Source organism: Urocitellus parryii, unplaced genomic scaffold, assembly GCF_045843805.1.
Source record: "Urocitellus parryii isolate mUroPar1 unplaced genomic scaffold, mUroPar1.hap1 Scaffold_67, whole genome shotgun sequence".
Classification (NCBI taxonomy): domain Eukaryota; kingdom Metazoa; phylum Chordata; class Mammalia; order Rodentia; family Sciuridae; genus Urocitellus; species Urocitellus parryii.
Window position 1 is genome coordinate 1960311 of NW_027554122.1, and position 60948 is coordinate 2021258.

General features: G+C 49.7%; 2 protein-coding genes and 1 pseudogene across 2 annotated transcripts; all 3 read left to right on the forward strand.

The window, feature by feature from the left end:
* Window positions 1–20920: 20920 nt before the first annotated feature.
* LOC144252907 (interleukin-36 alpha-like) lies at window positions 20921–22882 on the forward strand. Its single transcript, XM_077794950.1, has 4 exons — window positions 20921–20930; window positions 21020–21133; window positions 21578–21717; window positions 22670–22882. Exons 1-4 carry the CDS (start codon window positions 20921–20923, stop codon window positions 22880–22882), a joined length of 477 nt encoding a protein of 158 aa, XP_077651076.1.
* Window positions 22883–32805: 9923 nt separating this feature from the next.
* LOC144252908 (interleukin-1 family member 10-like) lies at window positions 32806–35164 on the forward strand. The gene is made up of 4 exons (XM_077794951.1): window positions 32806–32837; window positions 34202–34287; window positions 34547–34674; window positions 34952–35164. The coding sequence occupies exons 1-4, from the start codon at window positions 32806–32808 to the stop codon at window positions 35162–35164; spliced, it is 459 nt and encodes a 152-aa protein (XP_077651077.1).
* A 12824-nt stretch (window positions 35165–47988) lies between these two features.
* Window positions 47989–53482, forward strand: LOC144252909 (PH and SEC7 domain-containing protein 4 pseudogene; annotated as a pseudogene).
* Window positions 53483–60948: the final 7466 nt, after the last annotated feature.

Sequence of the window (60948 nt, forward strand, 5' to 3'; positions counted from 1 at the left end):
GATGTCCTGTTGATGGCTTCCCTTTTCTCCACTGGGAAGTCCCCTGTGAGCCTCAGATCTTCAGTCAAGTCTGTCATGCCACAGCCTTGCTCAGAGGTCCCTGTCATGGGAGACACCCAGAAGCTCTTGGGAAGACCTTCTGAAGGCACTTTAATTGGATTTAAAAGGCCGGAAATGTAGAGAAAGTTGGATATACCTAAAAATAGTCTAATTTGATTTACAAATATCAAATTTTAATAAGCCATTATTTATGTAGGTACCTGTTGCATGGAACTAAAGTCTTACATAAACAATGAAAGCACATCAGTTTTCACAAGCACCAGAACCCCAACCAAAGGACTTGGTTTTGTTTTATTTTTATTTTTTCCTTGAGGTTAGTGTCCCTCATAGCTGCCATTTCACATAAAGTACCCCACATACTTAATAAGGAGCCACTGGGATAAATACCTTAGTGGTGACCATTATGAAAAGCAGAAGAGGTAAGGGTTAGAAGTCAGCTATGACCACAAAACCATAGCATTTTTTTTTCCTGATCACCAGGCAAATAAGCTTTGTTCTTGTTTTTGGAAAATATTAAAATAAACAAAGTTTTGAAATTACATATAAATTTCATTTCTCAAAGTCACAAAAATATACTTTGTACATTTCTTCCAGGTTTTTTTTTTACATGTTTTAAAAAATAAAACCAGTAAGATACACTTTTTTCTTTATTTACCATGTAATGAATGTTTCCATCATTCAAAATCCTGTGGAGGTCTGGTTCATAGGTCAGTGGTATAGTGCTTGCCTACCCTATACAAGGCCATGGGCTTGATCCCAATATGGCAAAACAATAAAATAAAAATAAATATAAATATAATTTTTAAAAAATCCCTTGGAAGTAGAATTTATCATGAATACATAGTATTTTATTTTATAACATGCATTGAATACACAAGTTTTCAGTGTTACAAATATACCCATAAAAATACACAATTGGAGAGGGTTGGGAAACTATGTGTTTTGGGGAGTTGGTGTTTGCATATCAAGTGATTCTGGGAATATGGACTCATGTTTAGTGTGTGCGTTGGTGCTTGTACCTGTGTCATTTAGGGTTAAGGATGTTACATTTTGTAATCAGGGTATTTCTGGTTGCACTCAATCTTGAGGAAGTTCAAAGAGATTTTTGTATATATTGTATTTCTGATGAAAGGATCAAGTCTGTGAGATTTTCTAGAGTACTTAGGGTTTTGTTTATGTGACTTCTGGTAACAAATAGGGTTTATTGTGTGTGTGTGTGTATGTGTGTGTGTGTGTGTAGGGGGGTTGTATGTTGTATTTCTGTGTGCATGCATACTCAGTGTTTGGTTATATCATGTGCATGCTTTAAAATTCATCCATGGTGACTAAGATGCAGATAATTGCTTTGAGAGAGCATACAACAAATCCTTAAGTCATAGACTAAAGGATCTATTTCTAGTGAATGAAAAAAAAATATCAGATATATAATATTGTGTTGCATAATCACATGACATTTTGTGTGTTAACAGCAGCACAACGATGAGTATGCAACAGTTTTAGTTGCATATGTATTCTAGATGATTTAAATAATATTAGTATGGCTTCAGTACATATGTTTTCTGAAGTTGCAGCTACAGAGCAACTGACCAATGATCATTTGCATGAATGATATGCTTGTCTGGGTACCATCTGAAGGTGGCTTTTAGTAGGTCTTGGTTGTTAAAATTTATTTCTACAGTAGTCTTATAATAATCTAGATGCTGAAAAACTTCTTATCCTTTAACATTGAAAAGTGAAGCCACTAGCAGCTTTCTCTGACAAACTACACCCTGTGGCAAGTGGGATTATTTCATACAAAAACTACATTTAAATAGATGCTTATGAAACCAATAAACAAATATCACCGGGTCCTTGAGGATAAGGTAGGGAATCACACATGGAAAATACAGCAAGAAATTATTTTCCTTTACATTTAGAAGTGCTAGATCCCAGACTTGAAGTCAAAATCAACCTGAGAATTGTAAGTTTGTCTTCCCTGCTGTGGGTAATGCTCAGCTCCTGAGGAAAATGCTGGCAAAACCGATTCTTTGCTAAAATAAAATAAAAACAAAAACTAAAAAATGTAGAAGAGAGTCAATGACCTAATATTTCTTTAGGCACAAGTTACACAAAAATACGGTCCCAAAATTTTGCAAGCTTTCATTTCAACTTTAAAATATACTAGTTTTGACCATTTTCCATCTCTTCATCTTTTAGAAAATGCCCCTCTGTTAGGCTCTGCCATCCTGGGACTGGAAGTGTTGTTTTCATCCTTTTGATCTCTCATGGGTGGCCCCAGGTGGCCCTACCTGACAGTGCCTGGCAGCCAGCCCAGAGAGTAAACTGTGGGGCTTCTTTGCTGTCGTCTGGCCTAAGGTCTGCCAACTCCTCCCAAGACCCACATTCTGCAGGCCATGCCCCAACTCACATGTCCCCTGAGATCCCTTCAGGACCAGGAGCTCCATACTGGAGTCAGTTTCCCCAATGAGACACTTTCAGGGTCATGAAGCAGATGATGCACTCTGGTCCTTTCCAAAATCTGGGAAGCCCCGCCTCTGGGGCACACAGTAGGCGGCACCCACAGCCTCAGGAAAGCAGGCCCCAACGCTGGTCCCTTCACAGTGATGGAGAGCGACAAGTAAGAGCCCTAGAACAGAGTGCTAGAGACACCACCAAGCCCTGGAACCTGTGGAGCCCAGTGAACCGGGGATGAGGCCCGGTGCATGGAGCCCGGAGCACAGCCCGCAGTCAATACAGGCATCCTGCCATCTCCACAGAGGGAACTGGGAGCTCCAGCCTCCCCTGCTGCCAGGCTCTGCTGCCCTTGGTCCTGCCCCCTTCCCCCCCCCCCCCGTGCGGGCGAGCTCCAAGTCCCGAGGCAACTTGCTCGCCTGGTGCCGACCCTAGACCCAAGCGAACTAAAAGAAGAAGAAAGACCGAGAGGGGGACACTGCCTTCCCGGACTGGGGACCTTGAGAAACCCTCTGTAAACCCATCCAGTTCCGCTGAAAGGGGGCCGGGGAAGCGCTGGGTTCCTTTTATTCTCTCTAGAAAGTCCTGAGCGCCAGGAGTCAGACCCTCCTCAGCTGTGGACTTCTTCCTGCTGGCGCCCCCTGCCTGCATCTTCCTTGAGTCTCTCTTAATAAGATTATGTGAGTTTTTGCACCACTTGGGGAACAAGACAGAACACTTAGCCTCTTTTTTAAAAAAATAATTTTTAGTTGTGGATGAACACAATACATTTACTTATTTATCTAATATGGTGCTGAGGATCGAAACCAGGACCTCACATATGCTAGGTAAGTGCTCTACCCCTGAGCCAGGATCCCAGCCCCACTTAGCTCCTTTTGAAACAGATCAACTCTGTTTGCATAAAAACAAGCAGGCTAGGGTGAGCAGTCATGATGCTGTTATTTATTTATTTATTCACCTTGAAAAGCACAGAGTGTTCAGCAACTATTAAGAATGAACAACAGGATAGTGGCTCTGCAGGTTTTTTAGGAAGGCAGATGAGTGCCCAATGCCTGGGATCCATGTGATTTACCTGAAAACTGGGAAAGCACCAAGGTTGATCTTTCTTTGTGCAAGGCTGCCAATCATGAGGCCACTGTAGATATTTGTGACCAGTGAACTACTGAGCTGAGTGCCCAACTGGGTTTGACACATTTCTGAGCTGACTCAATTCTTCTGAAATGATTCCTGTTTTCTGCCTCCAGCCAGAAAGTCATCTTAAAATATTTATTAATTTCAGAAGGAGGAAAATAAGATTCTAATGCTGCCATTCAGGCCCAAGTCTTCTCCAGGGCACCTGCTAGGCCTGCTGTGAGCCTCCATCAAAATGGTCAGGAATTCACTGACAAATTTCAAAGGGGCTGAAATGTCATTACTGTTTGTATAATTTTGGATTGATTAACAATAGCATAAATGACACAAACATGACAAAGGTGGAAGGTATGAAGCAAACCTCTCATTGGCAATCGTTTCTTTATTAATAAGCATGGCTTATTTGGGGGGCAGAATATGGCTTAAGTAAGGATCTGGGTTACATAAGCTTCTTTCACCATATCAATTTTCTTTCAGAAGCTTACAACATTCTTATCATGGACACTCATGCCATCCACATCTCCAAATACAATATGTCAAATCTTTCTTTTCTGAAATCTAGATTCTATTTTTTAATGTTTCATAGTCCTGCCAGTAATTATATTTCCCACCTTAGTCTCCTTTTTCCTCTATTTGCTTTCTATTTAAAAATGAAATAAAATAAACAAAGAAAAAATTTAAAAAATTCTTCTGCATGCCTATATATCTCACATTTCTTTTTGTTTTAAAAACATAGGACTTGGTGGTACTTTACATTCTCTCTAGATCAGCCTGTTCTCTAATTAATAAACCTTGATTAAACTTCCAACATATTCAATGACAACCTATATTTTGTATGTAAAGGGGTGTTGAGATAAATTCTAGCTCTTGTTTCTTTGTTGAGAGCCACAGCCAGTCAGAATGATGCCTGGCATTTGCCAGAGGGAATGTTTGAAAGGTGACAGGGAATGTTTGAAAGGTTATGCCAGGGAACCATTGAGATGATGATTTGAGTTAAGCTATATCTAATTGCTGTGATGCTGGATTGATTGCATTGTATATTTGACCTTTACTGTCGGGCAATGGGGTGGCTCTTGCTGCTTGGGCACCCGCTACTTTGAAGTTCTTGCTCTACTTTGGAGTTCTCCTGGGGATTCCCAGAGAGTTCCCATTGGTTGGGTAAGTGCTGGAGGAGGGATTTCCAGTGTGGGGGGTTGCTGGAAGGGCCATGTGGGTGGCATTGGCGAAAAAGCACGCGTGCAGTGCTGGTGAGAGTTGAAATAAAGTAGTTGCTGTTTGAACCTGCAAAGCTTTGTGGTGGCTCGGTTATTTGTGCCCAGCCAGACTTTGGCATTTGTTCTTGATGTAAACTGTGAAGTGTATGAAAAATAAGTCCAAGCACGTTACTCTAAATCTTTTGTCATTTAAAATGATAGACCTCAGCCAGAGCAAAGGAACGTATACAAAAATACTTGCACCAGGCTGGTTTCAGACCCCCCCAATGGAGCAGCTGACCCCAAAACAATAAGCCCAGGAAATATCCTATTCACATTCTGGTTCCATGTTAATTACTCAGCTGGGATCAATGCAGAGAAGGCAAATATCAAAGGTGTCAGTTTAGCTCAAGACATTACAGCATATTTTCTCAACTACTATTGCTGGCAGTATTGTATTGTGGGTGTAAGAGTGTAGAATAAAGTAAATCACCAGTACCCTGAGTGAGACCTTCCAGAGCCCTGGCCCAACTCTACTGACCACAGTAATAACTCCACAACTACCAATTGCTCCTAAAAGAAATTTGTTTGTGCACTCTTTCAACTTTAACAAATTTTGTTCGAGTTAATATGTTCTGAAATTTCAAGTTTTAGATGCAAAGGCGCCTGGGCATGTGCAAATATCTGTAAACTGCAAACAAATAAATTTGCATTCTTTTATCTAGGACTTTTATGGACTATGGTTTCCAACAGTAATTCACAAAAGAGGTTAGGAAAAAAATCCCTGTTTATTCCCAAGGAATCTTTACACAACACTTTTACACTGGCTACTTCACATGAACTTGCCTCAGGGATTTAATTCATAAATCAAATGAATTTCCTGCAGCCTGTACCGTGCTGTTGTAATGGCTATTATAATAATGTAAAATTGTCATACGTGGTGAAACATGCCTGTAATCCTAGAAGTTCAGGAAAATGAGGCAGGAGAATTGGTAGTTTGAAGACAGCCTCATTCACTTAACAAGGCTCCAAGAAACTTAGTGAGAGCCTGTCTCAAAATATAACATAAAAAAGACAGTGGATGTTGCTCAATGGAAAGCACCCCTGGATTCAATACTCAGCACCAAACCAAAAATTAAAAAAAATAATAAACATAAGTATTCAGGGTACAAAAACATGTAAAAAATGTTGGCAACAGCATAAATTTAATAAATATATTTTTGATAAAAGTGTTATGGTTCTTTAAAAGCCCAAAATAAAAATGCTACATAATCCACTAGTAATAATTTGTGGTACTACCATAAGGTTGTACATGCCTATACTCTCTATGGCTTAGAAGGGTGAGACAGGAGGATCTGAAGTTAGAGACCAGACTCAAAATCTTGGCAAAGTCCTAAGCATATCAGTAAACCCTGTCTCAATAATAAATAAATAAATAAAAGTGGTGGAGACTGGGTATGTAGCACATTGGTAAAATGCCCATGGGTTAATCCCTGGGTTCAATCCTCAGTACCACAAATAAATAAATAAATAAAATAAAAGAGAGAAAGAGATTGAATTTGCATGTAATTTAAATTCAAAATAAATTAAAAAATTATGGGCATATATGTAAAGCAATTGAAATCCTTTTGCTGAAGATATTGCTGCACTTCTATTTTTATTGTATCTTCATTCAAAGTATCTAATAAAAGGAAACAAATTAAGTGCCTTTTAGATAAAAGGTATTATCTGAAAATGCCTTCCAGCTGCAGATTATTCAACTAATGCCTTTAGAAACTACACACTTAAAATTAAATCTGGTCCCTAGAAGGCAAGACTCGGATACTGGTGTTTTTTAAGTACTCCAAGATATTTGATATCAGTGGGCACTTTTTTTCAGACTCTTCTAAAACTCAGAACGAGGTACATATGGGAGGTCAGGATGAAATCACAATATACAGTAAATTCTTCAATGGGTAATCTTAACTCAGACACTCTAATAGATGAAACAGTTTTGGAGATAAAACTAGATTTTCTGTTTCACTGACTTCTGGGTTATGGATTCAACCAAAACATATATTAGAAAAGACTTAAGGCTACTGGTTAAAATCTATTTATAATAGGTATTGAAAGTATACCAAAGGCTGGGTGTGTTGGTGCAGGCTTGTAATCCCAGTTTCGGGAGAGGCTGAGGCAAGAGGATCAAAAGTTCAAACCCAGCCTTAGCAAAAGTGAGGTGCTAAATGACTCAGTGAAACCTCATCTCTAAATGAAGTAAAAAATAACCCTGAGACTGAGTCTCAGTAGTCCAGTGATCCTAAGTTTAATCTCTAGTATCCACCATAAAAAAAATATGTACCAGGGGGCTGGGGCTGGGGCTCAGTGGTAGCTAACTTGTCTGGCAACTTAGCTTAATTCTCAGCACTACATATAAGTAAATAAAATAAAGGTCTATCAACAACTAAAAAAATAGTTCTTTACATAGTGTACCTATTTGTTGACAGCCTGGGACCTAATTTGCTGTGTACTTTAGTTTTTGAGATTGAAGTTGGCCATGCATGGTGGTTCATACGTGTAATCTCAGCTGCTTCAGAGGCTGAGATAGGAGGATCCTGAATTTGAAGTCAGTCTCAGCAATGGTGAGAAGCTAAGAAACTCAGTGAAAACCTTTCTCTAAGTAAAAATAAAAAAAAATAAGGGTAGGGATGTGGCTCAGTGGTAGAGTGCCCATGACTGCAATCCCTGGTTTTGCCTCCCAAAATATGGGACTGGGGATATAGCTCAGCTGGTAGAGTGCTTGCCTTCTAAGCATGAGGCCCGGAGTTTAATTCCCAGTACCACAAAAAACAAAAACAAAAAAAAAAGGAAAGAAAGAGAGAGATTGATCTTTCATGAGTTTTAATTTAAGTTAGTCCCACTTTTAATTTCCTGCCACACTAGAGAAAGGTGTTTACTGAAATGTTTGGAATGTTTCTATGGGTCAGGGCCATTTTAATGAAAAGAGAACAAAATGAATTGAGGACCTTTATTGGGACACATAAACTAAATTACCTCATTAAGAAGAGATTAATTCTTTTTAATGTCACCTAATTTTATTCTCTTTTATTCATATGTAAAAAGCTCAGATTGTTGGTAAAGATGGTGCCTGGAGGGGCTGGGAATGTAGCACAAGTGATAGAGCACTCACCTCGCATGCATGCAGCCCAGGTTCCATCCTCAGCACCACCTACAAACAAACATGTTGTGTCCGCTGAAAACTAAAAATAAAAAATGAAAATAAATCTCTCTCTCTCTCTCTCTCTCTCTCTCTCTCTCTCTCTCTCTCTCTCTCTTAAAAAAAAAGATGGTGCCTGGAGCAGTTCTCTTCCAGGAGCTCAGGTCCATGACACTGAATGGTGCAAACTTTTAATGGCACAATGGCACACCTCCAAATCCCCAAAGTGGCGTGAACTCTCAGCCAATAAAGAAGAGCCCACTCCCCCCTGCTCCTCCTCATCCCCGTTGAGCTCATAAATATCAACACCCTCTCCCTCTCCCTCTCCCCCATCCCCCTCCACCTCTCTTCCCCCTTCCCTCTCTCTTCTTCCTCCATCCCCCTTCTCTTCTGTGAAAGGCCTCTCCAGTTCTGATTGTTGAGTTTATGGAGCTTTTCCACCATTCCTACACAGATGATAAATCAAATCTTTTGAAAATACTCTCTAGTTCTTGAGGAAAAATGAATTGAAATATGGGAAAATAGTCATTGATAATGTTGAAAGTGGAGTTTTGAGATGAAACAAAATTTCTCACTTTGCCAATTGCATCTGGGTGCTTGTCTCACAAATTTTGAAGAATAAAATCTATTTAAGCAAGTTGAAATAGAACTCCCACAATGTGGGATGGGGAATGATACCAGATAAACTCATTTTTTGTGTGCCATCTTAGAAGTTTACAGATGTTTTTCAGCAGACATGGAAAAAAAATTATTTAAAATAGGTTTTAGAATAGGCATCCTGACTACCATATGGGTTCACTTTCATCTTTTCCGTGACCCATCTTTCCTCTTGCAACTTCACCATGGGACAAAAGACTTTGTTGAAGGTGTTCCCAAAAGTGGGCATTAAGGTTTTTTACATTTGAAATAGGCCTTAATGGTGCTCATTAACATATCTTCCAGTTAGCCTCCAGCTGTGTTAGAATGAGGTTCATTATCCTGATTACACTGTCATTTTACTATCCCTTCTATTTTATACTAATTAATTTTATATTAATTCACTATGAAAAAAGAACCCTAGATTTGAATATGTGAACAGAGAACTAGAAAACTAAAGGTTTATTCTCAGACCTAGGAAGAGCTAAGCTGAAGTTCTGGAATTCATATTGTTGTTCTGATTTTGTGATACTGCTTTTCCTACATTTAAAAAGCTCAGGAGTCATGAGGAGCATTGAGTTAAAATCAAGCATCAGCAACTTAATGAGGCCCTAAGAAACTCAATGGGACCCTGTCTCCATATAAAAATATTTAAAAAGGGCTGGGGATGTGATTCAGTGGCTGAACACCCCTGGGTTGAATTACTGGTACCAAAAAGAAAACAACACACACACACACACACAAAAAAAAAAAAAAAAAAAAAAACCTCCATAACAAGCTCTAAAGCTCTAAAAGTACAATTTCTCTTGTGCATGGAAACAACAAATGAAGTTGGGGTTCTCTTCAGATAATTATTCCAATCTTCACCACACAATGTGGGAACATGCTGGACTCATGGCACATGGATGCCCACAAAGGGCTTTAGAGACAAGCTGAAAACACCATACAATTATGGAAAAAAATGCCCAGGTTTTTAACTGCTGATCTAAGCTTCAATAGACTAGTAAGGGTGGGGGATGGAGGTTGATCTGCCACAGAGACCCTCTGAGGAGTTCTGTGAAGATGGACTTAGGCCTGAGCCTACACAACTCTATTTTAAAAATTCTAGTTTCAAACCTGCAGTCTCACCAGGCACACACACAGAGCACTCCAGTATGGCCTCAAACAAGTTATTTCTCCTCAACCTGATAAATAGACTGAAGCCCCTGGCAGGCTGTCCTAGCCTGATAAGAGAGAAAGGCAAAAATATCAGGGTGGAGACCACCAGACAAGATGTTTCTGACCCCAGGGTAAATGATAAGCAGAAACCTGGTGGTAGCTGAAGAAGATTGCAAGGGGGATCAAAAAGCCCAAAATTGTATGTAAATAATAGAGCTAATGAACAGGGATTCAGCCAGCCAAAACAAGGATGCACTTGAGCTGGAAAGCCTGATGAGGACCTGACATCCCATTACTTGTCTTCATTTCCTGATCCTCTGCATAATACTCAGCACTCTCCAACTGTATGCCCTTGTCTGGACCCTGGTGAGAGCTGCAACTTCTCCCTATCATCCTCTCCTCAACCAGTCATCTACTCCACACCAGGAAAGACCTGCCTTGGTTTTTGTCCTGATAACCCTAGTCTGAGAGAGTGTGCATATGCTGGACATAAAGCCTAAGGCTTGAGACTTTTGAACTTAGCATGCAGAGTGAATGTCTGTAATTAGCCTGTTATGATTAAGTGTGCTTTGCAGTGCTTAGAATTAACTTATAATTGTTAACTGTGAATGGATTATGTCTATTGCAGTACCTAGCATTAAGAATTGTTGTTTTCTTGATTAAGAACCTATAGAGTGAAATCATATTGAGTAATTGAGTGAATAAAGCATTGAAAGGGGCAGAAGTGCATGGAAATTTTTTCTCTCCTGTACTGCATATATCACAATTTTTGCCCCCTCACAACAAGTACCTAGCCACAATTTTCATTTTCCACCATTGCCACTCTTGCCAGTGTTAGACCACGAAGCAAGAAAAGACCACTGACTCCAATTAAAATCAAATTAAAGCAAGCTTATTATTTCGACCGGCCGGGCTGCCTTGCCCCTCAAAATCATGGGAGCCAAGGACAGCCCCAAGGCTTCTTTGTGGCCCAGTTTTATAGCCCAAAAAGTTACACAAAAGGGGGGGGGTTACAGATAACAACATTCTGAAGAGCATAACACAAGTTTACATTTTTGCTGGCCCCGGCATCAGAATTTATGGAGATCTTAAGAGACTCAGAGAGGGTCGTTGTCTGGCCAGGGAGGGCCAGAATTTATGAGGCGTCACTAAAGTTTAGGAAAGGGTTGTTATATGGTCAGGGAAAACCGGACTTGGGTGAGTTCAGGGCACGGGCAGGCATTCCAATCATCTTTACAACATCAACTAATGGCCAGGCCATACAGACATCCTGATATTTTTACAGAAAACAGAAATGAATCCTTCATAACTTGTGACAAGCTGGCTTCTAATCTAATGAGATAACTAGGCTAGGTATATCACCAGCTTCAAACAACCTACTTATCCAGTCTCAAGATAACAAAGCACTCTTATCATTTTCTGGCTTTCAGGGTTTTTAAAGTTCTCCCTGTGATTTGTTTTCAGCTTCTTCTTAGCACTGAAATTTGGGCTCCTGATCCATGACAGAAAGCCTACAAAATAATTAAAAGAATGGCACCTAAGGGACTGATTGGACAAGTCTTTAGGCACCGACTCCAACCTAAGCCTAGTGGGCCCAGAATCAAGTCCAAAATGCAAGCTGGTCCATTTTCATTGTTAAAAGACTAAGGATCAGGGCTGGGAATATGAACTTAAATAAAAGAAATTAAAATACTTTATATAAGATATCTGCTGTTTTCCAGATATTCACATATGATTAAAACCTGACATTTTCCCTCCACTGGGTATATTGTTGTCTATAACTGTATAAGAAGTCACTCTAAAACTTACTTGTTCACATTTGGATTGAACTGCATTCATCTGCAATATTTTTGCTGCATATGTTAGCTGTTAAGATTACTGAACTTCAGAGTGTGATCTGGCTGCCAAAAAAAAAAAATAAGCACCCTGAATCTTCTTCACATGATATCTCAGAATCTAATAAATTAAGGTGAGCTTGTTCTCATTGAGGAGACAGTGTTCTAAAAGAAAAAGCAAAAACATTAAAAAATATTTCCTGACTAGATACCTGACTAGTATTCTTTCATAGCCACAACTTTATAAAAGCTATAAAAAAGAAGAAGAGCCCTGACCCAAAGTTTGTAGAATGCATTCTGCATTTGGCTAGTGTAGGAGTGAAATCACATTACCAAATTTCTGTACACAGATAAGGCTAAAGGACTATTGATATTATGTCACTAATTCTGCCTTTTGTAATAGATGAGGTTTATACAGCTGTTCAGTGTCAAAAAATATTTTCAAAATCCCACAAGTACTGTGTGTGTGTGTGTGTGTTTGTGTGTGTGAGTGTGTGTTTATATGAGTGTAGTGCTGGTGGTTAAACTGAGAGAATTAATATTCCTGAGCTGTATCCTCAATTTTTTTCTTTTCTTTTTCTTTATTTTGAAACAAGATCTTATAAAGATGCTTTGTTGTCCAACAATTTTTAAGTACATATCAAGATCAAATATGCCTGACACAAAGGCAAAACTTACCTCCTTTAGAAGCCATGATTCATCATTGACACCCTGATGGAATGATGTAATCAGTGGAATGTACTAATTGCACACTGTATTTCTAAACGCAACATAGCATCTGACTCCCCTGGGTGGTGCACTAAAACCCCAGGGACCCACACACCTCATTAAAAAGCCTCTTCTAGAAACTGGCATTTATCAACTTCAAGGTGGGCCTCAGAATTAACATTTTCCCCAGGACACTAGGGAATACTGACTGATGGACCAAACTTGGGAAATACTTTCCTGGGTTATTCCAGTGGAATTTCATGGGCAAAAAGACTTCAATTAATCATGCTTGGGATAATCTATGAGATAAAGAGATACTTACATATACGTCTTGCTCATTTTGTTGGTATTTACTTCTCTAAGGATTTTTTCCCCTCTTGAGTGATTGAAAAGTGAATTGAACAAAATGACTCAAATTAAAAAGCCACCAAGTAAAATTTCATAACATTCCAAAGCAGAAAGAACCCAAGCTTCCATGAACAGTGAATGAATAAATCAGTAGTGTGTATTCAATGTTGCTTAACAACAAAAGGAAATTGATTACTCATAGAGATTCAACCAGGTGAGTGTAAAAAATATTGAAGATGCCAAACGCAAAGGGTATCTACTGCATATTTACTTCTAAAAAGTTCAAGAATGGGCAGCATTCATCTTTGATGATAAAAATCGGATGTGGTTGTGTTGTGAAGGGAGGAGGCAGAAGATTCTAAAAGCTGCCACTGAGATGACCCTGGTCACATCCAAGCCAGCTAGAAGCCACGTGGCTCAGCTTTCCTCTATAGCAGCACAGAAAGCCCCAAGTCATAGGAGCAATGCTTCCCAGTTAGTGAAGGGAAATAAATAATTTCTAGCAAACAATTCTGTCTACTAAGTATGAGTGGAGTAAACCTGTTTTTACGATTTGTTTTCATACACATTACTTGAGAAGCTGCTGGAGAATGAGCTCTGCCCATTTCTGAAGTATAAGCGAAGAAAAACAAAAGAGAAATAATGTGGACTCCTGCAGCTGGGACTCCCTCCATGGAGACGCTGGGGGCCTGCATCCTGAGGGCACTGGGACACCCCCAGGCAGCCAGGCAGTGCGATGCTGTTGGAGGGTCCAGGGCAAGTGGCTAGGCTGGCGGCAGGCCTGCATGTTAGGAGTAATTGACGGGGGTGGGGGATGTGGGGGATGATGAATTCTGTAGAAAAGCAAGTGCAAATTAAAAACAACAAAGACTAGATGGTTCTTCATTCCAAAGAAACATTAGATCATGCAGAAGAGGAAGTAGAGTCCCAGCCTACCATGTGGCCTAACCATTGCAATAATAATATAAACTCTGTAAGGTTATTCTAAACCTAGAAGACCCTAAAAGTTCCACCAGAAAACTGTTGAAACTATTAAATGAATTCAGCAAAGTAGCAGAATATAAAATCAACACCTGGAGGCTGGGGTTGTGGTTCAGTGGTAGTGCACTTGACTAGCATGCCCGAGGCACTGGGTTTGATTCTCAGTACCACATAAAAATAGAATAAAGGCCCATCAACAACTAAAAATATTTAAAAAATCAACACCCATAAATCAAATGCAATTCTGCATATCAGTGACAAATCCTCAGAAAGGGAAATGAGGAAAATTACCCTATCTACAATAGCCTCAAAAACAATACAAAACAAAACAAAACAACCTTGGGAATCAACTTAACAAAAGTGGTGAAAGATCTATATAATGAAAATTACAGAACCCTAAAGAAAGAAATCAGAGAAGACCTTAGAAGATGGAAAATTCTACCTTGCTCTTGGATAGGCAGAATTAACATTATCAAAATGACCGTACTAACAAAAGCACTATCATATTTAATGCAATTTCAATCAAAATCCCAATGACATTCCTCATAGAAATAGAAAAAGCAGTCATGAAATTCACCTGGAAAAATAAGAGACCCAGAATAGCTAAAGCAATCTTTAGCAGGAAGCGTGAAGCAGGTAGCATCACTATACCAGACCTCAAACTATACTACAGAGCAATAGTAATAAGAACAGCATGATATTAGCACCAAAACAGGCTGGTAGGCCAATGGTACAGAATAGAGGATACAGAGACTAACCCAAAAAATTACAATTGTCTCATACTAGACAAAGGTGCCAAAAACATGCATTGGAGAAAAGATAGATCTTCAACAAATGGTGCTGGGAAAACTGGAAATCCATATGCAACAAAATGAAATTAAATCCCTATCTCTCACCATGCACAAAACTCAATTCAAAATGGATCAAGGACCTAGGAATTAAATAAGAGACTCCACATCTAATAGAAAAAAAAGTAGGCCCTAATCTTCATCATGTGGGATTAGGCCCCAACTTCCTTAATAAGACTCTTGTGAGACAAGAATTAAAATCAAGAATCAATAAATGGAATGGACTCATACTAAAAAGTTTCTTAGCAAAAGAAACAAACTGTGAGGTGAATAGAGAGCCTACATCCTGGGAGCAAATCTTTACTCCTCACACATCAATCAGATAGAGCACTAATCACTAGGATATATAAAGAACTCAAAAAGCTAAACACCAAAACTACAAATAACAAAATCAATAAATGGGCCAAGGACCTGAACAGACACTTCTCAGAAGTGAAAAAATGCTCATCATCACTAGCAATTAGAGAAATGCAAATCAAAACTACTCTAAGATATCATCTCACTCCAGTCAGAAAGTCAACTATTATAAAGACAAATAATAATAAGTGTTGGTGAGGATGTGGGGGAAAAGGTACACTCATTGGTGCAGCTAATCTGGAAAGCAGTATGGAGATTTCTTGGAAAATTGGGAATGGAACTACCATTTGACCCAGCTATCCCTCTCCTTGGTCTATACCCAAAAGACTTAAAAACAGCATACTATAGGGACACAGCCACATCAATGTTTATAGCAGCACAATTCACAATTGCATGCAGCTTTTCAAAAAGTTGCAAGACTTGAATGAAGGAATGAGGTTATAATAAACACTCCATATGCAATAGCTATTATGTAATTTTTATTATTTTTAAGAAAATTCAGTAAGTTTAAGTTTCTTTAGGACCTGTGTTGTTTCTGTGGTTTAAAACATTGAGGAGGTATGAAGAAATATTTATAACAGTATACCTGGGGTCTGGATAAAAGGAGCTAACACGAATCATCCCCCAGACGAAGAAGCAGACCCAGGACCTTGGGGAGCCCTGTCTGCCTGTCTCTCCTCCTACACATTCTTCTAACTCCCTGCCGAGGAACTGCCAAACTGAGTTGGATGAGCCATTCCCTTGCAGTTAGTTGTGGTCCTACCTTCTGTGATAGTCTTATCACATGAGTATGTGTCCCGAAAACAGGTCCTGTTCAGTCTGCACGTGTGAGCATTTTAAATGAAATCACAGTATATGTGCATTCATTCACCTCTTCTTCACGCTCCTGGGATTCATTCAGGTGACATGTCCTGTCAGTTTGGGAGCTTTTCAGAGAAGATGCCAAGAGGAGTGCCCAGGAAGGACCAGGGAGGGACAGGGCAGGAAGGGAGGGTGAATTGGCACTAGTGACAGAGGAGTGAGAAGGAAGGAGGGTGGGAGGAAGAGCCCTGGACTGCGGCAGCTGTGACAGCCCCCAGGACGTCCCCAGTGGGCAATGGAGCCCCCAGCCACATCTGGCTGCAGAGGCATTCCCGTTGGCAGGAATTCCTGGCACTGGAACCCCAGGTGCCCTCCCTCAGCCCCTGGCTGGGAGCAGCAAACGGTAGAGGAGCCTCGGTGGGAGCCTGAGGCAGCCAAGACTATGCAGTGGAGGCGGTCTTCCTGCTCTTCTCCTAGTAGCAGCCCCCACCTCCTCTCCATAACCAGGGATTGAACCCAGGGTGCTCTGGCGTGAGCTACATCTCCAGCCCTTGATTAACGTTTGGTTTTGAAACAGGGTCTTACTAAGTTCCTGAAGCTGGTCTCGAACTTGTGATCCTCCTGCCTCCCGAGTGGCTGCACCCATTTCTCCAGCTGAGCCCAGGGCTTGCTCCCATCCTCTCCCTTCTAAATCCCCTCCCCCCATCCTCAGCTGTCAGGTGGCAGGCTTTAGTGACATTCCTGGTCATGGAGTCAAAACCTTAATTCTTGAGGATCGTAGCTATTTGGTATCATATCCATCTGCTGAGAGTTGCTACATGTGTCCATTCAGGTTACATAAAGGAAGTGGGACACCAAGAGGTGACATGGTTTTCACAATGGTGGCACCACATCCACCGTGCCCTCAATGTGAAAGCAGCTCTGCTGCCTCCTCATTTGGCATCCTGCAGGATGGCATTCCAGCATCCCAGGGCACTGGCACCTACCTGGACCTCGGGCGTACCTCAGGAGTCCATCCAATGGGCTGTCAAGTTGGATGCTTCGGGACTGACCAGTGGGCCCAGGCAAGTAGTAGAGCAGGCTCATGCAGGCCTGAGGCAGCCAATGGCGACATTTTTAGGATTTTGGTTGAGTCTGTGGGTAGTTTGAAATCGCCCATACTGGAAGTATTCACACTGTGGAAATTGCCAAACACCACACATCGGGGCTTTGTTTTGGTTTGCTTTCTGGAAAGCCAGTTATTATAGATTCTCTGGCACTCCACAGACTGGAGTCAGCAGCCACATGGCTCTTCCTTCCCTGGAGGGGGAGTTCCTTGGACACATGCTATGTTGTTTGGGAGCCCCCTGGTTGGAAGTTATATGGGATTCATGGTCCATGAATTGAGACAGTGGCGAGTCTCAGGAGGCAGGAAAGGTCAGCCCACACCCAGAATAGGAATCCATTTCTGTGAGGATAAGTTGCTCTCCTTCTTAGAAGGATGTGGCTTGGTGTAGCCAGCTGCTTCCACAGTGTTAGCTGGCCTCCTGGAGGACGGCTGCCTATTGGGGGCCAGCATTGGCCTCTGCTGCCAGCAGGTGAGTCATCCTTGGCCAGTGGGAGTGTATTCCATTAGACCCTTGAGCAGCCCCACCCCCACCACCGTCGCTCATGCTACCAGTTCTGGGGCAGCTGAAGACCGCTTCAGCTGTGCCTTCAGTGGCCTTCCAGTGCTCCACCAGGAGGGCCTGACATTTGGCTGACATCAACCAGCAGTCATCTTGTCAGCTTGAGCTTTCCTGCGAGAGTTAGCGTATGATATGGGTTCACACTGTGTGCCCACTCCCTTATGTCCATCCACGTGCTCTGCTCCATGCCATCTTGTCTTTCAGGCTCCTGACAAGCTGGGCACTGTCTGGGAACCTGTATGCATTTCCCCCTTGGGCCACTTTATTTCCATACCAAGTGAATGACCAGTGGCACTACTTGTAGATTTGCCCGTTAAAGATATTTACGTTTCATGGTCTTTCAAGGCCACCCCAACTAGCCTGTGTGGCTGTGATGCAGATGCTATTAACTTCTGGAAGACATCCCCACATTGAAGTGACCTGCATATAGACCAGGTTTGGGCTTTCTCACCTCTTTCAGCTGGAAGTGTGGCACAATGTGACCATAGGTTGAAGCTGAGTGAAGGACACTGGTGCAACATGGTGGGTGAGGTGGGCATCTGGGCTAACTGCTCATGCTTCACATACATGCCCTCCCTGCAAGGCCCAGTTCTGGAGGCTTCCTTCTTACTTTGTAATTTGATGGTTTGAAAGGACTCACCATAATGGACAATTTCAATAATTTCTTGGTTCCTAATTATGCACGTGTTCTGTCACCACCAGGGCCCAGGAGTCAATCAAGAACTATTTCTCAAAAAAATGTACACTTTTCTGCTATAGAGAATTCTTTGCTGGAAACATATTCATAGTTATTTCCTTAAGTCATCCTCTGCTCATGATGAATTTTGAGTTTCTGAGAACAACTTGACTTACCTTTAATCTGGAAAGAAATTTTGCAGAGTAGAGTATGGAATGCAGCATTATAAGGTATTATCTGTCGTCTCCTGGTTTCCACTATTATAGTAGAGAAGTTAGCTGCCAGTCTTCTGCTTCCTTGAAGGAAATATCTTTTTATTTTTTTGCCACTTCTACTATTTAAGTTTTGTCTTTGGTCCTATAGAAATTTTATTCTGATGGGTTTATATGCACATTTCTTTTTATTATTGTACTTGGGTTTTTTTTTTTTTTAGTGTTTCTTGAACTTGTAGCTTGGCATCTTATAGCTTGGGTTTTTAGGATGTGTCAGCCATTCTCTTTTCAAATAGTGATTCTGTCCCATTTGTCTTTTCTCCTATGACTCGAATCAATGTTCCAAACCTTCTCACTTAGTTCTCCAAATTCTCTCCACATTCTTTTACATTTTCCTGCATTCCTCTGTCTGGGATGCAATATGTGTTCTTCTCATTTACTTTCCAATTTACTAACTCTCTTCTGTGTGCTGCTGAATACAGTTATTTACTTTATTGATTTTTTGTATGTATAGAAGTGCTCCTTGGCTTTTTTCAGTCTGTCACTTTGCAAGGTTTTCTATTCAGAAAAAAAACTTGTATGTTTGCCATTTGTTTCTTAAATGTGGTTAGGGTAGTAGGTTTTAAGCTCAGTGCATAATCATTACAAACTCTGAAGATTGTGTGGGTATGCACCTGTTGTTTCCTTTTGTTTGTTTCTTTTCCTTTCTCCCTCTTTGGTTCTCTTTCTTATGATCTTATTTGCTTGTATGCCTGGTAATCTTTAACAACTTGTGACTGGTGCCCTTTAAAATCTGAGTGTTTCTGCCTTCCTCTAAAGAGGCTTTCTTATGGCTTTTGATGGAATGAGTTTGGATTACATTAAACCAAATAAAATTTGAGTTCCTGACTCAATGAACTTGTGAGTCCTGAGGTGAAAATCCCTGTGAGGGTGTGTCTACGGCTACAGCTTTCCAGTGATAGCTTCTTTGAATCTTTCCCCTTTGTTCTGTGCTGGGACAGCCCACTCCACAGTTCCCAGAACCCTGGAGAAAGGCAAAGGCGGGTCCAGATCTTGTGAGCTGTCAGGGTCCCAGTTCAGGCACACCCTGAGCCTTGACCTCTTTCTTGTGCTGGTGTGACTACATTACTGAGCATGAGTGTGTGCAGAACATACAGCAATTTTGATGCTCCTTTGTTTCAGATCATGATTTCTTAGGTCTGGGTTGGGGCCTGAGATTTTGCATTTCTGACATGCTTCCAGATGATGCCAATGCCTCACCCACAGATCACACTTTGAGTCTCGAGGATGTGCACAATTGTGAAGGCTGCAAATCCTAAATCTGAACATGTCTTTCTAATATAAGCCTTTTACTTTTGCATCCTGAATACTATGTTAGTTTGCGTTGCTCCCAAGGCAGACTCTTGGTGTGGGGATCTCATTTGGGAGATGATCTCGGGAATGTCAATAAAGGGAATGCTAATAGTTACCATCATGGGTAACTGGTCCTGGGATCCCCATGGGCTGTCTGAGGAGCTCTCATATTGTCCCACCAGAGGACGGAGAGGCTGGGATATTTATCCACCAGTCCCTTCACCTATTGTCAGAAGTTGTCCATGCACCAGTAGACTGGTGCTGGGACCCACCAGAAAGGTTGGGAGACATCAACAGCATTGTCTCAGCTTCTCATTGGGGAAGACCTGATGTCAGGCACTGCAGGCTCAGAGCACTGGGGCACCTGGCAGCCTGGCTCCCTTCCCCTGTAACAGCATAGTGACCAGGAGTCCACTGAGGGGGACAAGCCCCAGGAGCTGGCCTTGCTGTGGGTGAGGCTCCTTTGGTGGAGAAGCGGCATGCATGGTAGCTTTGAGAAGCTGGAAGAGGGCCCACTGAGGTCGGGATTTGCCTGGTCTGAGATTGCCAGAAGATGAAATGACCGTGGTCTAGGGCTGGCTAGCAGCTGTAGAGGTCTTGGGAGACCTATGCAACCTTGCAACCTTGCACCCGCTGGTGGATCCTGCTGTCAGGAATAACGTGGCTGCATGTCATTTGACATCATAAGAGGATAGTGATCTGCCCTGGGACAGTCCCATCATGTTCTTTTCCTCAAAGCCAGTTTCTGTGACACTATTTCCTGGTTGTTGGTCTTAAAGTCTCCTCCTTTTGTAGAAGGCTTGGATAAGTCATGACTATGCTACAATTGATATTTATTAATGTAAATACTAAGCAAATCCCAGGACACCAGGAACTAGTGATTACCTAACCTGCCATGTAGTTCCGGCTCTAATGAGGCAGAACCTTCTTCCTTCCCTGGGTGGATAAAAGACCTGACCCTGGTGAAGCACCTGAGTGCAATAGAAGCCACAACTCACAAAGGCAGGGACACAGGGTCCTGCATAAGCAGGGAACAGTGATAGCCAGCCCCTGGGAAATCTGCTGACCTCTGCTTTCCTCTTGCTTCTGTCCTGTTAGGAGTCTAGGCCCAGGTGGAGCAGGAGTCGTAGGTGTGACTGCTTCTGCTGAATCCAAGAAGCTAAGGAAGCCTGGTGCTTTCTGAGAGCACAGATTTTGACTGGAGTCTCTATTGGGCAGCCCTCCAACCCTGGGTCACACTGTAGCTTGGGACTGACTCAGTCAGCACAGAAACAGTTCTGGAGCTCAGCAGTTCTGAAGCAACACCACCATAATGGCCAAAGGTAAAGATCTTCACCAAAAGGCAAGGGCTTGGAAAGGGGGCACCCTGAATTCTCTGCTGCACACATTGGCATTTTGACTTTCTCTTCAGCATTAGCCTCGGAAGTACCATCCAGGAGGTATGTTCAGGATCTCAACCACTTCGCGTGGGTTCTTCAGGACCAGATCCTCATGATAGTCCCAAGGAAGGAACGGATGGTTCCAAGTGAGTAGCCAAGGCCTGGTGCAGGCAGCCCCTTTGGCCAGTGCTGCTGTGGACAGCCTTGCATTTCAGTGTTGGTATGGTTTCTGGGTCTCCAGAGAGAAGGCCCCCTGTGGGCAATGATGGACAGAGGGTGGTCCTGGGGTTGTCTGGGACTACAGGAACGAGTCCAGGCAGGCTGAAGGGAGAGGGTGGAAGACCTTCTCTGTGAAACTGCAAAGAGTTAGACCAAAGAGTGGGATCTACCAGAAGGTTCGATTTTGAATCCACCAGAGGCTGACTTTTATAAGGGAAGGAATTCCTCAGGGACAAGGGGGTGGCGAGGAACAGGGTGGCCACTCTGTAAGAGCTGGTCAGGTGATTGCAGCCTCTGCTGCTTTCAATCTCTGCACAGAGAGGCCATCTGTGGAAGGGGCGACGGATTCACACTTCTTGCATTGATCCCAGTCACCGTCACCTTGATGCCATGCAGACACCTGGAGACCCTTGAGAAGGACAGAGGGAAACCCAAGTACCTAGGACTGTTGGAGCCCAATTGCTGCCTGTTTTGTAAAAAGGACGGGGAGCAACCAGTGTTGCAGCTTGAGGTAAGGCCAGCAAGCGAGGGTCTACCGTTGCCCGACAGGGAGAAGATGCCCACCTGTCTTTCAAGGTGCTCATTTGAAGGAACCTGTGATTTTAGAATCCTTCAGAAGACAGCTCGCTATTCTTATGCATGTTTATTTTTGGTTCTTTTGTGGTTGCCAAAGGTATTGTGAAAGGTATTGTGTATTGTGAAAGGATAAGAAATAAATGGTAGTGGTGTTTTGAATCCATTCGCTAAAATTACTCATTTTATTCTACAAAAGTGATTTAGCAGGGGGAGGGCTGAGCCTGGACGGGAGCTGATTGCATTCCATGCTTTTGTGATGACGTCAGGGTGTATCCTGGTGTTGCATGTGACTAAAAAGAATTTTTGGAAAACGATTTTGACAAGGAGAAAGGCTCTTAAAGCGGTTCCTGACTCCAACACACACACACACACACACACACACACACACACACACACACATTCTCTCTCTCTCTCTTTCTCTCTCTCTCTCTCACTGGGTAAAATCACCAAGGACATTTTTAGCCAACCTATCACAAAGGGCATGACTTGATTAAAAAACATTTTTTTTGAAATTGTTTGCCATTTTAAATAAACAAAGATAAGTCTCTAAAACAAATATTTCAATAATTGTGATTTTTCCCATTATTTAAAAAAAAGTACACCAGACACTCAATTCAATGATAAGATATGAGACAGTGGTTGTAAAGTTAGGGATGATTTTGTCCCCTGGCTTCTGGGAAGAGCTCAGAAACAGTGATGGCCAGGCCAGTCCCCGCGGTCTTCATGATCCTCATTCCCTGGTGTGAAACCAAGCTCTCCAGGCCTGCATTAGAGACTGGGGATGCAAATGTAGATGGGCAATGCAATTATAGAAATACCAATCTGCAAGGAACATGGGACAGTTCCAGAGGTGACATTTCTCCCGGGGCCCTCTTCTTACTCTTCAGGAAAGAAGCATAATAGATCTGTATGCCTTCCAGGAGCCTGTGAAGCCCTTTCTCTTCTATCACAGTGAGACTGGCAGGACCTCGACCTTCGAGTCTGTGGCCTTCCCTGGCTGGTTCATTGCCGTCTGCTCCAAAGGAGACTGTCCACTCTCTATGACCCAGGAACTGGGAAAAACCTACCTCACCGACTTTGAGTTGATTAGACAGAATTGAGGTCAGCCTGGGGCTTGGGTTGATTTCCCCAGTCTAGCTCTAAAGTGCTTCTGACACAAACATTGTCACACCAACCCCTTCAAGAAGGAGAGGTAGAGTTGCCACTACTGGGCCCAGTTTTCAAGGATGGAAATCAGGATGAAGGGAAGAGAGACAGTACAACCTCAGCCTGGGATAGGAAGAGAGAATCAAAGGTTGGGTTTTCCATCCAAAGATTTCTGGCTGCACCCCCCAATACATCCATGCAATGACCTAGGTTGCTTGGAAAATGACCAGGGGAAATCGAGGCCTTTGCCACAGCCATACAGCTGATACACCAAGAGAATACATAAAGTTCTTCTTAATGCACTTGCTAGTGATGCTCCAACCAAGAAATGAGGATGGAACTCTTTTGCCTTAAATTCCAGATCTCTGGATTCTCTGATACGTCGCTCTGTGGCATTGTTTCAAGACCTTTTGGATCCCTACAGGAAGAAGCAACTATGGAAGTTTCCACAAAGAGGAGAGATCAGAAGGAAGCAGAGCCCTCGTGGGCTTGGCTTCCCCTCCGTGAAGTCTGTATTCTGGTTTGGTGTGTGTAAAGTCCTCACCTGAAGTCTCATCGCTCCACCACACCAGGAGTTAAACTTGTGGAATAAAGTCTTTTCACGCAGGTGCTGTGTTGCAAGTGAGTGACGTTAATGGAGGAGCTGGTTGTGACATTGATTCCTTGCCTCACAGGGCACTTTAGCCGCTATGGTAGGCTCACACGAAGTCTCCTGTGGCAGTCTGGGACCAGCGAGATGGCTGGAGAGGGTGATAAGTTCATAAGCCGGCTTCTCCTGGGCCCCACACTGGGTGGCTTGGACAGCAGGCTCCACCCACAGAATCATACTCTATACCTCTGTGCATGGTGGGGTACACAGCCACCGGAAACTGCCCTATCTGCCCTGGCAAGGGTGTCTAGGAGCCTCCTGTGGGCTTTTCCTGTGAACTTACAAGCCACAAACAAATAGGGCTGTCCCTAATTGTGAGGTGTTTATTAGGATGAAGGCCTGTTCTTTCCCGTGTCTCTTTAAACACATAGTTTCTTCTTATAGAATATCACTTGAAACTTTATCCTTTGCAATAGGACAATTCTTCAAATCATCCGAATAGTCCCATGGTAATTTTTTTATCTTTATTTTTTTTAACTTTCTATCATGTTTTCACTTTTCCCCAAGCATTGGACATGGATGTGGGGATATTGGTGACCCCCGGGCCTGGCAGGCATCATCTCTTTTTGGCATTTGAACAGCCGTGTTGCTGTTGGAGATGACAGTTTTCTCGGCACAGAGCTCTCTGAGTTTTTATTTTCTTGGGATTCCTTCAGGAAGAGGGGCTAGTTCTCCCTGTGTGGATTTCCCTGGAGCTGTGGGGTGACCAGGACACTTAGGGGTATTGATTAGCTGGGTTAATAATTAATAATTAGCTGGGTTGATGGGCACATACTGAGATGCTCGTGGACCACCTGAGGCAGATGGTCTCCTAAAGACAGCTGTGCAGGAGCCGGGCCACCTTGGACGTCACCCGGAATTTTTCTAAAAGGAATTTGATTGCTTTAGGAATTTCTATTACTTACTCTTCTTCTTTTTTGTTTTCTTATAAATGCTTAGGACTCATGACCTTTCCTCCTAGTGCCCCCTGGGATACATGCTGTAATTTTTACATTGGAAAGAGCCCTTGACACGTGGTCACCTGCCTATGATTAGGTGTCAGAGCATCGTTACCTGAAGCTCACTGTAGTCCAGACAGTCTCCAGAACTTCATCATCTGCTGCACTAGAGCCTGATACTGTGGAAAAGCAGCTCCTTGTTTTCCTTCCCCTGGGCACCACCGTCTCCTCTCTGTTTCCACCAGTTTTCCTGACTTAGGCTCCTGTCTTGAAGGGGATCACGCGGTCCTTATTTGGCCGTCTGTGACTGGCCCATTTCACTTAGCACAATGTCTTCCAGGCTCATCCAGGCTGTCGCCAAGGCTAGGATTTCCTCTATGTTAAGAATTCATAAAATCCCAAGGCATGTGTATGCCACATTTTCTTTACCCACCCTCAACAGGCACTTAGGTTGTTCCATGATGTGGCTTTGTGCATCAGGCCACAGTGAACTTGAGAGTGAAGAATACACATCTTTAGAAGTTGGCAGGAGACTGGAAACAGGAAACTCCTAGGTGAAAACATAGGGGAAATCTGCACGACGAGGTTTCTTGGACTTGACCCCAAGGCAGGAAACCAACGCAAATATGGCCAAGTGAGACTCAGGTTGAAGGGAAAAGCTTCTGTATAGCAAAGCAGGGTCAGAGAGCCAAGGAAATGTATGGAGCAGGAGGAATACTTGAAAACCCTGGGTCTGGTAAGAGGCTCAGACCTCAAACCCACACAACTCAATAACTAAAGGCCAGTGTTAACTCGGTTTAGAAATGGGCAAACGCCTTGAACACACACACTTCTCCCAGGAAGACACAGAAGTGTCCAGCGGCCTTTGAAAAGCTTCCCAACATTTACTGATAACCAGGGAAACGCAGAGCCTTGGTGGGATGTGGTGGGGTGCAGCTTGCGCAGATTGGGCAGAGAAGCCGGGGTGCAGTCGCTGCAGGAAACAGCCTAGAGCTCCCAGAGGTTAGGGGGGGCAGCACTGTATGGTGGGAAGCCCCTCCTCTGGGCGTGCATGGTCCCTAACCAAGACCGGGACCTGAAGGGCTGTCCGTGCTCCTCTTACTATTACAACATGTGCTTTTACTGTGGTTCATCTCCACTGTGGTCTGTTTCCAGCCATTATGTGAAGTTCACATGCATTATTTCTAAATGTCCAAGTGGGTAGGGGTCATGCTTTAATACTATTAGTCTCTTATTGCCTATGGTCAGGTAGAATGGCCTGTATGATATTGATTTGGGGCTACTCATTATTATTTCCTTTGTGACTTCATGTATAAGTTTATAGATGCTCTATGAAAGCCTAAAAAATGAGTACCATGCTTTTTAGGTATGAAGTACATACATTTACACACATATGTAGACTTTTATTTATGTGTAATATAAACATGGTATAAAATTATGTTATACAGAATTATATATTTGTATATTATATGATAAGTACTTTAATATTAACAGATATATCATGCCTACTATTAAATATTGAATATTCATAAATGAATTTTGTTATTTTCTTTTTATATTTGAATTTCTGTTATCTTGTCTATTCAGTCTTTCAATTGCTGAGAAAGGGGTCTTAAATTATGCTACTATGATAGCATTTGTTTTGGTTTGTGTTTTGGAAACTGAATGTTAATTATGTTGGCCAGGCTGACCTTGAACTTCTGGGCTCCAGCCATCCTCCTGCCTCAGGGTCCTGAACACCTGTGATTATAGACATAGGCAACTCCACTTAGCTTATGACTATGTTTTTAGCCAGATTATCTTACTACTTTTCACAGTTTGTTTAAATTACTTTGGGCTCTAAATTGCTGGGTACGCCGTGTTTCCCACATGCCGTATCTTCTCTGGTTGTTTTCCTGAGTCTGCTATTGGCCGTCCGTGCACACCATCTTTTCATCATTTAAAGGTCACATCTGCCTTTTTGCATCTTAGCATCTCTGTAATCGTGAAGCATTTCACTAAAGTAGATGGCATCTTGCATACAGTGGGCTAGGTGACAGTCATGCCTTGGTTGACATGTGTGCAAGTACGTGTTTGGACCAATGTTCCCCTTTTGATATTTCATTCAATAAATCATCAAAAAGCCTTTTTTATTTTCTTTTTTGGTACTGAGGATTGAACTCAGGGGCACTTCACCACTGAGCCACATCCCCAGCCCTATTTTGTGTTTTATTTAGAGACAGGGTGTCACTGAGTTGCTTAGCACCATGCTTTTTCTGAGGCTGCCTCAGCCTCCCAAGCTGCTGGGATTATAGGTGTGCACCACCGTACCTGGCCAAAAAGCCTTTTTTTTTTTTAAGGAACACAATCCTGGTTATTGTTCACGAATCTTCCATTGACACCTCTTGAAGGTCCACAAAAGCAGCATGGTCAAAAATGTGGACAGGAGGCCAGCAGCCCCCAGCTTACTGTGGAGCACTGTGTGGGAACAAGGTGGACAGCCCACCACTAAGTGCTGTCCCCTGTGTCCTCATTGGCAATGAAGAGGCATCATGTGGAACAAACACTGACAACTTTGTATGTTTTCTGATACTCAAGTTTGACATACTCTACAGAACTGTATTTGGCACACAGAATACCCCCTAACAGTTCATTACTTTTAAGTAACTAGCTAAGTAGCCTTTTAATACAGAAGCACTGTGGTATTGCATAGAGATTTAGGGCACCTGGTGCTATTTGGGAATTCACTTGGATTTTGAATGGATTGGGAAAGTGTCATCAGTTTCTAATTTAATATAATGACATGATTGTTCTGTCATTTGCAGTCCATTTGCTACCCAAAACATGGTTTCCACAGAGAAGAACCTACTGGGGGGAAAAGGTGAGCCAGGGCCTCGTGGCTGCTGCCTCAGTGTCCAGGAGAGAGTGGGAAAGAGACATGATGGAGTGTGACAGAGGCGGGGGCCCGGGGTAGCAGGTCCTTGGGCTTTTTCTGCTGCGGGGATAATGAGCTGACATGCTGTGCTCCTTAACCACACCTGAAAGTTGTCTCCATTTTACAGAAGGGGACTCTGAGGCTCAGGGCTGTGAAAGGCTTGACAGATGCCATACAGCTGGAAGGTAGTGACATGGAATTCTGAACGCGCAGCTGCCGAATGGAGTCCCACAGTCCATACATCAAGGTGATGCTCAGAACTGCCTCCGTGTTGCCCCTCTGTTTCCAGCAGTGGGGAAGGACAGGGAGAGGAGCTGGGAGCTGGAGCTTTGGCCCTGGAGGAGAGGCATCCCTTTCTGCACTCCTGAAAGAGGCAGCCAAGTGCGTGTTCAGAGACCTGGGTGTCCGCCTGGTGGCCTGCCCTGGGACTTGTAGGGAGGGGTTGTGCTTACTGGAGCTCCTTTGCTCAGCCCCACGAGGGGTGTTCTCTGACCCCAGGGAGCTCACAATCTAGATGGGACGATTTCCAGGCGCCTGGCTTGGGAGAGTCCCGCGACGTGCTCCTGTCACTTGTTTTGTTCCTGCAGTGCTGGAGATTTCAGCAGCTCTGAGCTGTCTGGCCAGTGCTGCACCTGTCCTTGCCCCACCCACGGCCTCACCAGGAAGCAGCTCTCTAGAGAGAGGTACCTCCACGTGCTCCTCTGGCCAAAGACTGAACCGCCCCCCACCCCGCCCCTTCTAAGCTGGTCAGAGCACAGGGAGCTGGAAGAGAAGCCAGGTGTCCCCCAAAGTATACAGGTGAGATAGATATGGATTGTCACATCCTGCAACCTGGTGTTCACAGGAACAAGGAGGCCCGGTCCACACTGGCGTCCCCCAAGTCCTGCTCATGCTGGGAAGCTGCTGGCTGCCATCCCAAGCTCACTGCTATGCCCCTGGCCTGACCACAGACGGAGCATCTGGGCTGGAACCAAGAGACAGCTGCTCTCCTTGAGCCAAGCTGGTGGGACCTGCTCCCTGCACCTCACAGCAGTGCTGAGGCCGGGAAGGACTGGGGACACTGCATTTGGAGAGAAAGTGAAAACAGGAAGGCCATTCAGGGGGCCAGACTAACCCTGCACAGAGGGGACCAGCTGCCAAGTATCAGGAAGCAGTCCTTCTCCCAGGGACATGCCAGTTGTAAGAAGTCACAACACCTCCTTCGTGAAGGGACTACCACATTCTCACTGAGAGGATTTGTTCTTTAAAACTACAGACAAAATCAGAAATTCGACTGTCTGGATTATAATAGGAAGGATGAAGCATCTCATGCTAAAGTGATACGAATCCCTGTTACCAAGAAGCAGCCTCAATTTCCAGTCTGGGTGCAGAGGTTCAGATAAAAGTTTGCTGGATGTGACATTCCATGTCCATCTCACCTGTGCGCTTTTGGGGACCCAGACCCAGACCCACTTCCTGCTCCTGGCCTGACACAGACTCCTCTTCAACCAACACTCTTCCTTGATCCCATTAAAATGTAGAATACATAAGGGGAGAACAGTTCTTCTCTGCTGTTGGTGTTTCCTTCTGCTGTACATCTGACTTTCTTCTTCTCACTCTACCCAAGTGGAGGCATGTCCATACATCCTGGTGCACACCTGCTGTCCCAGCATAATTACTGAGGCCACCTTCCACTCTTGAAAGTGCCATGTAATATGGTAAATGATGTGCTCATGCTACTTATGAAAAATAGGGATTGGCCACTGGGAGACACCTGAAATGAAGAAAGTGTCCATTCCACCCTGCTCCCTTGTGATTGTCATTGTTGTGTGGCCATTGAGAGCCGGGAGTTGTCAAAGGAGCCATCCACTGGGATTTGAGGACAAGGCAGACACACAGAGAGGTGGGAGCCAGGTTTGGTTCTCCTCAGGTTTTGAATTTGATAATAAATTTGATGAGCCCAATGCCTATTCTGGAGGTGTGAGGAATGGAACTGAGAGGGAAGTGGGTGGGAGGAGGAGGAGCTGACCACCCCAAGCTTAGGTACATGTGGTGGAGTGCAATGGTGGGATACCCAAAGTGTAATGGCGGGGTGTACTACAGATGGCTGGAGGTCAAGGTGTGGAGACATTAGATCAAGAGGTCACTGCGGTGGGAAGCCATGGACTGCAGCTCCACGGGACATGGTGACCTTTGGGACAGCTCCAGAAGGAGGGAGAATCTCCAATGGACCTGAGACAGAGAGGACAGGTGGGAAGGGCATCACCCAATGTCAAGCCTTCCTGGGAGCCAAGAGATCAAAGCAGAGCCCGTGGACGTTGCTCCACAGGAGCTAACACCATCTCGGAGAGAACAGACTCCACGTAGATGATGTGCAAGGGACGAGGAGAGGCCAGGGCAGCTGTGATGTGCAGGGGGATGAGGAGAGGCCAGTGCAGCAGTGATGTGCAGGGGGATGAGGAGAGGCCAGGGCAGCTGTGATGTGCAGGTGGACATGGACAGAGCTCAGCACCACTGGTCACTGGGATTCGACCCAGCAGAAAAGTGAGGAGGTCTGAGACAGCTAGAGGTCATGTCCAGGGAGTAGTAAAGGAGGAAAGAGGGATAGAGGCCAAGGTTCAGTGCAAGGTCATCTGGGGCCTAAAGGGAAGCGAAGGCTTGAGGAGGGAGCTCGAGGTGCACTGGGAAGGGCCTCGGCACAGGGGCAGCCCAGGGGTCTCCCAGTGGCCAACTTCTCAGCCCTACTCACCACCTCTCAGTGTAGCCAGGACCCAGGCAGAGAGGCCCAATATGGAGTCCATGGGACACCGGCTAGGGTGGGTTACAGAACAAGAGGGTCCAGTGGGGCTGGACCACCACTGAGCTTCCGCCTGCTCTGTGAGCCGACTGACCAGGAGGGGCAGTCTTCAGCCGCATACAAGGCCCTTTGCTTAGGCCCGCCCCTTCTGGATCTCAGTGCACCTAACTGGCTGTCCACGTCTGAGGCCACCACCAAAGGTACCTCGGCAGTGTGGCTAGGTGGGAGTACATCGTGGGCTGGACTCTAGGCCACATTGCTCTTGGGGCACCTGGACTGGGTGTTGGTTGGTACTTTGTAACTAGAAGTATGGTCCAGGGACCAGCAGCGTGAAAACTGCCCAGTTGCTTGTTTGAAAGGCAAAGTCTTGGTCCCTGTCCCAGACCCAGGGAACCAGTCTGCAGTTTATCCAGAGCTGCAGGTGACTGGCATGTGCACTGAACAGTGGGAAGGACGGAGCTGGCACACTGAGGCCCAAGGCTGGCCATCACTGAACCGCCTCAGGCCTCACTCAGTACCCTCAGCCCCTGAAATAATCTCCATCAGAGTCCCCAGGTGCTGGGTGCTGTGGCGCTCACCTGTCATCCCAGCTGCTCAGGAGGCTGAGGTAGGAGGATGGCAGGTTCAAAGCCAGCCTCAGGAACTTAGTGAGGCCCTAAAAACTCAGTAAGATCCTGTCTCAAAACAAAATATAAAAAAGGACTGGAGATGTGGCTCAGTGGTTAACTGCCCCCAAGTTCAGTCCCCAGTACCCCTCCCCCCAAAAAAAAAGTCCCCCTGGTGATCCAGGTGGTCAAGCATGTTTGGGAGCCAATGATTTTTGACTGAACACTTTTTTTAATTAAAAAAACAACTTTATATTACAAAGAAACTTTGGGGTTATTATAGGAAAAATGTGGAAAGCTGTTAAAAAGTCACTCATAATCCTATAGGTCATAGACAAGTGTCATAAAAACACTAGCTGTCTTTATTAACACGTGTGCATCTCTGTATGTGTGTGGACGTGCTGTCATGTACGTATTATTCATAACCTGCGCGTTTCCAAGGTGTATTTGAAAATTTCACCTTCTAAACCTTCGTCGATGATGTCACCTTCAGTGTACACATACGTCTTCTTTACTGCAATTGCTGTAATTTTTTTGAACAATCGCCTGTTAGGTTCATTGAGAACACTTAGGCTTTTCCCATCTTCACCATATTATAAAAAGCGATGCAGTGTGCATCGTAATAACTGGACATTTGGGCAATCTGTCATTTTATTTAGACCAAGGAGAACTCATACCATCTCAGAGCTGTGGGATGACCCTAACGCCCGTGTCCAGCCGGCATCTGCCCCCTTACCCTGCTCTCCTTCACTCCCATCAACCCCCAAACTCTTGCCTCAAGGCCCAGGGATCCAAAGTGACCTGCCCAAGGGGACAGTGGCAGATCCAGGACCCAAGGACACCTTGGTTTTGGCCCTACTCTTCTTCAGCTCCCAGGCCATGGGGCTTGAGCTCACAGCCACAGCCGATCCCCTCGCCCGCCGCCCCAATGCCCGGGGTATCACCCTGCCCCTCTAGCCATGCTCCTTCTGGTGGCCCTCTGGGCTTCTTTCCTGTCTCATTTCCTGTGTTCTCACGTGTTTCTTCTCTCCTCCCTTCTCAGTTGGCTGGGCCCACATGGGGAGAGGGAGGAAGGCTGCTCAGGGACTCCACAGACGCCCCTGGCCAACTGCAGCCCTGGCCATTCTCACGGTTGGCTGCTTTCCATGCCTGAATTTGGGCTGGCCTTTCTGCAGGTGGTCATTTCCTGGTGGCACTCTGGGGTAGGATGAACCCCCCTGAGGAAGGAGCAGGGTCCTGTGAAGCTTTGCACCCGGGCTTTCACAGGGACAGTCTCTTTGCAGGAGCCTCTGACTCTGAGGGCTGACCCGTTTTCCACAGGGAGCACACCAGGACAGGGGGGTGGGGTCCTTTAAGGCCCCACAGAGCAACATGAGTCCCTGGGAAGGGTGTGCCTAGCCCTGCAGGAAGACCCTGCCTGGCCGGTGGCTGGAGAGGCCTCCTAGCCATGCTGCTCTTCCCTCTGCGATCCGGCTCTGGGACATGGAAGCCCTTGCTAGGTCAGGGGACAGGAATGTGGTGACCTCCAGGCTGGGAAGTGGGACAGGACCTGCTTCAGGTTCATCTCCAGCTGTGGGGCTCAGTCACACAGCCCCTCTCAGCCAGGAAGCATCCTGCTAAGTTATTTGGGGGAGCTGTCTTCAAGTTTCCCAGAGCTAGCACCAGAGATGGGCATAAGTGAGCGCATGCATGTGCGCACACACACATGTGCACACACACAGGCACACACCCCCTCTAGGCTCACAACCCTGCTGGCTCCTCCTGATCCCCAGTGAGGAAGACACAGAGCTCCTTGGAGCTGGATGGGCTGGGCTGGGGCGCTGCTGGATTCCAGCAGGCTGGTTAGAGCTAGGTGGCTTTTGCAGCCTGTTGCAGGTGACTCTGTGCCCCTGGGTGACTCTACACCCTGGATGCGTGTCCCTGCCTGCTGCCCCTACCTTTCTAACAGCCCCTCTCTCTCTCCCTCAGTGAGGACCAGACACCCTTGATTACAAGATGTGCTCCCTCCCCATGGCGAAATACTACATGTAAGTCATCCTGCTGTGGCCCTGCTTGCCCTCGGGGCTGGGCCCACATAGGGAGAGGGAGGAAGGCTGGTCAGGGACTCCACAGAAACCCGTAATCACTCTCCATCATCACACTCTGCAGCGACAACAGCTCTCTTTCCCAGATTCTCTGAGATACCAGCCGTTCTATCCTCACCCCTTCCCTGAGAAACCTGTAAAGAAAACATTACCAACTCTGGGAACCAGGCGCATGGTGCCCCCATGCCAGGTGGCTACCAAGAGGCAAAGCCTGGGGTGGAGTTTATGTCACCTGTGTGGCCACATCGGCCTCTCTGAAAGCTGAGGCAACCCTGAATCCCAGTGACACTGTCTTCGTGGTGTTGTCTGTGGCCTTGGCCCTGAGCCCAGGCCCCCAACCCTGACCTGCATTTAGCCTCATTTGCATCTTGGTTACTATTCTGTGGTCTCCAAGTGGGGTGCTGCCGGCTGTCCAGGTGTGAGGGAGAACGTCCACAGGCAAGCCCAAGATGGTCCAGATCTGTTTTCATATACAAGTGAAACTGCTTTAAACATACAGCCAGTAGCTGAAGGTATTCTACCCGGCTATTACTGAGGGAGAGAGGGCTTGGAGGCGGTGGCATGGGTCCAGAGACTCTGCCCTCAAACCTGTCGAGAGCTCCCCAGGCTCTGGGAGCAGCTGATGGGCATCTTGGAAACCAGCCGGGCAACCAAGCTGCCTGTGTGACTCTGCTGTTCCACCCGCTCACCTGGGTTTCTCCCCAGCCTGCCCGGCACGTTCCTGCCCTCCCAGGCTGGTCATTAGGACCACAGCCACCCCCAGATGACTGCAATCTGGCTCTGCCTGGGCTTTCTGCTGACCTGTATTTGGTCCACCTGGAGCACACCAGGCCCTGGCTCCCAGGGGCTGGATGGTCACCTACCTAGCACAGCATATTTTAATTTTTGTTTTCCAGTTTGCAGATTTTCTCCTACAGAAAGTCTTTAAAATATCTGAAGAAGCAAATCATGCTTCATTATCAACTTGATTAGTTCTTTTATTAAATAGAATAAACATTGATAAAAATTGGAGCAAGCTGGGAAAATTTGGGATAAGGCTCACTGTATCTCTGAGACACCTGAGCCTCATGAGAGAACTTTCTGCACCCCTCCAGGAGAAGGCTGGCTCCCCTCACTCTTCCAAGCCTCTGGAAACCAGGGGCCCAGGGGAGGAGGTCTTCTCTCGCTTCATTAAGACAGAGTCGTCTTGACCTGCTCTGGTGGAGAAGCAAGCATCCCCGCGCTCAGTGCGGCGGGTTAGAGGAAGGGCTTGGGGTCTCAGTGGTGCCTGAATGCAACAGACCCTCAGCGCTGCCATTCTGTTCCAGAATCAAGGATGCGGATCAGAAGGCGCTGTACACAAGATATGGCCAGCTGCTGGTGGGCGACCCGGACATCGCTGACTGCAGCGCTGGTGAGCTTCCCGCGGCCTCCATGGGGGCCCTGTGCCATGCTCTGTCCACTGCAGCCCCCACCTCTCTGTGTTTCTGTCCCCACCAGAGGGGCAGCAGCTGTCCCCTGACAGAAAGAGGCAGGGGGCAGCTTTGGCCCAAAAGGACCCTGCAGAGTCCTGCTGGCCCTGCAGCCCAGGTGTGGCCAGGCCTGCAGGGCTTCTGCTCCCTGAGACCCTCAGCCTGGGCTGCCCTCATCTCCAGTCTCTGTCCTCTTCCCAGAGAAGATCTGCGTACTTCCTAACAGGGACCTGGACTGGGCCAAGGTCCCCATCCTCCTGGGGCTCCAGGGAGGGAGCCGCTGCCTGACATGTGTGCAGACAGAAGAGGGACCTTCCCTGAAGCTGGAGGTGAGACCCCGCCCCTCTCTGGGGGCAGTGCGGACCCTGCCTGGCCCCGGGGTGCTCTGCACCCACTTGTGGATTCTTGGTCAGGGCTGCTGTCCCCCTTCCTCGGGGCCACCGTCCCCCTTCCTCAGGCTTCCACCCTCCCCCTTGTGCCCAGAACTAAGAGCCTTGCCTGTGGGAATCTGCACAAGGCACGTCCCTTTTGGTTGAGCCCCAGAGACCTGTAGGGCCACACCCCCATCAGCACCCTGGTCCTGCAGTGGCCACCTTGCCCCCGCAGGACGTGAACATCGAGGACCTGTACAAGGGAGGCGAATGGGCCACGTGCTTCACCTTCTTCCAGAGCAGCCTGGGCTCCGCCTTCAGGTTGGAGGCAGCCGCTTGCCCTAGCTGGTTCCTCTGCGGCCTGGAGGAGCCCCAGCAGCCGGTGCGGCTTGCCAAGGAGAGCAAGCCCTCGGCTCGCACTGAGTTCTACTTTGAACAGAGTCTGTAGGGAGGCAGGAGGCGCAGTACAGCCTGTGCCCCCGATCCAAGCTCATCCCACTTGTGGTGGGCAGAATAGTGGCCCACCAAAGATGTCCCCATCCTCAGCCCCAGAATCTGAGTGTGTACCCTTCACTGCAAAGTCACTTAGCAAGTGTGACTCAGTTAAGCATCCTGAGCTCTCTGGTGGGCCTGTGGTCACCACATGGGACACATGAGATGGAGGCAGGAGGGTCAGGGGCAGAGGGGGATTGGAGGATGCCATGCTGCTGGGTTTGAGGATGGAGAAGGGAGCCACATGCCACCCAAGCAGGTGTTTCTGATGGCTGGAAAAGGCCAGGGAAGAGATCCTCCTCAGAGTCCCCAGAGGTCCCTGACACCCTTTCAGTCTTCTGACCTCCAGAACATGAAAAAGAATAAACTTGTGTTGCTTTAAGCCGCGGAGTTTGTGGTAACTGGCTAGTGTAGCCACAGGAGATGACCACAGGTCCTCAGTCTGTCCTGTGCACAGTGTTCAGTGCAGGGGCTCTAGGGCATGTGGGGATTCTTCTTGGAAGCTCCCAGGGGGGCCCCTGAGTGGCGTGACCTGGCATAGTGGGGAATGCTGGGCTGGAGCCTGGCCACAGCTTGCACTGGTCCTCAGAGCAGGATCCTCCTCCTGCTGGAGGAGGGCTGTGTCTGGGCTCAGGCTGGGGCAGGGAGTCTGTGCTTCTGTGTCCAACAGGTGGGCTGCTGGTGCTGCTCCTCCTGTGCACAACCCCTCAGCACCCTCTTGATGCTCAGGGGTCTCGCCGTTGTCAGAACCTGTAGCAGCAGCGAGGCTTCTTCCTCAGAGCGACCCAGCTAAGCAAGTATTCTTGCTACACTTGACCATGAGGATACTGAGAGAGTGACATGGCTAGCTGAAGGTCCGGTGGGCTTCCATGTTGAAGGTCAAGCTCAGACCTGGCCCACCTGAGTCCAGTGCTGTTCCACAAGTCTGCGTTCCACTCTAGGAGCTGAGGACCGAATGGCCAACAAAGCCTGTCCCCCTGGAGCTTGTCCTCGAGAGGCCAAAACACAGACCAGCAAATAAAATGGACAAGAAAGAGAAAAAGCAAACAGATGAGGCAGCTCCCGCCTGGAGCTGCAGGCCCCCGGGATTCAGTGCCGAGTCCCTCAGGGAGGGCAGCACCGGGCCTGGACTCTGGTGAGGCCGAAGGACAGGAAGGAGCTGGGACTCAGAGTGACCCAGGCAGAGAAATAACTTCCTCTGTGGCCCTGAGACGTAGGGCTGGGGGTGGGGAGGGGCAGGAAGGGACACTGGGGGGTGAGCAGGACCAGCAGGCGTGGGCCAGAGAGGCCTTGAGGCCCAAGGAAGGGCGTCCATACGCTGGGTGCAAAGGGGCGCTCTGGGAAGGCTTTCAGCAGAGGAGGGACATGATGGCCTTCACTTCACCTGTGTCCTAGACAGCAGCTGGTCCGCAGAAGGAGAGAGTAAGCGCACAGTCTCTAACGAGTGAGGGGACCTCTGCAGGTTCTGAGAGGACGACCATGGGCAGTGTAAGGAGGACTCCAGAAGCATGCACAGAGCTAGAGTCACCAGGGAGGGCTGTGCCTTCAATCTGGGCCTCAGGGAAAAAGTGGTCCAGACAGAAAGTGAGGTGACGGGCATTCTAGGCAGAAAGAGCCACTCAGGAAGGGGGGACAGGGGACAGCCCCGTGCATCTGGGGCTCGGTGAGTGGGGCCTCGGTTGGAGTGCCAGGTTGTGCCTGCCTGGCCACAGGGTGCACCTGGGAACCTGGAGGAGTCATTCAGGAACCTCAAGCAGGACTGGGATTCTAAGCTTGGGCCCCCATGGCCAGTGCTGGACTCACCCAGATGCCAACAGGGCCTCGGCTCTCCACTCCCGGCCTGACCTGCCTACTGTCTGGTTCGGTGGTCAGCTTGACCCCTGATTCATATTCCCATGGCCAGCTCATCTCCTTTATTCATGGATTAAAAGATAAACTGAGGCATACTTAGATTTTTTTTTTTTTTGGTACTGGGATTGAACCCAGGGGTGCTTAACCACTGAGCCATCTCCTCAGCCTGTTTGATTTTTTGTTTTGAGACAGGGTCTCGCTCAGTTGCTTAGGGCCTCACTAAATTGCTGAGGCTGGCCTCAAACTTGCAATCCTCCTGTCTTAGCCTCCCGAGTCTCTGGGATTACAGACATGAACTACCACACCCAGCAAGAGTTTATTTGAGCGGACTCTGATTTTTGTATTAGAAGAACACAAGCTGCTGCTCAGGGCTCCTCCAGGTGGGCGTGTGGGGGCCGATTTTGTAAGGTGTGCCCGAAGCAGGAGAAGAGGAGCATGGCCGGCTGAAGTGGGAAGTCCTCAGTTGGGTGTTTCTAACTGGCAAAGTCTCTACTTAGAGGGTGGCGTGGCTCTGGTTGGGTTAGCACACTTCATTTTCAAATGCTGTGACCATTCACTCTGAGCTGCATTTCAGTTTTCTGGAGCAGGAACCCAAGTTCTGGGGCTGTCTCCCCTCAAAGCCTCCCAGATACTTGCTATAACACCTGGTCTCTCTCTCTCTCTCTCTCTCTCTCTCTCTCTCTCTCTCTCTCTGGTGGTGGTGCAGGGGATGGAACCCAGGGCCTCACTAATGCTAGGCAAGAGCTCTACTACTGAGCTATATCCCAGCCCGGGTCCCTCATTTTTGCTGGCCCTCCTCTTGTGACCTATGCACACTCTGATAGAAATAATGACAAGTTATTCGGGCTCCAGAGATTGAAAAGTAGGAAATGGAGGCTGCTCCTGCCAGGTGCAGTTCACAGGTGCCAAGGATATTCCCATCCCATGTCCCAAGACTTGTCTCCTGAATCCCTTGTCCTCCCTGGAGACGGCCCCAAAGTCTTCCCTCAGCAGCCAGGCCACGAGAGCTAGAATTAAGTAACTCTTCGGGAGAGGCCCACGTCAGCTCTTATCCAGTACTTACATCTCAGAGTGAACTGGTAGTTCAGGTGACAGGGTCAACAGGTAATTGGCGCACAGTGTGGCAACCTTTCAATCAGGAAGCACTGGGATGCTCAGGGATGGGGAGGTGTCTGCACATGCCCATGTGTGTATGGGGTGCGTTTATGTAACATGGACACGTGTCTGTGTCTGCGTGTGTGTGCTGTGTGCAGATGAGTGACCAGGTGTGCGCATGGTGCATGTTCACTGTAGGCTCCGGAGGCAGGAGCAGTTGGTTAAGAGGCCCCTTCTCTTTATCCAGAAGGCTCTGGATCAACCTTACACAGGAGAGCAGTGCGTTCAGGGTCCACTAGAACCTGTGTGTCCTAAATCATTCAACCAAGACTCAGAATCTAGTCTCACTTCCCTTTGACCCAATTTTTCATCTCAGGATTTATGAACAACTGCTCTAAAAGCCACACACACAAAAAAACCCTGCAGCACACACACAACACATGTAAGTTCCAAGAAGTTGACCTAGGTTTTAGAGAGGGAAAATAAAACTGAAGAAAAGCAAAGGAAACTGTAATGGACATCACTTCTCCTAGACAATTCTCTGAAATATACTATCAGTCTGTAAATGAAGTTGACAGATGAGTGCATTCAGTATAAACCAAAGTTAACATCTTGGATAGAAGTATTTACATTCAGGATATATTTCTATGTGAATTTACAATTTTATTTCACATGTACATGGCGACAAGGGCATGCTACCATTCTACCAAAGCACGCTCCACCCCACCCCAAAAGACAACCTCCAATTGACACCCACAGCCTGCAGTGCAGCCTTTGGGCTGCAGGGGGCGGCAGAGATCAGGCTCTGCGTTTGCCTTTGCAGTCCTGGGAGCTCTCTGAGCCCCTGAAGACCTACACTTCCTACCCGGCGGTCCCTGTGCCCCAAAAGTCTGTCTCACAATGGATTCATCCTTCTGAAACAGAGAGGGGGTCAGACATGAGTCCTATGAACACCCAGAACACATTTCTCTCTTGTGCAAAGTTGTTCCAGAGCCTCTTGGAATAAAGAGGAGGGCTCCAAATCAACTCTGCCTGCCTCTGGAGCCCATATCAAGTCTCCCAGCACCCCCTTAACAAGGGGGACTCGACCCTGCCCCCTGGGAGTGCCAGGCCCGGTGGGAAGCTAGACACTGAGCACATACTCACATTGGTGGACCCTCCCACAGGACTGGCAGTTATGCTGTTGGTAGGGGACCTTGGGTGTCCTCCAGGTATTTTACCCTCTGGCAGACCAGAGTGACTTCCTTATGTGACAATCTTGGTGCCACATTGAAGTGGACACTGAAAATCCTCTGAGGTTCAGTGTCCTGAGCTCACAAAACCACTGCCCCATATCCCATTGGTCAAAGCAGATCTCAGGCTGCCCTGAGGAAGGGAGAAATTGTCAGAGAAGTAGATTCTACCTGTCGAAGGGAAGAGCTACAGAGAACTGCCCAAGGTCACTGCCAGCAGATGGGAGGAGGGGGCTGAGAGCAGGCTGCCTGAACCCTGAAAGCCCGATCCTGACGGTCATGCTGTGCCACCTTGGTGAGGAGCTGCGACGTGGGCTGTGCAGGCTGGCAATGCCCACTCACTCATTCTGCAGAAGGTACCAAGCACCTGGGCTCAGTGCCGTCTGGGCACGGGGGCTCAGGACTGAGTGGGTCCCAGTACGTGGTGCTCCTGCTTGGATGGGAAGGCCAGGCTTCAGGGCCCTCTTGGGTTCCTTATCTTGCTCAGTGGTTTTCATGCTAACTGGGAACCTGGGGAGAGGGTCAGCCCTTGGGGGGCTATGCAGAGGGAGGCAATGCCCCATTGGAACCCCAGAATGGGAACATTGGGGGCAGGGGCTCGGGCCCATCAGTACAGCTGGAGGAGACCCCAAGAATCCAGAGGAGGAGCATTGGAATGAAAGCAAAGGCTCCTAGGTGGAGAAGCCCCTCTGCCTCCGAAGGGCTAACTGCTGGGTTCCCCATTATGAGAAGGGCTCGTGCTGTTCTCCCAGGGCCTCCATCCCTTCTCTCCTAACCCCTTCCATGTGCTCAGTCACCCTCCATACCTGTAGCTTACACACACACACACACACACACACACACACACACACAGTCAATCAACCACAGATTGAAATCTTCGGGAGAAAGCGTGTCTGTGTTGAACACATACAGACTTTGATTTTTGTCGCTATTTTGTAAACAATACAGAGTGACCACTGTTCCCCAGCACTCACCTGACATTAGGCACCGTCAGTGACCCATCATGATCTCAGGAATGTGTGAGGACACAGGTGTTACACGGAACTGCCCAGCCGTTTCATGTGGGGATCTGAGCCTCCTTGGGTTTGGGTGCCCCTGGGGGTCCTGGAACTGTGTCTCCCTGCAAACCAAGGGGGATCCACTAACTGGGTGCTGCTTCGGTGGGTTCTGTGCCGGGAGCTCTGTGTGGGGTTGGGCTTCGCTTTCAAGTTCAAGCCGCCGTCCTGCCCCTTCTCACTGTCCCAGGATTCAGTGGTGAGCAACCCGGGACTGTGGAATTAAGGGCTCCGGAAGCTCAGAGCCACGGAGGCACCTGAGAGGGAGGCCAGAGGACGTTTTCACAGATAAGGGCAGCCTGGCCTTCTGCAGGACATGCGCTGTCTGCCCAGCACATGTCCAGCGGCTGCCACTCACTCACCCGCCCGTGGTCGTGTCTTCCCTATGCTCCGCTCCATAGTGTGCGCTCTCAGCACCGGAGGCTCCCAGGTTGCCTTGACCATGTGTGTCAGCACCAGCCAGGATGAGGGTGAGTAGACTTCTGCCACCCCCACCACAGCTGATGCAGACCACAGCGCTGTTCCCAGGCACCTGGTTTGGGAAGAGTCTGAGGATTCCCGGAGTTTGCAGCACTTTCCTTCCGCCTGATCCGTCTCCGCCATCGGTGCTGAGCCGACAGAATCTCTTCCCAGCTTCGAGATGTGCTTGTCACGTGATGTTAAAACGCAGCCACCTGCTCGGAGCCATGAGTCAGCCTTGCAGGAGTAAATGCCAAGCAGGGTACATGACCCTCTGTGTGTGGGTTTCCATGACAGAAAGGGAGTCACTAAAACAGGAAGTCAGACATCAACAGCCAGCTCCCCTCGGTGGAACCATGGGGCCCCAGTCTGTCACTTTCTGCTCAGCCTTATTAGTCAGAAAATATCATGGAAAAACGTTCTCAGTCGGAGAGGCTGCTCATCTGTCACCACTTCCCCCACGTCCCCACAAGACAGGCAAAGTCTGTGACCCCAAACAGAAATCCAGGGGAGACTGGTTCTGAGAATTCGTGTCTCTTCCCAAATGAAGGGGCGTGAAAACCAGGGTCCAGGCCTCACCGGGGGCGGGCAGGGCTGTGCCCAGGGCTGGCTCGTGGGGGACAGGAGGGTGGTTTGGGGTGAGTTCAAGGTTTTGCTGCCTCCTACCCTGGTCTGGGATTGGGCCCCTCTCCTTGCTGTGTCGACCTGGGGTACAGCTTTATAGATGGCACCTCCTAGGCCTGGCAGTCACTTGGCCAGAGTGATGGCTGCCTTTGCCCTGAACAGGTCCAGGTCAGGGGACAGGAGTGTAGCACAGCCCACCCCACCCCTGCAGGCAGTAGGTAGAGGCTCGTCCTGTGTCTGTTCCCTGGCAGGAGATGACGGAGGAGTTTGGGGAGAAAGATGGGTAAGCTGAGCTTCTGAGCCGGTTGGATTCTTAGCGGCACATAAACAGCAGGTAGGGCATTCAGTGCCAGTTACACGTGCGGGAAAGAAACATGGGATGGAGATGGAAATTCTGAAGTTTTCAGCATGAAGAAGGTGTCTGGGCTGATGGGATGAATGAACTGGAGAGAGGGGAGTTTAAGAGAAGATGGTCCAGGAGAGAGGGAGATGGAGAGGCAGGCAGCAGGTGGAGGCCTTCAGGGGAGGCCAAGGAGGATGGGCAGAAGGAAGCCAGGAGGTAGGGTCGCAGGGTCCAGATCAGAGAGGGTCTCAGAGCAAGGGGCACAAACATTGACGCATCCACCGGGCTTCAGCTGGGGGATGCCGGAGCGCATTCAAAGACAGGAGCTGAGCAGAAGCACAGGGTCTTCAGGAGGTGAGAACATGGGGCGGTGGGTGGAGAGGACTCTTGTAATCAATTTGGTTGTGAAGGGGAGGAGAGAGGATGACATGGAGCTCAGGAAAGCTTCAAGATGCCACGGTTGAGCCAAGTGTAAGAGCTGGCAGGAAGGGGCTTGTGGAGAAGGACAGGCTGATGGCAGGACGGGGCACTGCAGCAAGGGTGAGTGGCCCTGTGTGGGCTCGGAGCACCCTGTGTGGCTCTCACCTAAGTAAGTGGTATAGGTAGATGTTCTCCGGTTACTTTTGCAGTGATCAGTATAGCAAAACCATGTGCTTTGATTGTCCCATGACACATCTGGGAGAAAAGTACCAATGACATTTAGACTTAAGGGAAATCTCTTTAATATACCACTGGAAGATACCGAAGTGGTTTTACAGTATTATTTCCAAAGCATTGGTTTCCTGTATCTTTTGTAGAATAAACTACCCCCCCAAACTTAGTGGCCTTCAAAAATAAAGAAAGACACTGCTTTTTCTATTTGTGACTCTGCGGTTGCTCAGGCATCAGTGGGAACATGATGTCTTTGCTCCAGCGAGCACAGGCTGAGGAGGTCCCTGGGTGGGACCAGGCCTGGGCTCTCTGAGTGTGGGTCTGGCTGGCTCTGCTGGGTCTGCAGCAGGACTGTCAGTCAAAGGTCCTTTACGCAGACTTTCCATGCCTTGGTCTTACACGCAGTATGGCCACTGGGTTCCAAGAAGGGGCCTCGGGAAAGATGGGCAGAAGCTGTGTCACTCTTGTTTTGAAAGTCCTTCTGCTTCATCCAAGTCACTCATGCCAGCGGACACCCAGAGGGAGGGAGACCAGGCTCCACCTATGAATGAGAAAAGTCTGGAAGGATTTGTGGACATGTTTTAAAACCACCAAAGACGGCAGCACGGAGCCCGTGAAGACAACAACTTACAACAACAGGCTCCTTTTCAGGGTGATTTCTACCGAGGCAGATGACCCTGTCATCTCATCAGACCCTTCTGTTCGAATGCTGGCAAGGGTCTATTTATTCTACCGGAGAATGTAGGGGATGTAGGTGGGTTCCTGGCACTCTTGGTGATGCTCAGGGGAAGGAGCTGGTCCCGTGGCTGGTCTCAACGCCTTCCAGAGGGATTCTGTGAACAAGTTAGAGTCACAGAACCACATCCCTCCCCCTGAGTCCCCGAGGAAGAGGGGATCCTCCCCGAATTGCTAAGCTGATGGGGATGGAGAAGGTCTGCTAGCTCTTGTTATTTTGCTCTCAGTGAGGAAACAGGAGGTGTGGCCAGGGATGGAAGAAACTGGGGATGATTTGGAATATTTTCTGGGGAGATGGAGTAGCTGACTAATCATCGGATCAGGGAGCGGGTGCTAAGCAACCATAGAAGCCAACTGGTTTTCCATGTCATCAGTGTGCATGGTCTTCCTTGTTCTCCCTAGGGGCTCGGTGGTTTTGGCAAAGAGTCCAAATGGACAGACCTTGGACAGATCCAGAGCTCTGCCCAGTGGCGCAGCAGGCAGGCAGAGAAGACAGACGGGGAATACGCCATACAGGAAGGGTCTCGTGAGTGACTGGATGGGGGGATGTGGCAGAGCAGAGCTGAGTAGGCCAAGGTCTGGAGGTCACTGTGTGGTTGATCCATGAGCAGTGGGGGTGACGGAGAGTGCAGGCCACGGGACCGCGTCCCCCGGCCTGAGAACAGGATGCTTATCTTATGTTGAATTATTTAGAGGTGAACTGAAACAGAAAGCTCCTGAACTTCTTCACACTGTGAATAAAAACCACCTCTGGCCTGCCTGGCACCCAACTCCAGACTGTGGCGGTTTTCTGATTAGCGCATTCTGGCTACATCCATGTATATCCATCCACCGGCTGCTGGTTCTCTAGATTGTAACTAATGGGGAAGCCACCTGGTGCTTCTCCCAGTCGGATCATGCTGCTTCACATTCCTCCTCCTGCCCAGGGCCATGGAGCACGTCGTAATCCCAGCGGCTCTGGAGGCTGAGAGGGGAGGATTGCGAGTTCAAAGCCAGCCTCAGCAACAGCGAGTTGCTAAGTAACTCAGTGAGACCCTGCATATAAATAGAATACAAAATAGGGCTGGGGATGTGGCTCAGTGGTCAAGTGCCCCTGAGTTCAGTCCCTGGTACCAAAAATTAAAAAAAAAAAATCTTTCTCCTTTTTCTATCATTTGCCTGTTTCTTATGTGGGTAGGTGGCTAAATCCAGCCATCTGGAGACCAGGAAGTCTCCCTGGCCAGGCTTCCAGTAACAATGATGAGAAGCCACAGGGCTTGGCCCTGGGGGCGGGTGAGTAAGAGAGGGATGGGAGTCACAGGGAGAGAGGCACAGCACTGACCACGGAGCTGGTCATCCAAATGGACATCAAGGTCTCTTGGGGTTTAGGACAAAGATGAGGAACTGGTTCCAAGTGCAAAGACTTAAAAAGTAAAGGAGAGGGACCAGGGGTCAGTCGCTGGGAGCGACTGAGAGGGACAGGATGGTAGGAGTTTTGAAGGGCTGGAACTTTGTTTGCATGGGTTGCTTTTAAGTTCTACAAAGTGGGAGAAGTCACAGTACGGCAGTGACAGTGGGGATGGCTCTGTGCCCACCCCCAAGCCCCTGGACCTGAGGAATCTGGGTGGTGGGGGGCACGAGCTTTCTTTCTTTTTGAAAAAGCTGCAGGGGAAGCGTAGCATGGAGATGTTGGATTTCACCAGAGGAAGAGCCAGGGATACTCAGAAAAGAGAGCAGGCCAGCAGTGGTGCCCCCTGTCACCCAGTGGCTGAGAGGCTGAGGCAGGAGGATCAGGGCTCCAAAGCCTGCCTCTGCAACTCAGCAAGGCCCTAAGCAACTTAGCAAGACCCGTCTAAAATACAATAAAGGGCTGGGGGTGTGGCTCAGTGGTTAGGCGCCCCTGGGTTCAATCCCCCGGGCCAAAAAAAAAAAATAAAAGAAAGGTAAAAACCATTTACATAACAAAAACTGTGGGGCACGCTGAGGCACATTCCTGAACAAGGTGAGGAATGGACATCTCAGCAATTGGAACAGACGACAAATACCTATGCGAATTCATACTGGGCATAATTTCAGACAGTGACACAAGTTATGAAGAAAAAAAGAAAGCTATTGGATGGAGACTGACCAGTGTGGGCAGGAAGTGGAGACGGGTTTGTCACAAATTGTATTTCCAAAGGTAATGGAGGTGCCCTGGGAGCTGGGCCAGCAGGAGGCCCAGATGGGTTTCACGGGGTTAGTGCTTGCTGGAGTGAACAGCTCTGCTGCAGAGCAGATGGGACGGCACACTAGGCCTGTGCTGTGGGACCCTGAGGCTCCTGCAACCCTGCAAGGTTCTCTCAGACACGTGTTCTCACTGGGGCCCCCTGGGGGCAGCCGAGGGCAGTGCAGGCTCTTTCCTACCTGCTGGACCTCAAGACCAGAGGCAGGCTATTGCAATCGCTGCCCACATCCCCGTGGGTCATGGAAGCCCTGAAAGCAGAGCTGACACGTGTGCGGGGCCTGGAGGCAGCCTCCCAGGCTCTCAGGCCATCTGCACGCAGCCCAGGAAGCCACAGAACTCCTGGAGCCGAGCAAAGGGAGGTGGCCAGCACTTCAGACATGACACCATGCAGGCTCAGAGGACGTGTCTTTAGGGCACAGAAAAGGAAGTTTTACTTCACCAGGGTTAGTAAACATGAGCAATTTGCTTTCTTAGTAGACGTCTGGAGCTGTTAGAGGAAAGCAGGACCGGTACCTGCAGGGAGAGAGTCACAACTGGTTGTCAATGGGAACTGGGAACACACAGGGAAGTCACAGAGAGGTGGCCCTGAGTTCCTGGGATCCTTTCTGGTGCCCTGAATGGTCTGAGAATTAGAGATTGGTGTCCTTCCCTCTGATGTTCCTTTATTGTGATTCTCCCTGAACCTGTGAGCCTTTTGAGATCATGAGCTATATGAAATGGGCAAATTCGTTCATTATTGATTCACGTATTCCCACTTTTTGAATTGTTAGGGTGTTCCAGTAAGGTGTTCATCTCTGTGACCAAAAGACCTGACAAGAACAAAATAGAGGAGGAAACGGTTATTTGGGGCTCAGAGATTCAGAGGTCTCAGTCCGTGGACAGCCGGCTCCATTGCTCTGGGCCTGAGATGAGGCAGGACACCATGGCAGAAGAGTGTTCTGGAGACTAGCAGCTCAGGAGGTGAACATCAGGAAGCAGAGAGAGCTCTGCTCACCAGGCACAAAATATAACTCCCCAAGACACATCTCTTGACCCACCTCCTCCAGTGACACCCTAGCGGCCCCAGGTTACCACCCAGTTAATCCATATCAGTGGGTTAATCCACTGACTTGGTTAAGGCTCTCCTAACTCAACCATTTCACCTCTGAATCTTCTTGTGTTGACACTTCATGTCCAAATTATAGCAAAGATACTATTCCAAAATATAGGGACTTAGGGATAAAATTGTTATAATTCTTAGCCCAATGGGGAGAATAAAAAGTGATTTTGAATGACGTCACAAAATACTGCAGACACTGGTTTACCCTCCACTCCACACTCCTGTGCCATGCTGCAGCCATCCCATGTGGGCCTTTGTCTCTGCTCCTGTCCGGGTCTCTATGTCCAGCCACCACTGGGCAGCTGGGCTACACAGCTACATTTGAAATGCCACTCAAAGAGAAGGGACCACCCCTGCTAGCTGCAGGAACACCCGCTTCTCCTCCTGTGTCTTCTTTCTCTGTAAATGAAGCTCCTATTCCTCCTCCCACCTCAATCATCTGAGCCTCAAGATAAGAATGTCCTTGACCTCCCCTTTGTTCCATGTTTCACAGTCACCTCTGCGGCCACTCAGCAGCCATTGAGGCTCGTTGATTGCCACGTCTTCCCAGGCTCTTCCCCTCCTGGTGGCTCCTGGTCTGGAGGCTATGGAGGCCAACACCCGTCTCCTCGCTGCAAAGCCTGGCCTCATTCCAACCTCCATGCATACGCTGCACCTCGATGGCAATGGAGTAGAATTTGATTCATTTATACACACACGGAGATGTGCAGATGTGCAGGGCAGCCCGAGTGGGTGGGCAGCTCCTGGCAGATGTGGCCCATGCCCACTCCCAGAAGGCAAGCCTGCCCTCCCTGAGCTGCAGGTGGCCTTGCTGTGGGGCAGAGGGCTGGAGCTCCTTGCTGCTGCTGCGCCTCTGCACAGCTGCTTACGGGCTGCAAGGGCCAGAAGCCCAGCCTAGGGAGTAGCCCTGGGAATGGTGCAGCCCCAAGGACAGGGCCCGGCCTGGTCAGGGTCAGGCGGGCTGGGGCCTTTGTCTCCTGGGTGGTGCCTGTTCCCCTGCCAGGCTGCTCCCCTCCCGGCCTCTGCGTCTGTCTCCTGCGTATTTGGTGTGCATTTCCCTCTCACTGGCCACTGCTCCACCATGCTCCCAGCCAGCTTGTCCTTGGCTAACCCACATGGTGTTCCTTCAACCGGCAGATGGGTGTGTTTGGGGCAGGTGCTGCCTGGTGTGGGCTTGAGATTGTGGACCGGACGGCACGGGCAGGGTTGCTTCCCAGCCTCCTGGACACGGCAGGCCCTCCAGACCCCTCACGCTGCAGATGTGTGCTCACCCCCAGGACACGGTGCTTCTCTAACCTGTGCTCCTTTGGGCATTTCCAGGGCAGAACTGGACTCCCGGTGGCCCCCGTGGTGCACACATCCCCTGTCACACCCCGTGGGATGGTGAACGTGGACACTCCAGAGGCTCCTGTGCAGCTTGAGCTCTGTGCATGATGGGCGACAGGAGACTCCCCGACCACCCGCAGTCCGTGGAACTGCTCAACCTCTATTTGGGAGACAACCTGCAGCCCCACTCAGGAGTGTGCCAGAGGGAGACCCATGGCCAGCCAGGCCCTCCTGAGCCTGGCGGGGGACACACCTGGGCCTTGGACTCTCCAGAGACCAGCAGGCCTGGCGCTCCTGCCAGGGTCTCTGGTGTGGAGCCTGTGCACGTGGGACGTTGCTCCTCCCCAGGAACACCAGGGGGCAGCTGCCCCACGGGGAGCCCCCGACCGAGCCATAGCTCCTCCGCACAGGTGGTGTTCTGGGCCGGCATCCTGCAGGCCCAGATGTGTGTCCTGGACCTGGAAGAGGAGCTGGAGAAGACGGAAGGACTCAGTGCTGAGCTGAGGTGCTGCGTGCCCCCGTCCTCCCCGGGCCTCCCTGGTGACAGGGACCTGCGGCCCAGCCCAGCAGTGGAGGAGGACTCCGGGGAGGACAGTAGTGGGCCTGAGGGGGAGAGCCAGGCCTGGGCCCTGGAGGGAGCAGCAGACTCCTCCCCAGAGTGGGGTGCTGAGGAGGAGAGCCTGTCCTTCGACAATCCCCTTTTCCTGCAGAGCCCCTGCTCCGACACCAGCGCCTCTGGGGAATGCTTCTCCTAGGGCTTCTCCGACTCCTGCCCACAGGCTCTGGAGCCTCTGCTCCTGGGAGGCACAGGGTCCCGGGAGCTGGGCAGTGAGCCAGATCTGAGGGACAGCACCGCGGAGTCCAGCGGGTGTGCCACCCCTCCGTTCCCTGTGCCCTCCTACAAGCTACACACCTCCTGCTGGGCCACCCACGGGGCTCCCACAGCCCCTGCCATGCAGGAGGGCGAGGTGAGTTCACTCCCAGGGCTGCCCTGGGGACATCCAGGGGAGGGCCTTCCTGGGGCCACCAGGCCCAGCACACTCTTCAATGCAGGGCCCGCTGGTGGTCTGAGGTACACTGCTGACCAGCAGGACCAGTGTGGCCTTCAGAACCCTGGGAAGGTCGTCACCACCCATGCCATGGTCGTGAGGTCCACAGAAGTCCCCGTCTCCAAGGGGCTGTGTCTAGAGACATGTGAAGAACAGGCAGCTCCTCCGTTGCAGGGTGTCCCAGGAGGATTCCCAGTCTTCCCCTCCCTCCTCTGAGACTGTCCCAAATGCCACCAGGGACGGTCTCTGCCCCAACAGAAAGGATCTCCAGGGATTCCGGGGTTCTGTTACTTGTAGCTCCCCATCTTCCACTGTCCCCCATCCATGGTCAATAGATCGGCTTCAGATGACCATGGCAGGGGGCCTGTGATATCACCCAGCCCTGGGCATGAGACAGTAGGGAACAGTTTTCCCAGGGAGGCCTCCCTTCAGAGATAAGGAGGCTCAAGTTGGCGGAGGGGCTATGGCCCTCTCATCTCTGCAGAGAACACGGAGTGCGAGCAGCCCGGCCGGCGGGGCCCTGTGAGGGGCACTGTCTCAGAACCTCAGAGGGAAGCCTGGGAGGAGCTGGGGCTTGCCTTCCTGCTGGCTGAGCCTGCTGTCCAGGCCTGTGCCCGGGGCCAGCACCCTCCCTGGACCCACGCCCCTCGAGGGCAGGTACTGCCTGAGCAGGCGTCTGGTGAGGTGAGGAGACTGGTGGGATATGCAAAGATCCTGGGAATCATTTCCTTCTGGTCAAACCTCTTCTCTGCGCCCTCCTCCTCTTAGACTTCTCTGGAGGACCAGCCCCCTCTGGCCACACCTTCGGTACCGTCTGAAGATAGGGCACTGGCCTGGGAGACTGCACACCATGGAGCTGACCTCGGCCCTGCCACACATCCTGTGCAGCCTTCGGCAAGTCAATTCCCCTCTCTGGGTCTCACCTTCTCCATCTGTGAAGGAGGAACGAAAACTTGCTGATTTCTCCTCTCGTAGGATGTGGGTCTTCTCCCATCCGGGATTCTCTTGAGAACTGAGGACCCAGATTGGTGCCTGTGTCTTCCCGGTGGGGGCTGGCGAGGAGGGAGGGGATTCCAGGTGCCCTGTGTTCTTCTCTCCCCTTCCCACTCGCTTGTTCCCGGGGCTGATGGGATTCTGTAAATCTCCACAGGAGCCACCCACCCCTGAGGCTTGCCAGACAGAAGAGGATCCTTCTTGGCCCCAGGAGCCTCTTATCTCCCAGGACAGAGGTGAGACCCCACACAGGGGTTTGGTGGTGGGAAGTGGGGGTGGTTCTTGGGGTCGTCATGCTCATTCCACACTCTCCCTCAGGTGGAAGGGAGGCCAGGCGTCCCCAGGAGCCTGTCCCCTGCATCCTGGCCCCTGGGCCCTGGGGGAGCCCAGAGTCTGAGCACAGAGGCCCTGGCCCCAGGCCCAGGCCCTCCACCTCCCCTGAGAGCAGCCCCCCGCCCCAGCGCCACAGCCCTGGCACTTTCCCCAAGTGGTCACCAGACGCGCCACACCCTTCTCTTCTGGAGTCGGATGGGGCAGAGCCAAGCTCCCTGAAGAAAGAGGCGACGGGGAAAGCTCCACACCCAGGGCAGGAGGCAGAGAGCCAGGGCCCAGCCAGGACTCTGGAGGCTGCAGGTGCTGAGCCCGGCGAGGACTCCACATCTGCCGAGGGGTGAGTCTGATTGGAGCCCTGGCTCCTGGTGACGGTGGCCTTCAGAGTACCCAGCGTGGAGCTGGCCATGTGATCCCAGCTGCTGTGGGGGGGGTGAGGCGGGCAGAGTGCAAGTTCAAGGCCAGCCGAGGCAATTCAGTGAGTCTCAAAGTAGATAAGTAGCTCAGTTGTAAGAGCTCTTACCTCGCATGTGAGAAAGCGTGTGCTCAACCCCAGCACCAGGAAAAAGAATGAAAGAAAGAAAAGAAAAGGAATCCACAAGCCCCCAGCCCTCCTCTGGACGGAGGGTAAAGCTGTCGGGCCCTGAGTCCTTCTGACAGCCTCACAGCTGCGCTGTCTGAACGGCCTCGGGAGTGAGCTGACAGGGACCAGAGGGTCTGGAAGCTCAAGAAACAAATGGGAGGATGGTCCCAGGTGGAGGTGGAAAGGTGGAGAGGCCTGGCTCTGGGGAGTGTCCACAGCTGGACCCCAGGTGAGGAAGAAGGCAGGGAGGCATTGTGGGGAGCTGACTGGGCCCTGGCCGCCTTGGGGGAGAGCAGTCCAGTGATGTGGGGATTAGAGATGGCCCTGGCCTTGAGGGAGTGCTTGGGGGAAAGTCACCTGACAGCCTAGGCCCAGGGTGCTGGCTTTGATCTCGGAGGGAGGGGGGCTCTGGTGGGGACTGAGTGACTGGCTTTTGGGGCCCGTGGCAGGTAGGGGTCACCTTAGGACTGTGGTCAGAGGTGGGAGCAGGCCACCTGTGATGCGGACCTCGTTGTCTACCAGCCCCCATGCAGCGTCAAGACTCCTGGCCCCTGGAACTCAGCAGGGGAGCAGGGGCTTTGTCTCTGGTGGGCTAACAGGGGCATATTGGACCAGATGGTGCAGATATGGGGGGTTAGTGTCACCAGCTGGCCAGGCTGACAACTAAGAAAACCACACAAACACAGAAATACCTTTTTGGTTGCTTAGGGATGGCTCTGAGACCTCAGCTCCATGCTGAGGGGATCAGGGAAGGAAAGAGAGAGAGAGTGTGCACCCCAAACCCCTCTATTTATTGCAGGAAAGACATTCAATAGAAAGTTCCACCCAAATAAGGCCAGGGGTTGGGTTTCAAAGGGTGGAGTCTCGCCTGGTGATGTCTGTGGTCAGCAGATTGATTGACATCTCGGCAAGTCACGCCCATCGCAGGTGCTATGTGGGACCACAGGCAGAGCCAGAGGAAATGACACAGATGTCACACAGCCCCAAAAGCTTGTAACGCCAGCCCAGTCCCCTCAGATGCTCAAATGCACATAGCTCACACACAGCCCATGGATGGCTTGCGACAGGCCAGCCCTATTCCCATCTCGGGTGTTTGGGTGACGATGACAAATGTCAATCAGTGCCAGAAACCACAGAACCACTTTCATTATGCTTCTGGAAACCTCCCTGCTGTGGGGCTGTTCAGAGGCCAGGTAACCAGAGAAATCTCAGCCTCCAAAAAGGGAGGCTGCAGATACCAAAGACTAGTTAATCCAACCCAAAGCAAAAGTAACTCCACCTGAAGTGACAACTCTAGTTTCATAGTAAATAAATGGTGAAAAGGGTTAATTGGGCTTTATCCTGGCTAAACATATAAGTAAGTTTATTTAGTCTTACATTTAACACACTGTAGGAAGTTCAATTTTCTTGACACAGCCTTGGTGGCCTCTTTCATTTATGCCACCTTTCATAGTGAGATCCTGAAGATCTTTTTTTCTTTTTTTGGTACCAGAGATGGAACTCAGGGGTTCCATCTTAGCCACTGAGCCACATCCTCACATTTTATTTCTTATTTTGAGAAAGAGTCTTGCCAAGTTGCTCAAGGGCTCAAATTTGTGATCCTCCTGCCTTAGCCTCCTGAGAGATCACAGGCATGTGCACGGCACCTGGCTCTTTACAGCTTATTATCCATGTAGTTCTCTTTACTTGGCCAATTGTGTCATTATTTCTATTTCCTCCTCTTCAGTCCCCATCTGTCAGTGGCTTTCCATGGGATTCCTGGAGTCTTCCAGGGTCACTTTGGACGGACTTCCTGAAATCTTACAGGTTTTGGCGAGATCTGCCTTTTGCTCTTCAGTGTCTGTTCTGTTGATCCTACATTTTGGGATGTTTAGGAGACTTAGGAAGCAGAGCAGTTATCAGCCAAGAGTGGACCTGTTCATGAGAGGTTTCTAAACCAGAAACACCGTCCAACCTCCCAGGGCACGGCTGAGGAGCCCGTGGGATGGAGGGTAGGAAAGGGCCTTGCAAGCCGGGAATGGGAGCCCAAGGGTGCTGGTTACTGCCTGTGAAGCAGACGAGGGCAAGGTAGATGGCATCAAGCTCGCAGATGCCAGCTGCTACAACACTGTTCAGACACTATGAGGGCTCCATCCAGATGTGAGGGTGCGTGTATGCTAACAGACCCTGGGCACAGTGGGACACGGAGCTCAACATGGTCTGGGGACAGCAGTCGCAGCCCTACGACCCCGGTGGTTGTAACAGGACTGGCTGAGGTCAGAGGCAGTTGGTGCTGTCTTCTTTCTGCAGAGGTCTCTGTCACCATTACTTCGTGCACCCAAACATGAGTTGCCCCTTATGAATCCAGCCTCCCCCAGCCTAAGACACAGTGCCTCTGTGTTGCAGAAAACCCGCTATGAGACATATGTGCAGCTGCTGGTGGCACGGCTGCGCTGTCGCTCCGGGGACCTGGCCCTGTGGGAAGAGCGGCTGGGGAGGGAAGCTGCAGGCCTGCGGCTTCAGCCAAAGCCCAGCCTGAAGAAATCCCACTCCAGCCCGTCTCTGCACCAGGATGAGGCCCCCACCACAGCTAAGGTGAAGCGAAACATCTCAGAGCGCAGAACCTACCGGAAGATCATCCCCAAGCAGACCCACAATCAGCTATGAAGTTGGTGCCACTTCTGACACTGGCCCTGATCCAGGTGGACCTGAAATGAATCCAAGGAGGACCTTTATTTCTCTGGGTTCTTGGTGAGGGATGGGCCTGCCCCACCCTCTGCTGGAGGACCAAGCTCTCTTCCCTGTGGTCCTTCCCTGATGCTGCCTGCCTGCTCACGACCCCACAGGCCCTTGGCTGTGGCTGCTCCTGACCACTCCCAAGGAAGAGGAAGGTCAGGTGGGGCCTGGGCTTCAATCCCAGGGACCTATCCCGTTTCCATCCCCAGAATCCAGGACGCCTTGTATCCTGGGCACATGGGCCTGGGTTTCTGGGAGTGAGCTTGGGGCCATCCAGCCAGGGAGCCACAGCCCGGAGGACAGGGACCTGCTAGGGGAGGCCCCAGAAGAACAGAGCAAGGACTTCTGGGAGACTTCAGCTCACAGCTCATGACTCAGGTTACTCAGGCCCTGCCCGCCCAGGGACACCCTTCTGGCAGGGACCTGGACAGGTGTCAAGCACCCAGGGAAGCTGCGAGGCCTCTGTCTCCTGTGGCTCCTCTTCCCATTATGATCACCCGTACATGGGGACACAGGAGAGCTTCCTGTCCACTTGATGACCAGTGGAGCCTCTGATGACCTGAGTGGGGCAGGGCCTCAGAGTTCTGCCAAGAGCCCTGAAGTGCTAGGGACAAGGGACCTTTGTTTCCCCAGCGCAGGGAAGAGGGTTCTTCAGGTTCAGTAGAGGGGGGAGTGGTGACAGTCCCCTTGAGGCTCAGCTGAGGAGGGGTGGGGGAGGGAGGCTGGAGTCTGGGGTCCTTGGCCATCTTGGAGCTTTCTCCCTGCACCTGATCCTATGCACCCCTAAAAGCTGCATTCCTGGTGGCTGCCAGGACTCCTCGTCAGTGCCCAGCCAGTGCCCTGGGGCCTTGCTACCCTCCCCTGGGAAATCCCCTTGCTGGCCCTGGCTGCCCCCCAGCTGGGGCTGTTCTCTAGGGGAGGTTCAGGGAGACTTGGGGACTTGGGCTCAGGCTATGGGAAGGAGCTGGCTGGAGGGGCAGCCTCCATTGTCTCTGTCCAGCCAAGCGTGAGTAGGCTGCCTGCCGCCACCTGCATGACGCACTGGCACTCCCGCCTTCCTGCTGAGCCACAGTCCTCCCTCCTGGCGAGGCTTGTCACCAGCCCTGGGCCTGGGGTTCCATAAGGTGGGGCCACACAGGGTCTCTGTCAGGGCCTGGGGCACCCGGTGGGTGTGCAATAAGTACAGGCCATCACGAAGGAAGTGTGCATGAGTGTGTGCAGAAGGGGGGCAGGCATCAGGGCCACCTGCAGGGTGGGGGCCACAGCCGTGTGTGTGTGTGTGTGTGTGTGTGTGTGTGTGTGTGTGTGTGTGCATGCAGCATTCCTGTGTATGATGGGACCATAGTTACAGTTTTCCAAAGTTGAGGGGCCCTAAGAATCATTTCTATGCATTCCTTCATTTCTGTCCATTTCACAGATACCATTGGACACTCAATATAGGCCAGTACTAGGAGATCCAAAAATGAGTTAAACATGCCCCTGACCCCGTGAGTTGATGATTCTGCCCGCTGGCTCCTAGCCGTCAGTATAGACAGATTCTATCTTACTGGAGAAGCTTGATAGAAAAGCCACAGTCCTGCCTTTCCCCCAGGATTCTGGCTCAGTCTCCTGCTCAGGGGAGTGGGTACATGCCTTCAAAGCTACTTAGGTCACTGAGGCATAGTAGCAGTTAACAGCCCCCCTAGAGCCCAGTGTCACTTTTACTAAGGTGGAAACGTGGCATCAGGTGGCCCTGACTTGTCCAGGCCTGGTATTCTCAGGCTGAGGGAGCTGGGTGGCTTTTTGACCTCATTGAATATGTGTCTTCATTTCTGACACCGGAATAAAAGGTGGAAGTCAGTCTGCACGTATGGTGCTTTGCTCTGATGCTTTTTTGCTTGTGTAGAACCTGCACCTTCCCTTTCACCTGGGCAAGGGAAGCCTTCAGGACGGGGTGACTGGCTGCTGGCCTCACTGGGTCCATTGGACCAGGTCTGGGAGGAGAGGGGCAGGCATGGTGGGGATGCAGTTGTAACATACGGCCACTGGGGGGTGGGCTTGCATCTTCCTAGCTCCAGGCTGCTCAGGGGCCCAGCCACAGCTGTGGTCAGCAGGGGCAGGAAGTTAGTCTGTGGCCCCTGGGCCATCTTCATAACCAGAAACTTCCACTCCCCGAGCTCACAGGGGCCAATAGGTGGGCTCTTCCAAGCAAAGGGTTGGGATGGGGATGGCTTTCTGCAGCAGGAGAGAGGAAGTTTCTGCAGCCTGGGGCCCTCCAGGGAGGCTCCTGGTTACCCAGGAGAGTGAAAGCGGAGTGACCCCCAGTCCCAGTCCCAGGAGTGGAGCAGACCCAGGCCCTGCAAGTCCCCGTCCAACCCTGGCTCCACACTACCCTCCTCCTTTCCCTTTCTACTGTGGGGGTCCTCCCTTTGCAGAAGAGCCTCATCCGAGGTTCGCGGTGATGAGCCCAGGCTGGTCAGGGGGTTGAACTGGGCTCCAGTTCTTCCTGTCCCCTCTATGGAAGCTCAGCCTCTGGGGCCTGGGACTGCTGTGACCAGGCTAACACCCCTGATCCTGCTCCTGGCGGCTTGATGGCTGCTCAGCTCGTGGGCTGCAGAAGCTGTGGTTCACCAGCACCAAAGAAGAGTCAAGATGGCCGTGGCCCGAGGCCTGGGCCACTCCTCGGGGCTCAGAGTCCCCAGCAGAAGGAAAGAGGGGGCTGTGCAGGGACTCAAGGGGCGGGTTGGAGGGTCAGGGTGAGAAGCTAAGGGAAGCAGGGTCAGCAGGGGCACTAGTCCAACGGGCAAGGATGTCCAGCGCGACCAAGGAAGGCGGGGGGAGCTGCTCAGGGGCCCAGATGAGTGACGGCTTGTGGCTTAGGAGCTTTGCTTTAAGATGAAATCAAGCAAAGCCATGGGTGGGGTCTGATGGGGTCAGGACTATGTGAAACTCTCAAGCAAATCTAAAAGTGTTTCAAGTTTTTCAAAAATTAAAAAGGTAAAAGTGGAGACAACGGTCTGGGGTCAAGGACAATCTGGCTGCACCTCAGCTGGCCCTTCCTTGTCCTCGCCCTCCCACCTTACCCGAGTGCATGTTCACAAAAATGTCAGGGTTTCCTGCATGGGCACTCTCTCCCTACCACCGCCAAGACTTCGGTTTTTCTGGGTTCCTGTGTACACCCCTGCCTGGTCGCCTCCTCTTCCCTTCTCCCCAGGAGGAAGAAGTACTGTCTGCATGCCGTGCCTGGCCACCCCATGAGGCAGCACTGGCCCCTGCCCTGCTGTGTGACCCCTTGTCCTCAGGGCTCCACGGGGCTCCTTGGCCTGCTGTGCTGTCTGCCACTCCTCATCTCGCCCCAGAAACACCAAGTGTCACCAACACAAGGAAAAACACCAAGACTCTGAGTCAGAGTCGGCTGCTTCCTGCTCTTCTCATTTGTGATGACCTAATGCCCCAGGTGCTGGTCCTCGCCAGCCATCCTCTCTCACTGGTTCCTGTTCCCAGTGACTGTCACTCACATCTACAGACCAGCTTCCACCCCACCCCTCTCTGCCATGCCACCCCAGGGAACACTGATGACCTTCAAATTCTATGTCTTCTGAGCCTTCCTCCCTCCTCACCTCCTAGTAACCCTCATCCCTATCAGCCACAAGGCCTGCCCAACCCTGCCTGAGGCCTGGATGACCTGGCTTGGGTGATGGAGCCCTGGAGTTGGCTGCCTGGGGCTGCGTCCTGCTGAGCGTGTTCTGTGTGACTGCAGGCCAGTTTCCTGGCCTCTCGTGCTCTGGTTTGCTTTTCTATAAAATGGGGACAATGCCACCATCTACCTCACTGGAGCCTGGAGGGACTGAGTGAGGTCACGCATGTAAACACCTGGGAACAATGCCTGGCCCAGGAGGAGAGCCTGGCAGGTTAGCTATTACCACCCTGTCCGGCCAGACTCCCCTGGGCTCCAGCCTAGGTCCTGCCCTAGGACACACCACTCTGTTCTAAACTGAGCCTCTGCCCTGGGCTTTACCCCAGGAGGTTGCCAGGAGTGGCTCTTGCTCAGAAAGTCGGACGTCCATCAGCTCCTATGACTGGACCATGCATATGCCCCGGGGAGGTTGAATCCAGGCTGCACATAGAACCAGCACCCTATTTCTCTCTCCTTCTTCAGGGGCTGCATCTCTCAGGCCTTGAGGGCAGATGCAACCCTCACTGGTAGCAAGATGGTCTCAGTGGCTCCCAACATCCCTCCTCTTGGTGCAAATCTAGCAGATAGAAATGACCTACACCCTGGACATTTCAACTTCAAGTCCAGAAATAGAGCCTCCTTGAGGTGCTGCCTGCCTTGCACAATGAGCCTGTGCTAAAACCAAGGTCCCCTTGGGGGGGGGGATGGTGGAACAGGGACTGGCACCAGCCGTGGAGAAGTTCTGATGGCCAAAGGACAGGTTGGGAGGAATGGATGATGGAGAGGAAACCCAACTGCTATCCACTCACCACTTCCTCCAGGAAGCCTACCTTGACCTCCTCCTCCAGGTATTCCCCTCCCCTCTCTCCTCTCTCTATTTTGTTCTCTGCTTCCAGAAGAGCCTGACCTTCAGGACCTGGGGATTGGTGTCCCTGGCTTCCTCCAGGCTGCTTTAGGGCCTGGCATCAGAGTTGGAGGATGCATATCTCCCATCTTCACCCTCTCCGGGCCTCTAGGACCCCTGCTCTCTCTTCCTTCTGGGCTTCTCTGCATGTTCTTTTTCTGCCTCTCCCACCATCCTTTTCCTCCTCCATCCCCTACACCCAGTGTTTCCACACAAGAGGTCTTGCCCGGCCACTTTAGGCTTCTGGGACAACTCATGGAGGAGTGGTGTCCAAGTCAGAGCCTTCAGCCCTGATCTCTGTCCTGGAGTTTGGACCTCGAGCTCTGTGTGCAAGTCTTGGGTCTCGGTGAATCCTTCCGGCAGGTGTGAGTAGGCACAGGTGTAGCTCATTACCCCTAGGACTGGACTTGGTGTCTTCTCCCCAGACCCTTTCTCTGCTTGTTAGGTAGGAGTTCAGGGACACCAAGATGGCGGGGACAGGGCCTAAGAAAGAAGCCACTGGGGGACAAGACGAAGAGACAAGGAGTCCTGTCCCTGTTTACAATAATTACCATTACCATGACAACTTCTGCCCCCAAGGAGATCACCAGGACAGCTCCCCGCCACTGGAGCACTTATCACCATGACAACTTCCACCCCAGGTTCAAATTTTAAAATGACCAATGTGGGTAAAGTGGACAGTATTCTAATTAGGTTTTCTAAAATAACCAATGGAGAGAAAATTGGAAAATATTTTAATCAGGTATTGTAAGATGACCAGTGGGAGACGATGGGGTAAGGTCTTCAATCCGGTCCACATAGGAGGAGCATGCCTCGTGGTTTAAGATATAAGACCCTAATTTCCAGAGACTGGGTTCTTGAGCCTCCTTCTTGCTTACCCCCTCTGGCCTACCCAATAGAGTGCCACCTTCACCTTCAGTACGTCTGTACTTTATCTGTTCCTTCTGTGTGTCTTGCTCAGTGCTTTGTTCAGTACAACAAGGACCTGGACTTCATCTGGCATCCCAACAGTGACATCCTGACTCTTCCGTCCCTTTGTCTGGTTCTGTGATGGCTCGACCTTTACTTTGAAAGACAACTCACCAGGACCCACAGGGAGATTGGACCCAGATGGGCTTTTGCCTCCCCTTTGCTATCGGCATAGAGACTGTGGCTTCTGCTTTCTTTGTCTCTGTGACAGAGTTGGTAAGGGGCACATGGACAGGGAAGGGAAGATTCCCTCATTGAGGGTCTGCAGAATAGTCTTGCCATGTCTCCCACCTCCCATATGCAGGGACTGGCCTCACCCTGAGCCAGACCAGATTTGTCACCTTGACCTCAGCTACTAGTATTTCCTCTGAGATTCTAGTCATGGCCAGGTGCCAAATCTGTGGTCCAAAACCCACTGGAAAGCCAGGCGCAGTGGTGCACATCTGTAATCCCAGCAACTCAGGAGGCTGAAACGTAGGATTGTGAGTTCAAGGCCAGCCTCAGCAACTTAGTGAGATCTTGTCTCAAACAAGCCAACCCACTGGACCAAGGAGTCCCCATGTGGAAGGCAGGGTTGGAGGATACAAAGTCCATCTTTGCTCAGGACATTCTGGATTTTAATGCTCTCACTTGGACAAACCTGGAGAGTGACCACAGGGATCTCCCTGCTGAACACTGCACAGGATGGTCCTGGGGAATAGCCAGTTTGGGGATTTGAGGGATCAGGTGCGCCTAGTCCCCTACACCAGGTTCAAGGTGGATTTTTTCACTTAGAACTGAGCACTAACAAAAGTTCTGCTCCTGAGGCCTGGAACAAGTCTTCTGCACCAGAGCCTGTCTGTGGCCATGGTGGCCTTTCCCTTCAACTGCTGAGAGATCAAGGCCACTCTTCAGCTTGACTTAGCTGGCGCTTGCGACCCTCGAACCAGCCCTGTTTCCTGTGGCCCTAAAACCTTCTTTTAAAATCGCATCTTACGGATTTATTGGATGCATTTCCCCTGAGCTGTGTGAACTCCCTGGAGCAAGGTGGGGAGTACATTACTATTTAAAATAAAATCAACAAAATGTCCGTGTGTCTGTGTCTTGGGTTGGACATTCCTTAAGGGCAGGGACCATGGCTGTTTATATAGCACCTGGCACAGTGTCAAACTGAGGCCTAAAGAATGAATTCTGATGAAGAGGGGAAGAAGCCAGGGGACCCTCCACATAGTCCTCCACACCCTCTCTTTCCAGGGTTTCTTTTTCAGACTGGCCATCTCCTGGATCAGAACCCAGGGCTGTGCTGCTGGCCCTGCTCTCACCGTAGAACCCCTGTCCTCACCGGCAGTCCAACGCTCTCACAGGGCTGCCCTTCCTGTCCCAGGCACAGCCACACCCTCACCTGGTCAGAGCTTCACCCCTGCCTGGTGACCCTCACCCACCCAGGCCTGGGAGCTGACCAGAGCTGGGCAGCTGTGCATGGAGCCAAGAAGAGCCACTGGCGGACATCGAGGGGCTGTCCCCACTAGTGCCTTGGCCCTGCGGGGGCCTCCAGCCAGGCAGGGACCTGGCATAGGGAGGGAGAGGATAAGCCACTTCAAAACTCCAGATGCAGCAGTTAAAAAGAGGACAGAGGCAATGATCCTTCAAATTGCCACATCTGTATAATCTGCCTTTTATTTTCTGCTTCATGAAGTTTGATTTCCTATTATTTATTCACCTCCCCACCCTCCCCTCCCCTGCCCCCGCTCCTCCTTAGCAGGCAACATGCTCAGATGGGCCCTGAGCCTTGGCCGGGGTCTGGGCACCCCCCACACCCCTCCCCAGGCTGGCTGCTCGAGATGGCACCTGCTCCCCTTCTCTGGCTCCCTCTCTCCCTCCCTGGGGGCA

Coding starts and splice junctions, on each gene's coding strand:
- LOC144252907 (XM_077794950.1), top strand. Junction 21,134..21,577: donor GAAGGAACGGATGGTTCCAA/GTGAGTAGCCAA, acceptor CATTGATCCCAG/TCACCGTCACCTTGATGCCA. Junction 21,718..22,669: donor AACCAGTGTTGCAGCTTGAG/GTAAGGCCAGCA, acceptor CTTACTCTTCAG/GAAAGAAGCATAATAGATCT.
- LOC144252908 (XM_077794951.1), top strand. CDS start 32,806: ATGTGCTCCCTCCCCATGGCGAAATACTACAT. Junction 32,838..34,201: donor CCCATGGCGAAATACTACAT/GTAAGTCATCCT, acceptor ATTCTGTTCCAG/AATCAAGGATGCGGATCAGA. Junction 34,288..34,546: donor CATCGCTGACTGCAGCGCTG/GTGAGCTTCCCG, acceptor TCCTCTTCCCAG/AGAAGATCTGCGTACTTCCT.